The 63,632-nt window shown below is 35.1% G+C and overlaps 2 protein-coding genes and 1 long non-coding RNA gene across 9 annotated transcripts; 2 read left to right on the top strand and 1 right to left on the bottom strand.

Moving 5' to 3' along the window:
• Nucleotides 1-8,575: 8,575 nt before the first annotated feature.
• Nucleotides 8,576-41,944, bottom strand: crfb1 (cytokine receptor family member b1). Of its 5 annotated transcripts, none has more exons than XM_087266991.1 (10): nucleotides 41,786-41,913; nucleotides 41,534-41,605; nucleotides 35,510-35,606; nucleotides 35,263-35,380; nucleotides 32,434-32,600; nucleotides 32,160-32,317; nucleotides 27,722-27,890; nucleotides 14,725-14,849; nucleotides 12,556-12,717; nucleotides 8,576-10,381 (listed from the first exon to the last, which is right to left on the bottom strand). In XM_087266991.1, the coding sequence occupies exons 3-10, from the start codon at nucleotides 35,562-35,564 to the stop codon at nucleotides 9,698-9,700; spliced, it is 1,638 nt and encodes a 545-aa protein (XP_087123117.1). In that variant the 5' UTR covers nucleotides 35,565-35,606; nucleotides 41,534-41,605; nucleotides 41,786-41,913; the 3' UTR covers nucleotides 8,576-9,697.
• On the top strand, nucleotides 30,460-31,675 carry LOC147842321 (uncharacterized). The gene is made up of 2 exons (XR_015499328.1): nucleotides 30,460-30,961; nucleotides 31,134-31,675. It is a non-coding gene; the product is annotated as an uncharacterized LOC147842321 (long non-coding RNA).
• Nucleotides 41,945-44,339: 2,395 nt separating the features above from the next.
• crfb2 (cytokine receptor family member b2) lies at nucleotides 44,340-59,373 on the top strand. Of its 3 annotated transcripts, none has more exons than XM_087267091.1 (7): nucleotides 44,340-44,614; nucleotides 46,017-46,149; nucleotides 48,221-48,393; nucleotides 50,108-50,256; nucleotides 53,914-54,064; nucleotides 54,463-54,572; nucleotides 57,756-59,373. In XM_087267091.1, exons 1-7 carry the CDS (start codon nucleotides 44,545-44,547, stop codon nucleotides 58,392-58,394), a joined length of 1,425 nt encoding a protein of 474 aa, XP_087123217.1. In that variant the 5' UTR covers nucleotides 44,340-44,544; the 3' UTR covers nucleotides 58,395-59,373.
• Nucleotides 59,374-63,632: the final 4,259 nt, after the last annotated feature.

Here is a 63,632-nt window from a genome sequence, read left to right as displayed (position 1 = left end):
AATGATGAGACGGCCTATAGGGAGGAGATACAGCATCCGGCCACTTGGTGCACCGACAATAATTTAACCCCATCTTAATAACTTAACACCAACAAGACCAAGGAGCTCATTGTAGACTTCAGGAAAGGACGAACAGGCTCACATGATCCCATCCACATCAATGGGATGGACGTTAAGCCGGTCTCATCTTTCAAGTTCCTGGGGACCCATATATCAAAGGACCTTTCCTGGACCACCAACTGAACTTCTTTCCGCTGCACAATAGAAAGCATCCTGACCAACTGCGTCACAGTCTGGTATGGAAGCTGCTCTGTTGCTGAACGTAAAACTGCACAACGCATCACAGGGACCACACTGCCTACCACTCAGGACATCCAGAGGAAACACTGTCTGCGCCGAGCACACAGTATTCTTAAAGATTCTTCTCGCCCTGATCACAGACTGTTTTCACTTCTGCCTTCCGGCAGGCGCTTCAGGCTTCCCCGGACAAAAACCAGCAGACTGAGGAACAGCTTTTTCCCCAGAGCTGTCTTACTTTTGAACTCTATCCCTCACTGACTCTTTTGCTCCCCTAATACACCCCCCACTCTCCTTTAACTTATACTCCTCACAATCACTGCCCTGTTTAACATTTGCACATTTAAAATTTGCACAGATTTCTTACACTATATTGCACTGATTCATATATTTGAACTGTACATACCTACTGCACATGTACATTTGTAATTATGTACACACCCACTGTACATATACATCTGTAATTATGTTTATCTATCTGCACACTTCTGACTTTTAATAGCAATGTTCATAATACACCCATCTGTAAATATCACCATAGTTTTTCTATAACTGCACTTTATAACTTATACCTGTATCCTGCGCTTGCTGCTATTGCACTGCTGGTTAGACCTAAACTGCATTTCATTGCATTGTACTTGTACATGTGTAATGACAATAAAGTTGAATCTAATCTAATCTAATCTAACAGTAATTGAAAGGTGTTCCTCCTCCACCCAGAGTTAAGTACTCAGCTGATGGATGTGTAAGAGGCTTTTGAAAACCTTCTAGAGGTTAAAACTTGGTTTTGTTTTTAGTAGTGACTAAATTAACTCAGAGAGCGTTATCAGTTCCACCACTGCTATCTTCCTTCTTCATAGACAAGGGCATGCCGGCATTAAGAAAAGTGTAGATCAGTTTATTAAGGAAAGAAATAATTGACCAAAAATACAATTCTAATAGAGCTCCATTAGATGGGGCGGAGCAGTGGCGCAGTAGGTAGTGCTGTGCCTCACAGCAAGAAGGTCGCTGGTTCGAGCCTCAGCTCATTTGGCGTTTCTGTGTGGAGTTCGCATGTTCTCCTTGCATTCGAGTGGGTTTCCTCCGGGTGCTCCGGTTTCGCCCACAGTACAAAAACATGCAGTACAGGTGAATTGGGTAGGCTAAATTGTCCGTAGTGTATGAGTGTGTGTGTGTGTGAATGTGAATGTTTCACAAAGATGGGTTGCGGCTGGAAGGGCATCCGCTGCGTAAAAACTTGCTGGATAAGTTGGCGGTTCATTCCGCTGTGGCAACCCCAAATTAATAAAGGAACTAAACCGACAAGAAAATGACTGAATGAATGAGATCCATTAGATAGTACTGGTCAGATAAGATACCTAGACCTATCAGGGCGAAGTGGATTGATCAATGATGCACCAGGAGCAATCTCGAAAAAAATATGACCCTAACTGGATTGGACCGGTCAGGACAGTTTCCACATCTTGGGGATGATTTGCAGATTTATCAAGCAGAAGCCAAGCGCTGTTGGTAAGATTGTCCTCTCAATTTCTTGCTGATTTTTGTGTTAAACTCTGATATAAAATGACAGAGAAATACAGTAGCATGCTTGGTCTCGATAAGAATATTAAAATAGAAGAGAACAAAATGCAGTAAATCGCTTAGCTAAGCTTAACTGATTTTAAGAAAGATTATTCTTTCTTTGGCATTTGATTTTGATTGAAAAGCTAGAATCTAAATGTTGAATGTTTAGTAGCAAAAAAAAAAAAAAAAAACACACACACACATGCATGCACCCACACACAGCACAGTAACATTTTATGGGAATAAAGAATAGTTTATGTTTTCTCTTAGAAGATACAATTCTGTGTGACTGCACTGTTATCTTGGTTTGGCCCTCACAATGACTTAGAAAGAGACACGTCTGAATAAAAAATATGCCATATAAGCTTTATGGTTGGATTTACAGTGGGGATCGAAAGTTTGGGCACCCCAGGTAAAAATTTGTATTAAAGGGCACCTAGGTCACCCCTTTTTTCAGATTTAATATAAGTCTTTTGCGTCTCTAGAATGTGTATATAAAGTTTCAGATCAAAATACCTATCAGATTTTTCATTATACCTTTTACAAGATGCTGTTTTATACTGATTTCCAGCAGGGGGTGGTTTTGTCGTACTGCGCCTTTAAGACGATTCTTTCCCGCCCACTTTCTCGCCCACAACATGCCTCTTCCCTCAGCTGCGTCAGACAACAGACAGACTTAAAGGAAGAAGGTCTCAAGTAGCATTTGTGAGATACCACAGTAAGAACTAACCTTTACTAATCAGTATTGTGAAGTTGCATTGATGAGTCACACACAATATCGTTACAAAGGCACGCGCACACACACACACACACACAAAGGCAGGCAGACAGAGCGCGCTTAGCTTAGGCTTAGGCGCTAACCTCAGGCTAACCTCAAGTACTGTGTGGATATCTGTTATGCTAATGTACAAAATAAACCTGATTTAACTTCCACAAACCGGGATTGAAGCGTCTTCTTTTATAATTGTTCTGACACGCGGCTGTGCTGATGAAGTAAAGCTGAAGTAAAACGCTGTAATTAATTACACACATACTCTGTTTTAAAACACTTTAAACATGTGAAACTTACTCTTAATCACATTTGATGATGATTGCTGATCCTAGCGAACAGAACAGACCTTTTATTCCCGGTTGCTTTGCGTATGTCTGTCTGGTCTTGTTGACATATACACACGACTACCGGAACATGTTAATGCACGCAGCTGTTAATCAATTCGGTGGGCGGGGGGATCGCACATCTACGTAATGGTGCGAACGATTTGAAAACAGCTCCAGTTGGCCAATCCTTTTTTTTGTAGTTAAATTGAAAAAAAAAAGAACTGGGTGTGTTCATATCACCCCAGTATGACGGTCTATACACTATACCAACACACAGATCTGTCCAAACAGTTTGAAAAGTAGATTTTTTACCATAGGTGCTCTTTAATGTGCATAAAGAAGCCAAGGACAGATGGAAAAATCTCCAGAAGGCATCAAATTACAGATTAGACATTCTTTTAATATGTCAAAAAAGTTAGATTTTATTTCCATCATATACACTTTCAAAATAACAGAAAACAAAAAAATGGCGTCTGCAAAAGTTTGGGCACCCTGCAGAGTTAATATCTTGTACTGCCCCTTTTGGCAAGTATCACAGCTTGTAAACGCTTTTTGTAGCCAGCCAAGAGTCTTTCAATTCTTGTTTGAGGTATCTTTGCCCATTCTTCCTTACAAAAGTCTTCCAGTTCTTTGAGATTTCTGGGCTGTCTGTCACGCACTGCTCTTTTAAGGTCTATCCATAGATTTTCAATAATGTTGAGGTCAGGAGATTGTGAAGGCCATGGCAAAACCTTCAGTTTACACCTCTTGATGTAATCCATTGTGGATTTTGAGGTGTGTTTAGGATCATTATCCATTTGTAGGAGCCATCTTCTCTTTAACTTTAGCTTTTTCACAGATGGCATCAAGTTACCATCCAAAATTTGCTGAAATTTTATTGAATCCATTTTTCCTTCTACTCGTGAAATGTTCCCTGTGCCACTAGCTGCAATACAACCCCAAAGTATGACTGAACCACCTCCATGCTTAACAGTTGGACAGAGGTTTTTTCATTAAATTCTGTGCCCTTTCTTCTCCAAACGTACCTTTGCTCATTCCGGCCAAAAAGTTCTATTTTAACCTCATCGGTCCACAGAACTTGTTTCCAAAATGTATCAGGCTTGTTTATATGTTCATTTGCAAAGTTCAAACGCTGTTTTTTTGTGGTGATGATGTAGAAGAGGTTTTCTTTAGATGACTCTTCCATGAAGACTATATTTGTACAAGTATCTCTTTATAGTGGAATAGTGTACCACAGTTCCAGTGTCTGCTAGATCTTTCTGGAGGGATTGTGTAGTCAAACGTGGGTTTTGACTTGCTTTTCTCACAATCCTACGAGCTGTTCTGTCTGATATTTTTCTTGGTCTTCCAGATCTTGCTTTAACTTCAACTGTTCCTGATGACTGCCATTTCTTGATTACATTTGCTATCTTCTTATAGCCTTCTACTGCTTTGTGAGCATCAACTATTTTCAGTTTCAGTTTTCTAGACAACTGCTTAGAAGAACCCATGATGCTGATTTTTGGGGCAAGGTCAGATGAGTTTAATGAGTTTGGGCATTTAAAACCTTTGAGATTGACATCACCTGGTCTTTCCAGACAATGATTGAGAACAATCCATGACACTGTCAGGTCTCAGCTTTTCAAAGGGGGCATTGCATGCTATAAACTCTGCAGGGTGCCCAAACTTTTGCAGACACCATTTTTTGTTTGTTTTCTGTTATTTTGAAAGTGTAAATGATGGAAATAAAATCTAACTTTTTTGACATATTAAAAGAATTTCTAATCTGTAATTTGATGCCTTCTGGAGATTTTTTTTTATCTTTCCTTGGCTTCTTTATGCACATTAATACAAATTTTTACCTGGGGTGCCCAAACTTTCGATCCCCACTGTATATATTTTTAATAATAAAAAAGTAACATAAATGGGGGTTTCAAATATTAATTTAATGGATGCAGTTAACCCCTGAAAGATCTAAAAACTATTGTTGACTGTAAAAGCACTAACTTTGAAAATGTATGTGTATGTGCCATCAATCAGTCTCTTCTTGTCTTGTTTCTTTCTTTGAATAAGCGGGATTTGAACGCGAGTAAGATAAGACAGTCCAGTGATGTCATTTTCGAAAATGTTCAATAACAACTTAACTGAACTATACTACACGGTCAAAAAAACTGACTTGCTTCCATCTTCATGACACAACTTTTTCCTTCCTGGAAGTGACATCAGCATATACTCTATATTAAAAATAAATTACTATTTAGTACAATATTTTTTGTTTTTTTAATAAGTTTTGCTTTTCACATTGTTATTAATTTAACATTTAAAAAAACAACAACTGATGGCTCCTTTTGTATGTCAACTCTGTTTTATGTTTTAGGACGGGCTTGAGTAAAAAGATATTACAATGAAATTATGTTATTGAAGGTAATGTTGTTTTTAATGTATGTTTACAATTAGTAAACATGCATTTACAGTTCTGGATTGCTCAAAACACTCTCTCTCTCATTTGATGTCAGCTAAGAGCTGCTATCTGCCGGTTCCATAACAATCGATAAGTGTATTCAGTTGGAAATCACAAACACTGAGATGTAGAGTAAAAGAATTGCTAAAATGAATACAGAAATTCTACATTTTAATTTGTATGCACTAATAGAGGTATTAGTAATTAAACATTAAATTTAACAAATAAAGAGCTTGCAAAAAGCATTTTTAAAACACTAATATACCCCCTGAGCTATAGAGCTATATGGCTTTCATGGTTCTTGAATGCACTTTCCCAAGTTGCAGAAAATACCGGATCAAGAAGGAAGCCTGTACAGAAGTTTGCAGTGTGAGTGGCAGTTGACCAGTGGGCACGTCGTGATTTTGCCAAGTGCTAGTTGCCCTGAGACCCACATTTTTTATGATGACCCAGGGACAACAACTTCATTAGCCAATCAAATGACATGACGTCATCATTTTGTGCACCCTGCATAGCCCGCAAAAAAAAAAAAAAAAAAAAAAAACACACACACACCTGCATTTTTACCAGTGAACAAGACAAGTGAAAAAGGTAAGACTACAAGTTTTTTTCCCCTATTAATTTAAGTTACAGAATATTCACAAAATGAATGTTTGTTTATGGATTTGCTCTTTTTTTCTAGATTAGCAAACATTTAACTTTTGTTTCCTTCGACAAGTTAGCCTGATTAGCCTCCATACAAGTCTAATGTTAAATTAATGTGCTCTTATGTCCTTTCTGGCTCAAATTAAAACAAGATAACATATAGATTTTTTTAAAAGTAGGGAAGGGCGATACCACAATTTTTTTTTTATTTAATACGATACTAATACATTTTGTTAAAATTTTTACGATACCGATAACGATATCACTTACTATTTAAAATGTTAATGTACTTTTTCTAAATAATGCTAATTAAAAAAAAATATTACATATAAATATACATACACGCACACACGACTATATTGCACATGCACACTGCACAGATACATACACACTTATATTTATTCTTATTCACCTATTGATAATGAGAGAGAAAGAGAGCTTATTTATTATTTTAATTATTTATTTTTATTTGTATTTACTTATTATTATAATTATACTGTATATTATAATACTATCACATGCTGTTTACTAAGAGAGAAAGAGAGAGAGAGAGAAAGAGAGAGAGAGAGAGAGAGGTTTGCCTCCTTTAAAACTCTCCTATAATGTCTTTTGTCAGACAGAGGGAGACTGAGCAGAGGAACACTGGGCAGCTTGTTTTTGTTCCGCTTATAAGTTTTAGGGTGTGTTGTCTGTAAGTGTTTATAAATGCTGCTTGTATTGTTGCTGTGTATGACTTTCTTATCACAAATATTGCTCGTGCAACACTTTTTCCGCTAATGAGCATGACAACATGCTGTGTTATCTCTCAGCCATCGTGTCATTCCATAATGCAAAAGTGTGTGACTGGCGTGTGTGGAGTACGTAAGTACTGAAAGGCACATGATTGCTCACGTGACGTTCTTTGCAGATTGATTGGTGTAATGTCTTGTATAAAAAGCGTCACATTGCTTAAACATTTAGTTATGCAGAAATTATTCAAATATAGTTAAAATATCGATACTTAAAAAAAAAAAAACATCGAAACCAAATAAGAAGCTTCTGAGTATCAATATATCGATACTTGAGGTCAGGTCATCATCACTGATTTATTATCATCATTAATATGTTGACCTCAGGTCATCATCAGTGATTTATTAAAGCATTAATATGTTGACCTCAGGTCATCATCGCTGATTTATTAATATCATTATCATGTTGACCTCAGGTAATAATCGCTGAGTTATTAATATCATTATTAGGTTGACCTAAGATCATCATCGCTGATTTATTAATGCATAAATTTTGTTGACCTTCGGTCATCATTGCTGATTTATTAATATCATTAATATGTTGACCTCAGGTCATCATCGTTGATTTATTAATGCATGAATATGTTGACCTCAGGTCATCATTGCTGATTTATTAATATCATTATTATATTTACCTTTAGGTCATCATCGCTGATTTATTAGAGCATTATGTTGACATCAGGTCATCATCTTTGATTTATTAATATCATTACTATGTTGACCTCAGGTCATCATCGCTGATATATTAAAATTATTAATATGTTGACCTCATCATCATGGCTGATTTATTAACATCAAGTTGACCTCAGGTCATCATCGCTGTTTTATTATTATTAGTAATATGTTGACCTCAGGTCATCATCACTGATTTATTAATATTAATATTATGTTGACCTCAGGTCATCTTCGCTGATTTATTAATATTATTAATATGTTGTTATCATCGCTGATTCATTAATGCATTAATAAGGTTGTTTATTCAGGTAGCTTTTTCATTAACATCATTAATATGTTGACCTCAGGTCATTATCGCTAATTTATTAATACATGTTAATATGTTGAACTGATTTATTGTCATTACTGATTTGTTTCATTTATTATTTATTTTTTTGATTTTTATAAATGTATTTATTGATACATGTTATTATGTTGAACTGATATCACTGATTTGTTTCTTGATAATATGTTGACCTCAGGTCATCACTGATTTGACACTTTAATATGTTTACCTGAGGTCATCATATGAATGTTGGCAACATCCATATTACCATTTTTTAAAACAATTATATGTAAAAAAAAAAATAAAGTACAGTAACCATTACACTGATTTATTGATATTATTGTGGATTTTTATTTTACATTACCTATGTTTTTGTCCATTTGCATTAGCATTTTAGATTTAACATCCTACAGGTGGGCCATGAGAATTAACACACGTTTATACAGGACAATCTAGCGAGGCTCAATTCTGCTATAGAACGTAAAATAAACTTTCATATGAGCTTCAGTGGAGCTGTTCACTGTTCCTGTCAGCGATCTCACAATAATATCCAGCAGCAAACTCAACTGCCATCTGATTGATGTGTTTCAACAGATTTAGGGTGTTTTTTTTCTCTCTATTTTACATTTGTCTGTGTATAAAACAGAAACTCGTCTTTTGCAATCACCCTTCTGACCGGTGGTTCTCTTTGAATCTGTGTGCGTGTATATATTTATATTATTTGTTAATAAATAAAAGTTTAAATGAGCATTTCACACAAACATTTTATAGAAAATGGCAGACAGGTGGGCCTTCAAAAATTGGCTGGAGAAAAAGTGGACCTCGCAGTAAAAAAGGTTGAGAACCCCTGAGTTAAAGAACATTACAAAAAGAGTCACACAGCATCTTAATGTAAGTTAAGCAAAACAGGCCATTTGTTTGAATGACAAGTAAGATTAATCTTCGACAATCTTGTACAATATATTAGTATTTTCCCATTTGATGCTATGCTTAATTAAGCATTCTACTTACATGGCAGATATTCACTAATGGCAGCAGGTGCACTCACTGCTCTTTAAGCTGTTAAGCTGTCTCATAGACTGACTCATCCACCTGCTTCTCATCAAAGGTGGACAGTCTCTCCACGATTTAGCTTCTGAGTTCGCAGAAAACACAGTCCCCTAAATTCTTTGCAGTGCCAGTGTTACCAGTTTCAGCATCTCTCATCTTAAAATTCTAATTATTTTACACATTGGTCAACAAAAACCTACACTGAAAACCCCCAAAAATTAAGGTATCTCAAATCATTTGAGGAAACCGATTGCAACAAACAATTTAAGTTCAAAAACTAATCCTAATGAGTGCTGTGAACTTAATCCATGTGAGTAAACAAAGCAATTTGAGCACAGTAAAACCCGATAAATGAAGAGAACTCAAAATATTCGAGTTAAAAAACTAATTTTTACTGAAAACTTAATTCATTTGAGTTGAAGAAGTGAGGTATTTAACTCATTACTTTCAAAACTAAGTTCAAAACTTTTCAAATGAGTAGAATTAACTTTCAGTAAATTTTGAGTTAACGAAACTCAATTGATAAAGTTGACTGTTGGGTTTTACAGTGTACAATACATTTACTCTTAAAATGAAATTGTATGCTCTACCATTTTTTTTAGTATTTTAATGTGCTATTAGTGAGCAATGTCTTTGCCTCTTCATTTATTTTTGATCACTCGGTGATTGTGGCACTAAACAAACTTTATAACAATAATCAAAGTTATTACAAAAAAACAAAGTTCTTATGATCTTAATTATAACAAAGCCACTGGCAACTTCAAGTTTGCCTAAATTTTAAACTTGTTTCAAGTCTTTAAATAAATATTGTTGTATTTACCGTGTTATATAGCTTGTGTCGCAATTTGTCTCCTCTAATAAGTCCTTATTTTGATCATGCATTTTTCCTATATGGTTCATCATATATGCAGACATTGTTGTGTCAGGGTTGGTTTCTACGTTATGAGCCAAAGAGCAAACGTGAACAAGATCATTTTGGCTGTCCAAATGAATCAGATCATCTGTTTTCATGCCTGTCTCTGTGGGTATAGATATCTGTATCTTGTTAGATACAGGTAAGAGCTCTTCTGTCCATTTGTCTGTTTTTACAAACAATTTGGGTAGCAGAGGTTTATACACATCTTCCTTATCCAAGTCATCTTCTGGTCCAAAAGTCCTCACAGTGACTGAAAATAGGTTGATGTTCCCTGGGGTATTTGTTGAACCTTTCTCATTTCCCTCAGTTTTTAACTGAGTATTTGTCACTTCAAGATGTCCATGTCCCTCTTCGAAAAGCTCTGATAATAATTCCTTTTCACTCTTCAGATCATCATATTGGATCTTTTCCATGGCTGGTTCCTTTGTGTAGCAGACGATTGAACTTTTATTAAATGGCAAAGCTGAAACTATATCCTTCTTTGTACTATTATTTTGACAACTAATGTCGTCAATTTCACAACTCATGTAGACACATTTGACTTCGTCTTCATCATTACTGTCTTCCTCATCCTCAGTGTCTGACTGTGAGGAAAAAACAAAACAAAGCAAAAAACAATTATGTAAAAAAACAAGGATGGAATGGATCCAGTTTCAGTATTTGCAATTATTAAAAAGAGTGGTGGGGCAGCTAACTGTATACTTGGGGATTGCACTAGACAGAATATCAAATTTTGCATAGATGCAATAGGCAAACCGAGAGAAATACCAGATGAGATTATTGCAAGAGATAAACTAAAAGCAGGAGTAGAGTCTATGCTATTGCGGATAACTGCAAAAATGAAAAATGTTGAATGGATTAACAACATCTACATTCAATATGTACAATATATTGACAATATATGTACAATATGTTGATATGTACAGATGTTAACACTTCAATATGTTCCTACTGCCACCACGCATTTGAGGCAGTAAACGCGCTTGCAGCTTTTGACCGCTGGGAGGCGCTTTAAGCATAAACTTATATATAAATATAAACATGGAATAAAATATCAACACATAATTTTCAGCTTTGCCTTTTCACAATACTAGATAGGCCGGTACTGTATGTGTACCTTGTGCACAGGTACTATGTTTAACTGGGTTAAAATATATAATTTTGTTTGGTTTTGGTTTCCTTAGTACTCTGAAATTGTCCTTTGCTGTGGCCTGCTACTAGATTGAGTGTCACTGGCAGTCCTTTAGTTGACATTTTAGCAAGGGTGTAGGTTTGCACTTGACACTTTTGGGAACCAGTGAATCAAACAACCGTCATCCCCGAAGAATGAATATTGCATATACATGTATAAACATATATATTATTTATTGATTTAGTTATTATTTATTTATACATTAATTATGTAGCTGCTATTAACATATATTATTAATTAATCCTCTCTTCATACAATTTATTTAATTAAAACATAATTATACATATAATACATATAATATATATATATATATATATATATATATATATATATATATATATATATATATATATATATATATATATATATATGTGTGTGTAATAAAAAATGATAATTTTTTAATAAGTATTTTTCACATTTGTTTATTATAAATTTTCATTACGTTTATAAAACTGTAATATAAAACTTACAGTTTAAATGCACATTTGTAAATAAACACTTAAAATAGTAAAATAGTGTGATGTGCTATTTGACAAAATGGTTGGAAATATTTTTGGTACTTTAAAATGTGTTGTTATGATAACCGTTCGAAAATACAATCCAGTAAAAATTTGTTCTTAAAATATCACTAAAATGTTATATTTATACCTCATAATTAAATAAAAATCAGGTGAATAACTGGAAAAAGTTTAGTTTTTCAGAAAAAAAAAATAACAACCACCCCTTTCAATAAGCTGGCTACAGACTAACAATGTTAAAATAATTTTTATTAACAGATATAAAGAAAGACTTCGGTTTATTTTATTTTGGCCATAGTGCAAATGAAACATGTCTCATGTATCAGTATTAATAAAAGATGGAGCACAGGCAGTAGTTTTTCTGACAAACTGTTTCAACCGAAATTGCACATGCTACTCTGAGAGATCAGGAGAACTGGCAGGGATCATATTCTTTTGCATTTAGCCGTTTATTCTGCAGTTTGTTATCAGGGCATATTATTCAAACTATATCAGTGTGTTATAACAACTGTACGTTAAACTGTACGGGAAAAAACGCGAGCATTAATGCCATTGCCCTGTGGCTGCCGTCGCATCATTCAAGTGGATGCTGCACACTGGTGGTGGTGTGGAGAGACACCTCTCATGATTGTGAAGCGCTTTGGGTGTATGGCCATACACGATAAATGCTCTATATAAATACACATTACATTACATTACATAACATGTAGCATTCTGTAATTTTTCAGGCCGCCTTTTCAGTAAAACAATAAAAATAAATAAACTTTTTTTACTTTTGTGCTTCACGCAATATGCACTAGGTGGCACAAGGAACAACCACTTTTCCATTAATTAGAGTGGTTGCACCAGTGGAACTGTACTCACCATTTTTATAGGCATTTTGTTGACCTCTTTTTATACATATAAGAGTGATTGGTGATCTAAATGACTTCCTAATTTGTTGTTAACCACAAAACTGGTAAGGAACAACTGAAGAGAAATTCTGTTGTCATGTTGTATTGTTAACTATTATATAGATTTTATTTTTAAATACAGCCATTAAACAAACCTTGAGGACACTGCCTTCATATTCCCTTTTTTCAGGATTTTTCAGTTGACTGTTGTTTTCGGTAGTATCATAGGACAAATGAATTAACTGAACCTCAGTTAATGACAGACTCTCAGACAACGTCTGTTCAGGAATCAGATAGGTGGCTGGAACAATGTTACTCTAAATGATGAAGAAAAACAAGACAAAACAAAACAGAGGGTTAGACAAATATCATATGACAGGATGAGACAAACTAATGACTCTTGCTCCATCTCAGTTGTCAAACACTTAAGAGACACTTGAGTAGATCTGAGTTTATTTTCGTATATGTATACTTTAGCCACTGATAATATTAATAATTGAAAAGCACAAATACCAGGGCTTCCAAGACCCCAAAAACTGCTAAAGGTATTTTAACAGGGACTGCTTTTGTTCGCAGTGTCATTGTGACAGTTTACACATTTCCACTGTTGTGCCTACATAGAGTCGGTCAGTGCATGCCTGGTCTGGTCGAACTTCCACAGTAACTTCTTAGGGCGTACTCACACAATACAGTTGCCTTGAACCAGGCCAAAGCACGCTTGTCCCCCCTCCCGTCTCCCCCCCGACGGCCCACACTCACATTACATTCGGGCCTGGGCACGATAACGTCATCGATGATGCGCTGGTCAGAAGCACTCTTGCTCAGCACAGTGGAGATTTCTTTAGTTATGTCGTTTGACATGCTGTGACACGCAGTCAAATATTTCGCCGAAGAGATCAGATGCTTTTGATGCTCATAAACAATCATAAAGTCTTTGTGCTGCAGGAATTAGGAGGTTTGGGGAAGGTGCGCAGCTTTCGTGCCAAGAGATGGGTTTGCATCTTTAATAACCTACGACAGTTTGCGTTCACTAAACAGTAAGAATGATTAATAAATCCATATGAAACATTCCCTTTAAATTCATGTATCGCTTTCAGCTTCAGGTTTAGGCCCATTTTGCACTCACACACAAGCGTACCGTGCCAAAGCCCAAGTGAACCAGGCACACCTCTTTCAACCGAGCCAGAGCCGGCCAAGTGAACCGTGCCCGAGGCCGATTCAGCGTACTCGCACTCCTCAAACGATCCGGGAAACTGGCCTGGACACGGATCGGATAGCATAGTGTGAGTAGGCCCTTAGACCGCATTCAGTTGTTGTTAGTGTTTTTTTGCCATGCAATGTGGGCCAAATCAGGCTAGCTGGGGCTTTGGAGGGGGTGAAAGGCAAAGGCTGAGTTTGCCTGGATCAGGTAAAAAGAATCTGAGATGCCCATTTCACTAGTTTTGCAATCTCAGTGGAATGTAGAGTACACAAAAAAAAAAAAAAGAAAAACTGAAAGAGTGTTGTATAAAATAACCTATTAATTTTATTTAAGGGATTTTATAAGTGAAACACAATTGAGCATTTTAAATTTCCTTAAATGTTGCATTAAAACCCTTAATTTCCACAGTCACCAGCTGGAGTGCCCATAAGACATACTAGAGGGCACTCCACACATCACCTCTACCACTAGACTACAATTATCAACAACCTTTGCACCTCACACCTAATAAAACTTTCCTGGAATGATTAACTGATCATCACTGCATCTGTTCACAATCATCTGCTCTTTGGGGCTGTTTACATTTGAAACCACACACCAACTATAGGAGAAGGGGAGAGACAGTGATAGAGCCAATTCAGTGGATGGGGATGATTGGGAGGTCATGATTGCCGATTGAGGGACTATGGCCAGGACACCGGGGCTTGAACCAGCAACCTTTTTGCTGGAAGGCAACAGCACTACCTACTGCGCCACCACGTCACGGGCGCTATTATTTATTACTGCTATTATTATTATTACAACAGGAAGATATCCAAAACCCTAAACATGTCACATTTAACGGGACAGAATGAATACCTACTATTTGATTACATTAAAATACAATAAATACATTCTAACTCTGCTAAAACATAAAGGCAGCTAATCACTAATGAGATGAGTAAACCTTTCCTCTTCCAGAGCATGTTTGATGCTCATCAGTGTATAAACACCACTGAAAAGTTATATTGTTTTTTAAATCATTACGTTAAATGTTGTTTAATTGTATTAATTAATCATGAAAATTAAAATGTATGACAAAATTAAATATGTTTTCTGCAATTAAATGTAGACAGGGTCTTACCAGTGATTTGAGAGGAGGGTTCTTGGGCTTGCATAGAAATCCTGTGTAAACCAGAATCCATGCCAACATCATCACACATGAACCTGACAACGTCGCTCCTAGTAACCAGCTCATAAAATATAACACTGGAGAGAGAGAGAAATACACATAATAATCCTAAAAATTATACCTTACAATTAGACATTTTAACAGAAGTCTGCAATGAAAACAAATCATTATAATATCTTCAATATATGTCAATTTTCATGTGTTGCTAAACACCCTTAAGTACACTAACTCAGTGATAAGTTATCAAACAGGACAACGTGTGACGGAATATTTACGGTATAGAAGACGCAACTGGTGACTCTATAATATTAATTGTGTTTTTAATACTTCTCAACACTTTGCTGTGTTGTAGAGTAAATGGAAATCAGCATCATCAAATTAATAGACAATGTCCAGGCAGAAAGACACATTTCCATTTGTTTACAGGTATGTATTAAGTCCTTTGTGTGATCATTTTCAGATTTCCACTATTACAGCAAATAGCAAAAGCCATTTGAGAGGTAAATTAAACTTCCCCGTCAGATATAACATTTCCAATCCCATTAGACAACAGGGCCATAGTGTGGCTAGTTTGATGGAGATAAAGAATCAAAGGGGATATTTAGCAATTGTTTGCTAGACATAACAATTTATTGTGTCTGATCTGTATCCATTTGTTAAATCAAAAGTATCCACTGATCTGACAATTATATTTATTCTCATTTTATGCCACTTTTGTAAAAGTCTGTAAATTCTAAGATAACTTCTATCACCTACCTGGCCCAGATATTCTCAACTATTAAAGCCAACAGATGCCATTATTGTCTTAATTGAAGAACACACAGAGATCGGTTGAAATCTCAATTTTAGCCCAGGGTTTTATGACCCTTTAAGGTGGTATATTTGTGGAAATTTAGAACAAAATGTTAGTGTTGAAGTTACAATTGAGTTGATTATGTGCTAAGAAAGAGGAAAATGTTTTATTGTTAGTAAGTTAGAAAATAAAACTGTTGCAAGTAGTACAAGCATTTGGAAAACTTTAAAAACAACAGAATTTTCGAAGAGTTGCCACCAAGTAATAATACAAAAAAATGTAGGAAAGTTTAATCAGCTTGAAACTGTCTTTTAAAAAGTCTTTCTGAATTTGTGGATTTTTCTTCATTCATTCATTAATTTTCTTGTCGGCTTAGTCCCTTTATGCATCTGGGGTCGCCACAGCGGAATGAACCGCCAACTTATTCAGCAAGTTTTTACGCAGCGGATGCCCTTCCAGCCGCAACCCATCTCTGGGAAAGTGGATTTTTGTTGTTTCGTTAAAATAAATAAATAAATAAAAATGTAGCTAGAGACATGGCTTGAACAGTGAAACTGATATGCCTGGTTTTAGACCAAAATAATTCATTAGTATGGTGTAGGGCATCCTTTTGCAGCTAATACAGCATCAATTCATTATTCTTCTTGCAGAATAGTGGCCAAGTCACTATGTGATGCTAGTGGAGGAAAATGCTTTTGAAAACACCCCAAAGTGATTCAATAATATTTAGATCTGGGCCAGTAATCCAGTGGGGTTTTGGACCATGGATTGGATTGAATCTTGGAAATGGGTTTTCACAACAAAACAATATCAAAGCAGTATTGTATTAGGACAAACTAAAAAAATGTAAAACGTTTGTTGATATGCATATGCTCTGGCGCAGCCTTTGCGCGATCGCAGAGTAAGGTGAAGCTGCAGGCCCGCACGCACGCTCAGGCACGCACGCTCAGGCACGCACGCTCAGGCACACACGCACATACCTTCACTTCCACACCTATCGTTTTCTCAGACAGTGCCACCTGCTGTTGGGTTGGGTGAAGCGGCAGGTACGAAGACCCAACTGCACACTCAGACCAGCACTTTTTATCAAGTAGCAACATCAGACTTTCTATCAAGTAGCAACATCAAGTGATAACTGAAAATTACCAGGTTTTATGGCATAAATCAATGTGGCATAAAATATTACACTAACAAACAATTATTTCAGTGTTTGATTTGATCAAAATTAGTGCCAAAAGTTAGAATTATTGTATGTATTTATTTTATTTTATATAATATTTACAGCTTGCTCTTATTTTCAATGTTATTGTACCATTCTGGGACACTCTTCTAGCAATGTTTTCTGGCAAAATAAAAAACTTTAAAGTAAAAATGTTAAAATAAAATGTTTAATATATAACGGTTATTATTTGAAAGATATTTTAGTTCTATGTAGGTCTACAGTACGTATTACAGCAGTATCTATCTGAAAATGCTACCAAAGACAATAACAGTAACAAATGAACAGTTTATGAATTATTAATAAGATACTGCCTTCTATGCAGGTGCGAAATCTTGGTGTTCTCTTTGATGCTCAGCTTAGCCTCAAACCTCATTTTAAACAGTTAACAAAAACTGCATTTTATCACTTACGCAACATTGCCCGCATCCGTTGTCCATGCTTTTATTACGTCTCGTCTAGATTTTTGTAACTCTTTTTTAGGGGTCTGCCAGCCAATTCACTTAAGATCTTACAATATGTTTAAAACTCAGCCGCACGTGTGTTAACTCACACATCATCTCGCTCTCACATTACTCCTGTTCTTTAGCAGTTACACTAGTTGCTTGTAAAGTCACGCATCGATTTTAAAACCTTGATTTTAACTTACAAAGCTGTTCATGGTTCTGCACCTGATTATATATGTGACCTGATATCAACCGCATCATCCTCTCGCAATCTACGTTCTGCTTCGGGGCTCACCTTGTATCAGCCCCGTTGCAAACTTAGCAGCATGTATTCAATCATAGCGTAATATTTTATTTTAGAAAAATAGTTTAAGTTACAATTTAGAAGCAGCAGAATTTTTAAATTCATCTTTTAAGTTTAAACAGCAAATCTTTTAAACAGCAGGTGGCACTGTGAAGGCCTGGAAGAGCAGGTCTGATCCGTCTGAGTGAGCAGGTCTAAGCGTGCGGTTGGGTCTCCGGGCCTGTAGCTTTATAATGTTGTGGTCACATAACCCTTACCGTGGGTGACGCTGACGCACACCTTTCAAAAAATACAACTGTGCGTAGCGTAAGCACTGTTATTAGTCGGCTTGGTAGCTGTGACCAGTGTGGGCAGGAGCCTGATGGAGCGAGTGTTTGCAAGTGTTGAGTTCTGTAAAGGAGCTGCAGATGCAGATTTTTGTTTTGTGTTTACCTTATGATTAAAGTTGCTGTACATCCGCTGGTTCCAGTGTCTGAATGACCGAGTTTTAGCTACTGGTACATTAAGGTAGCGTTTAGAAAAAAGTAAAACACCAGCGAAGAAACTACCTCCGTGAAGTTGGCACCCCATAAAAACAAATAATCCCCAAAACTATGCCATTCGTTTGTGCTACGTTTGTGCTGATTTGTGCCGCAAAAACGAACGTTTGTGCTGGTTTGGGGTCTGAGATATTAAGCATTATTTTTTTAACCGTGTGACGTCACTCTCCACCCCATGTTGCGCAATTGACTTCAAAACAGCACAGGTCGTTTGTGCTCGGTTTGTGCTGGTTTGTGCCGTTAAAACGAACACGGTATCTGTTTTCCTCTTTTAGATATAAGCAAAATATTTCGGGAGCCGTGACGTCACTCTCCACCCCATTTCCTCCAAATCGCACAAGACTGGTATCATTCGTTTGTGCTGGGTTTGTGCTGGTTTGTGCCGTTAAAATAAACACTTTATCTATTTTCGTTGTTTAGATATAATCAAAATATTTCGGGAGCCGTGACGTCATTCTCCACCCCATGTTGTCTAAATCACACCAAACTGGTCTCATTCGTTTGTGCTCGGTTTGTGCTGGTTTGTGCCGTTAAAATAAACACTTTATCTATTTTTATTGTTTAGATATTGCCTTATCAAAACATTTCAGGAGCCGTGACGTCACTCTCCACCCCAGGTTGTCTAAATTGCACAAAGCAGGTGTCATATGTTAGTGCTGGATTTGTGCTGGTTTGTGCCGTTAAAATAAACGCTTTATCTATGTTTATTGATTAGATATTGCCTAATCAAAACATTTCGGGAGCCGCGACGTCACTCAGCGCCCCATTATTTCCTCTAAATTGCACAAAACAGGTGACATATGTTAGTGCTGGATTTGTGCTGGTTGGTGCCATAACAATTAACACTTTATCTATGTTTATTGATTAAATATTGCCTAATTAAAACATTTCGGGAGCCGCGACGTTACTCAGCGCCCCATTTCCTCTAAAATGCACAAAACAGGTGACATTCTTTAGTGCTGGATTTGTGCTGGTTTATGCCATTAAAATAAACACTTTATCTGTTTGTATTGTTTAGATATTGCCTAATTAAAACACTTTGGGAGCCGCGACGTAACTCTACCTGTATATTGCACAAAACAGGTGTCATTCAATTGTGCTGGTTTTGCCATTTATAAACACTTTATCTGTTTTCCTTGTTTGGATTTAACCAAAATATTTGGTTAGATTTGTGCTGGTTTGTGCCATGAAAATGAACAACAGATATTTATATTTGTGTACAAATATGTTACTTTCGTTTTTGCTCGTTTGTGCTGCAAAAATATTATTTGTAAAAAAATTATATCAGATCATTAAGAGGTCTCTCCACCCCAGTTGCTACATATTTACTAAAATAGTCTCATTTGTGTTATGATATATTAAAAAAATTGCCAATATATGACAGAAGATTGGGATATATGACAGAAGATTGTGATACAACATGAGGCATATTAAATTCATAGGCCTACTTTCCACTGACTGAAAATCATCCACCCGCACAGTTGGCCTCAAACTAAAATATAATTCGTATATTTTTCTTGGAAAAAAATATCTTTTTGAAACAACTTTCGTATATAGTTTGTCTCTTTAAAAGCCGCTTTTCCAATCGTTCGGACCCTTTTTTATGCTGAGCTGTTAGGCTCACATTCCGTGCCAAACCAGGTAAGACAGCAAATCAATTTTATTTGGAGGGAAAATTACCTAAATTTAACGTGATGAATGAAAATGATTGGAGGGGAAATAAATTTATCAAAAATGTCATACATTAAGGAAAAATAAACAATGATAATAAAACAATAATAGTGCATTTGTATTATAGTGGCAGAAATATATTTTTTGAGAGGCCTTGGGCAAAGTAAGCGTGCACTTTCACTAATAAAAAATATAGCACTTAAATTATTTCATTTTTAACAATCAATAAATTACACAGAGGTTTTATATCAAAAGTTGATAAAAATATAAAATATACATCTTGTTGGTAAAATAACCATTTAAACAATGGCTGTTATTTATTTTAGTGTTCAAACATTAAGTACCGATTTTTTCAAGTGAAATAAGAATGAAAATGAAACAACAGCATATCAGGATGTAAAGCATATTCATATTAAAGCAATTCCTGGTTGAGATTTTAGAAAATATAGCTACCCAGTATATATTAAAGATCACAGAGAAATTACATGTCCCCAAAAATGTCCAGCTTATATTTAACTGAATTGTATAAATATTGAAAATTGCTCATTTTATTTTTATTAAATTTTTGTTTAATATTTGTTATTTTTTATTAGCAAAAACAATATCAACATTTAAGAATCTATATTCATTCATTCATTCATTTATTCATTCATTCATTCATTCATTCATTCGACTTGTTTATTGGTGCATATATAGGCTATAATTTAAATTATACAACAGTACCTTGGACAGCTACAGTGCCACTAAAGCTTTCAAACAAAAGTCCAAAAAACTAAAGTTTTAAAGTTTAAATTAATTTTCTCCGGTGACGGCCATCACAACACGCCGTATAACCGTCCTTCAGGTGGTAGCCTATAGCCGGCATTAAATTACAAAACAAGCTGTCTGGGCCTTGAATTAAAAAAGTTTAGTTATTTCCTCATTGTTTAAAGAGTCTACAAGTTATTAAATATAAAATAAATATAATAATATTAATAATAATGACAATAATAAGAAGACTAAGGATAACTAAAATATAACAAAATATTACATGTTTATCTTTTATTAAACCAAATCAAAATGGTCAAAATAACATCCTACAGCCCGTGATAAAAACGCACAGTGTTTACCAATTAAGTGAATGTAAATAGTTTATATGATTGTTGTTATTGTTATTATTATTATTAATTGTAATTAATTAATCAATTATTTATTGTTATTTTATTGCCATTTGGACATTGTTCTTTTACTGTATGACAAACAACACAATCACGAAAACCAAAACTTATCTGTAGAAAACGCATAGCCTATGTGTTTGCGTGTGTTATAATCTATTTTTCCCCATAAAATAAATATTGAATAAATAAGTTAACTAAAGCTGCTTTACTTATAAGTGGTAGGCCTACCTACCACAACAGAAAAGTTTAGGCTGCTAGTTTAAATACGAAAGCAGCCTAATATGGACGACCAGATGATAAGAGTAAGAGAAAATCGCAGCATGGTTAAACAGGTTAACCATGTAATGTATATTAATACATATTTATAAAATTAATAAATAAAACTTATAAAAATTCTATATATATTTTTTTAAAAATTTTCCTCTATCGTTAAGCATGCTGGCTACTCATATGAGACTAAAACGAAGTAGATAAGTAAAGCAGGGTTGTAGCCAATTATCTTTATATTGGCCAAGCCCTTTTACTTGGGTTAAATCTGTCAAAATGATGTTCGCATCCTTCATGCTTTTTCTAATAATAAAAAGATCTCAGAATAACCTTGGCCTAGGCTATCTAAAAAAATAAAGCATCTTAAACAAAATTTCTTTCAGCCCAAACAAATTTAAATATTTTAAAATATGCGGGTAGCTGATATCATTATCTTTCATTCAATATTTTAATAAAAGAAGCAACACGAAACTTTCAGGTACAATCCAGCACAAATGAAACCCACATAACGAGACTATTTTAGTAAATATGTAGCAACTGGGGTGGAGAGACCTCTTAATGATCTGATTTTTTTTTTTTTACAAATAATATTTTTGCAGCACAAACGAGCACAATTTGTGAGCAAACGAAAGTAACATATTTGTGCACAAAATATAGAAATATCTGTTGTTCATTTTCATGGCACAAACCAGCACAAATCTAACCAAATATTTTGGTTAAATCCAAACAAGGAAAACAGATAAAGTGTTTATAAATGGCAAAACCAGCACAATTGGATGACACCTGTTTTGTGCAATATAGAGTTACGTCGCGGCTCCCAAAGTGTTTTGATTGGGCAATATCTAAACAATACAAACAGATAAAGTGTTTATTTTAATGGCATAAACCAGCACAAATCCAGCACTAAAGAATGTCACCTGTTTTGTGCATTTTAAAGGAAATGGGGCGCTGAGTAACGTCGCGGCTCCCGAAATGTTTTAATTAGGCAATATTTAATCAATAAACATAGATAAAGTGTTAATTGTTATGGCACAAACCAGCACAAATCCAGCACTAACATATGACACCTGCTTTGTGCATTTTAGAGGAAATAATGGGGCGCTGAGTGACGTCGCGGCTCCCGAAATGTTTTGATTAGGCAATATCTAATCAATAAACATAGATAAAGTGTTAATTGTTATGGCACAAACCAGCACAAATCCAGCACTAACATATGACACCTGCTTTGTGCAATTTAGACAACCTGGGGTGGAGAATGACGTCACGGCTCCCGAAATGTTTTGATAAGGCAATATCTAAACAATAAAAATAGATAAAGTGTTTATTTTAACGGCACAAACCAGCACAAACCGAGCACAAACGAATGAGACCAGTTTGGTGTGATTTAGACAACATGGGGTGGAGAATGACGTCACGGCTCCCGAAATATTTTGATTATATCTAAACAACGAAAATAGATAAAGTGTTTATTTTAACGGCACAAACCAGCACAAACCCAGCACAAACGAATGATACCAGTCTTGTGCGATTTGGAGGAAATGGGGTGGAGAGTGACGTCACGGCTCCCGAAATATTTTGCTTATATCTAAAAGAGGAAAACAGATACCGTGTTCGTTTTAACGGCACAAACCAGCACAAACCGAGCACAAACGACCTGTGCTGTTTTGAAGTCAATTGCGCAACATGGGGTGGAGAGTGACGTCACACGGTTAAAAAAATAATGCTTAATATCTCAGACCCCAAACCAGCACAAACGTTCGTTTTTGCGGCACAAATCAGCACAAACGTAGCACAAACGAATGGCATAGTTTTGGGGATTATTTGTTTTTATGGGGTGCCAACTTCACGGAGGTGAAGAAACTCGATATAGAGGAACATAACTTACTGCCAGCTAGCATTTCAGAAGTGTTATTCAGAGCTGATAGTGGAAAAAATTCCTGAGCCTGAACTTTTTTTCCTTGCCCCTGAGGTGAGTAGGGGTGGGGGTACTGTGTATGCAACGCACTTTTAACACATAACTTGTGGGCTCCTGGGCCCAAATATATTAACAGCCTATGTGTAACCCTAATCATCATTATTGTCAAGTGGCTCTTTTTAAACACATGCCAGTAATGTCAGTGACACATGCCAGTGTCAGTGATCTTGTGACATGTGCCAGTAGGTGTCAGTATAAGCACGTTATTAGCACATTAATCTTATAAGTCTCTTTGCTTTAATATTTAAAAATCATTAGGCAAATGACACCCGTTATCTTACATGCACATATGTTATGAGTTTTCAACATGCATTTTATTATAACTTTTTAAAGGATATTATTTAAAATACCTTAAAATGAAAATAAGTTAAATAATAAAATAAATGAATGAATTAAAAACATAGAGAAGTCCATATTGTAGGGGACAAAGGAACTGCCAGGATGCAATAATATACAGTACAACAGATAAGTGTAACCCCTCCCATACATAAGCATGCCACAATAAATTTGACTGACATGTACTGTCAAATGACTATATTACGTACGGAAGTATGACTACGAATACATAAAATAAATGCGTTTAAATTAAAACATCGTGGAGTAGCTCAGCAAATAAACTAACTTGCGACGCGATAAATTAGGTTAAAAGTCGCGTAATGATTAAATATGGTTTTGCTCGTGTTAATGTCATAAGCTTCGCCGGGTGTCGATGTCACTGCAGTGACATGCAGCGCGACACTCTGAGTGACACAGGTCACTACACATGCCACTAGCGAGTGACACATGACAGTGGAAAACCGGACGTGCCACCGGAAGTGTCACTACACTCAGTGGCATGTGCCAGTGTCATCTGTACGTCAGATGTCGTGTCGCTCCATGTTAAAACTGCTACTGTGAATCCGCGTTCAAGCGCACACAATAAGCTAAAACTCGCCCTAAGCACCGGCAAAAACAAATAACAATGAATGTGTCGAGGAAAGAGTAAGGACAAATCTTAATTATTTATTAATAAACTTATTCTGAGTCAGTGTTGCAAAGATCCTGACTGGCAATCTCCTCTTGGACTCGCCTTTAGAAATTCATCTTTACGGATTACATGAAGGAGTTTTTTTGTTTTCGATTTGTTTTATTTCGTTAAGTAATAATTTAAAGCTTTCTATAAATATATTTATTATGTCTGTGAGGCATATACATTTTGCTTCATTTTGTTAAGCGCTCCTGTTCAAAAACCAGACGAAAGAAAGCGCATAATTTTGTTTTTCTTTATTTTATAAAATTGCTGTAACGTTTTTTGATGTATTACTCGTACTTTGTGAGCAAAAATGACGGATAACTTTAAATTGCTCCCACTGAAAAAATGCAAGTGATTGCTCTGGCGCCTCGATGTCCTGCAAGCTTTTTATAAGCAAACTATGCACCTAATAGCACACATTCTTTAACGTTTAAGCTACCATTGTTTTATACTTGAACTGTTTTATATCTTTTATTTTAGGCAAGTCGTGATGATTTGAGAAGGCAAACTGATCAAACAGACAGTGATGGTCTTCCAATGGGCGCTGTTCGTTAAAAAAACAACTTATTTTTAACAAATAAAAAAAATGCTCCAAACGTTTTTCTAAATAAGCTCAATAAAAAACGAAACTAAATATAAACACTTTGCCATTAGGCTACATACAAAACTGAACTATTTCATAGCTGAAACACTAAGTTGTTTAAGGAGAAGGGGGAAATATATTTTTGTCTCGTCTATTGCTTCACCGTTATTTCGAGAATAAACTCAGCGTAAATATGCAGATGTCATTCCCAAAACATATCAGCGTATATGTGCCGAAAACGAAAGTTTCATACAAATTCTGAATGGATTATAGCCTGGAAAGTGCAAAGCACGCTCCTCTTATTATCACTAAAAAGCGTCGTTAATCTTAGTTCATAGAGATCTCACAAAGATCCGTTATAATTTATAAAGCTCTCTAAATTACACAATTAATCTTTTATTTACATGGCGTCTACACTCAAAAGATGATTCACGAGCACACAAAATGGCACTTAATAAAAATCAATCCGGCGCTTTCAGCAGTGAGTGAATTCTGTGAATCAAGAGAAATGACAGATCAATATCCGTGAACCTGATTTTTTTTTTCCCCCGCAGCCACAGTACGCCGGAAATCCGGCGTGGTGCCGGAATGCTATCACCCCTGGTTATTGCAGAGCAACACAAACAGCACACAAAAGTTTAAATATTGCGCTTGCTTGTGCCGTGAGTCACACCGATCACTCCACACAGAAATATTTAGCCACTGACTGAAGAAAGAATGCTGTTTTTGCCAGATCTTGGAGCTGCTTTTGACACAGTAGTTCATAGGATGTTGATTTCTCGCTTAAAGCATTGTGTTGGTATTAAGGCTCCTGCCCTCGAATGGTCTTCATTCGGGTTGGGTCGATAGACGATGCCATCATCCATCACAGATGATAGACATATCAATGCTGATTAGGCATCGCAATCCTCTGCCCCGCCCTTACCACAGCAGCAACCTACTTGCGAAAAATACACACGGCCCTATTTACACTAATACTTCTTAGTTTTAAAATGGCATTTTAGAACAAAAATGATCCACACTGGCATTCACCTAGCATTTCTAAAAAAGCCCTCCATTCACACTATACTGCTGAAAACGCACACACACACACACACACACACACACACACACACACACACACACACACACAAACACACACACACACACACACACACACACACACACACACACACACACACACACACACACACACACACACACACACACACACACACACACACACACACACACACACACACACACACACACAGTCATGTGCTGCAGTGTCTGAGATCCAGAAGTCAGTGGGTGCTTTTTAGCACAAAACCTCAGAGAGCAATGCACATCAGACAGTTTATCAAGGATGTACCGCTGGATCACGCCTCATTATAGTTGTTAAATGTGATATTTAATTCATCTTGTCTCTATCTAATGACTCTTCAGTCTTTTGTATCTATCATGTAACATGTCACAGCATCAGTACACTGCTTCAATCTTTCCCTTTCACGCTTGTACTTAATATTTTTAGCAAAAACCTCAAATACTGTTGGCTGGTTCCTGTTGGTTGTGCACCTTTTTTATCAACCAATTTTTATTTTTATTATTACTATTATGAACTTTCAAAATGTATTTTGTTATGGTGAATTAAAGACATAGAGAGTCGATTTGCATTTAGTGCCCATGACACGAGAGCACTAGTCCATGTCACAAGAGCATTTGGGTAGTTCGCAAATTAGATTAATTTTATTTTGTTATTTATTTCACTATTTGCAACTTAAACAGAAATTTCCAAAGATCTTACACTCAAAACTAATTATAGCCTACCTATACATGTATATAACATTCTGTTGCTAGTTTCTTCAGTGTTGGGCAGGAATTGCTATGATTCAAAGGCTTGTGTATATGCTTATTTATTACTATACGCATTTCATTTTCAGCAAATCAATTTAAGTAAAGGCTCACAATGTGACTATTATTTAAAAACCTGACAGATTATGAGTACAAATAGTATTACAACTCCAAATCAGAAAAAAAAAATTGGACAGTAAGGAAAATGCAAATAAAAAAAGAAAGTAGTTATTTGCAAATTTACTTTGACTTGTACTTCATTGCAGACAATATCAACACAAGATATTTCATATTTTCTCTGGTCAACTTCATTTCATTTGTAAATATACATCCTTTCCTGTCATTCAGACCAGAACACATTCCAAAAAAAGTTGCGATAGGAGCAATTTTGGGCTTGTAATCAGGTAAATTGGTTAAATAATGATGTGATTTGAAACAAGTGATGTCAACAGGTGATTGGGTGTTTACACAAAATTGTACCAAGTACACATACATCCCATGTGCATTTCACATGTGGTTTTGTGTTTCACATGTGTTTTATCAAATTTTCACATGTGATTTTTACATGAGAACTTTCAAATGTGCATTTCTGTATTTGCATGTGGTCATGTGTTCGCATATGAAACTTGTGTGGCTTTTCAGTAAGGGTTGTGATATCCCCATACTAATAGCTATTGATGTAATGCTAAATAAACCAAACTCAAAGGAAACAGTTTGGGTTACTCTCATGCTATATTTGGCAGTAAAATTCATTATTTTTTATAGAAAGGTATTTCTCCATAGCATTAACTACTTGGAAACAATAATTTACCATATAAGCCATTCAGTGCTCTTAATGCTGGGTCATGATCACCTTGTCTGAATTTGTTTGATAGACTAAATTGTGCTTATTTGTAAAAATGCTCTCTACAAATAACATATTATTGCTTTGTATATATATCCTGTTCATGGTTTATATATCCCCGAAAATGCAGTTTATTAAACAAAGCATGGGTCAGTGCTGGTTAAAGGAGTCACATTATTTAATATAAAAATTTAAAACACACAAAAGGTTGCAGTTTATACAAAAAAAAGTTAAATTTTTCAAATATTTGTGTAGCAATAGAATATTAACAAAGCATATTATGTTGTTATTTAAAAAGTATTTTCTTACCTCTTTGTGCCTCCTCTTTACTTGTGTATTCACATTGCCAAGAAGAAGGTTGAGTGTTCTGGTTGGAATTGATTTGTGGAAGTACTTTAACACAGTACTGAACACCAGGCTGAAGATTCTCCAGGACATACTGTTTACTTGGTTCTTGAGATCTTGAGATCTCTCTGACCTAAATTTTAAAAAGACAGCAATTAAACTTTACAAGTACAACTTGTAGAAACTTCAGAACTAACATGATTGAACTTTGCTAAATTATCAAACAAACCCTGGTTATTGCAATTCGCTTGCAATTTCTTATAATGTAACTACTTTAAGCAAGAGCCATTTTTAAGGGATTTCAACCAACTTAAAGCCACTCTAACAAAACCAGTAAAACAGTATACAGGGCTCGAAATTAACCCTTTTTGCTTGGTAGCACCGGTGCTCCTAACTTTAAAAATGTAGGCGCATCAGCCAAAATTTAGTCGCACCCACCAATTATAAGCACCATTACAACAAGTTTTATACAAACATACTTATTGCACTTGAAATCAACACTAATCAAACTAACAGGCAAATATATATATATATATATATATATATATATATATATATATATATACACACACACATATATATATATATATATATATATATATATATATATATATATATATATATATATATATATATGTATGTATATATATATATTAGGGATGCACCGATATGAATTTTTTGGCCGATACCGATAACGATAATTCTTTAGACTTGGAGGCCGATAACCGATATGTATAGGCCGATAATTATAAATATTTTAAATTGTTATATTTTTATACAGCAAACTTCATAAAAGATTGAAATGATCTTATGAACTGAATAGTCTATACTCAAAGCAAAAAAGCTATGATTTCGAAATTGCAAGGTGATTATAGACCTATATTCACCATTTCACATAAATCTGTATGCAAAAATTATTTCCTTTTCTTTATAGCAAATGAACATGCAAATTGATTGTTGCATAAAAATAATAGTTTAAATAACAAAATGATATTTAATTAACAAGCAAGTTAAATATATTTAAATAGGATAAAAATTAAAGAGCTAAGGACTGAAACCAGCTCAAATGGTCATGAATAAAACGTGTTACAGTGCTGTACACATGTACAAATATGTCATGTCCGAAAAAGTCTTTTTAGAGGTGTTTTGACAGTTTAGAGCCACTGTACAAGCAAATAGCTAAATACAGATAATACGTTTTAGTACGTTTAGAAAATGCAGCACAGATTTATCCTATTTGGCATTTTGACATTTCACATGTAGGTGCTGCTTGTCAATCAGACAGCGCTTCTGCGCTCGTTCTTGCCGTCAATCGCGGGAAAATTATCAATAAAAAGTTTATGATAAACCGCTGAGAGTTTTACTCAACTGTAGAGACAGAGTTGCCATCAGAGTCAGATTTTGATACAAAACGTGCATTGAGCTGACTGTATGACAAACACAGAGCAGAATATAAAGACAGAATGAGTGGCTAGTTAAGAGCCCCTTTGACTGGATTCACCTTTCCCCCGTGCTACAGTGTGTATGTGTGTGTGTGTGTATGTGTGTGTGTGTGTGTGTGTGCGGTGACAGCTCTCACGCAAGCTTGTTATAGTCAATATAAATATTCCGATCAAACTGAATACTATCTTACATCAACAACACATGACAAGCAACGCGTTTATAATAACAAATAATAAGATTACAAACAATCGTTATGTTTACACGTGTTATAAAATGTGCGGGTCCTTCAACGGGACAGGGGTTTGGGGTTTGGGGTGTGAGTTAAGTGGAGGGAGAGGGTGAGAGAAAAGAGGAGCGTTTTTTTTTTTTCGCAATGAGACCATTTTCTGTGATGTTCCCTCTTTGGTGACTTACTTGTTGTACCACACGGAAAGTAATAAATATTTTGGACCAAGTTACATGTGTCCTCTTTCATTCATCAGCTGCAACTAAAAGAGTTAACCCCGAAACTAACATTATTCAGCCCTGCAGTAATAAGTGAATCTCCCCTGCTATCTCTAACACAACAAAGAGACAGAGCAGGAAAGGTTTCCACATTTATTATTTTTCCTGAGGCGATTTAAAGCAAAATACACAATGATACTCAATCAAAAATAATATACAATGACAAGGAACAAGGTTACTTACTGAGTTATTAATGCACAGCAAGCCACGCGAAGAAAGGACAGACTTTGAGGGAATAATCAGTGTGAGGAGAAATCCATTATAGTGCACTGGACAAGTCTGATCAAGTTCCGCCCACGCGTGCGCGAGGCAGGCAGGCCTGTACAATTACGTAATTTTTTGGCTTAAATATATCAGCCTAATTATGATATTGGATCAATAACGATAATCATACAAATAGCATTTATCGGCCGATAACGATATGGGCGCCGATTTATCACGCATACCTAATATATATATATATATATATATATATATATATATATATATATATATATATATATATATATATATATATATATATATGCATGCGTGAGGAAAACAAGTCTCAATAAAATCCCGTTATCACAAGAAAATACATTTTCATAACATAACTGAGTGACTAAAGGATACACGCAGACAAAAAAAAAAACCTTTAAAACTGTTTCAGAATGTTAACAATGGATGAAGTTCAGTCAGAAGCCGTTCACATAATAAACGAAGTATGCAAAGTGGAAGATAAAACCTCAATTAAAAGCCCTTCACAAAGCTCTAATAAACAAAATAATTATAAGGGCAGCAAAAAATAAGGGTTTTGAGTCACAAACTGAGAATTTAAAATTCAAAATTAAGATTGAACTGGGAGTTTAAAAATATATATAAATACAAAAGTCTAACGCCCACACCTTGAATGTGTCTTGCTTTTGAGTTTTAATGAGGGTTTCAAAGCTTGCTACTTTTAAATAAATAAATACATTCAGTTCAGAGAAGTGCTCATCAAATTCTGTTTTAAATTTTGTATTCTATCATAGGTATATTTGCATTTTTCAAAGAAAAAACATTTTTAATTACTTTAATATTCGTTGTTACCATGGCAACTCTCTCCTACTTCCGGTCTCAATCGCCATATTGCACAATAGTTCTATCCCACTGCAATGAATGAATGAATTTCTTACAGTGAAGATGCTTAAAGCGCAGTTTGTTTAATATTTTTATTCTATTGTATTTATGTCCCTTTTCTTATTTACAGGGAGGAAAATAACTAAATATACAGTTGAAGTCAGAATTATAAGCCCTCCTGAATTATTTTTGACCCTTTTCGTCCAATTTCAAAGATTTTTTTTCAACCCATTTCTAAACATAATTGATTTAATAACTCATTTCTAATAACTGGTTTATTTTATTTTTTCTATGATGACAGCACATAATATTTTACTAGATATTTTTCTAGATACTAGCATTCAGCTTAAAGTGCAATTCAAAGGCTTAATAAAGGTAATTAGGCAAGTCATTGTACAACAATAGTTTCTTCTGCAGACAATAAAAATATATATTGCTTAAGGGGGCTAATAATATTGATCCTAAAATAGGTTTTAAAATATTTAAAACTTCTTTTATTCTAGCCAAAATAAAAAAAATATATATATTTTCTCCAGCAGAAAAAATATTATAGGAAATACTGCGAAAAATTCCTTGCTCTGTTAAACATCATTTGGGAAATTACCAAAAGGGCGAATAATTTTGACTTCAACTGATTATCATTTTGAATGATTGTGATTACAATTATGACCAAAATAATCGTGATTATGATTTTTCCCATAATCTTACAGCCCTAGTTTGCAGTTGCCACAGTTATCAATATACAAACATTTGTATAATGAACTGTTCACTCAAAAATGAAAATTTAATCATCATTTATCACCTTTAACTTGTTCCAAAAACTGAATTTATATAGGCACAAAAAGGAGCTATTTTGATGACTGTTTGGTAAAATTTTTTTTAACGTTCTTCAAAGTATCTTATTTTGTGTTACACAGACAAAATAATAAAAAAATAAAACAATTTTGGAACGGTGAGAAAATCTTTTTTGCAAACTTTTTTATTTTTGGGTTAACTATTTCTTCAAGAACAGTGTTGTTTATTACTTTACTAGTAAGAAATTAAGCTTTTAAGTTTTGAAATGCTAATGACTAAGTCCTGCAACTGTACATTAGTATGGGATAGTACTTTTCATTCATTTTGTATAAAAAAATATATATAGAAAAACATGTTTTTACTTTTGTACAAAATACTGTTTTCCTTTTTCTTTTGTTTTTTTTGGTTCTTTTTCTGTTCTAGGTTGAAATACTATAAGGTAATATAAGGCACATAATAATCATAAATTGCATTTCACAGACAAGAGAAGGTTTTATTAAAAGAGGTAAAGAGTTTTCAATTAAATCATAGGTAAAGTATGAACTTTCTACAGGATCCTTACCTCATTGTTTCCATGTTTCTTCCAACTTATACTGTAGGACACAGAATTATAAAACCGACGCAGTTTATCGTCTTTCCTTGATTCATTGGGTAGAGAGATGCTGATATTCAAACAGTCTCCACAGCCAGACAAAAATATAACTGGTGGACCTATGATTGCTAAACAAAGCATCATCAAATACATTTTTTAAATACTTACAAACTCTAAATCAAGAGACCCACTAACATACAAAATGCATGAACACACAAACTGTACTTTATCTCCAAATACTTACTGTCTTCATACGGTATGAATCTTTTTTCAATTACTGATGAATTCATATTGTCAAGCGATGCCCAAATAAGGAAAGTGCAGGGTATGTAGATGTCTTCACATGCTTCAGAGACATCCATAGTTGTATTTCTGATGTTCAAATGCTCTGTTTGCTTTCCCTTTTCAAATCTATGAAAGAACATGTTGGATTCTTTAAGAAAAATGGCAAAGTAGGAAAAGTTTAAGATCTTATATGTTTGACATTTTGTAAAATCCAAATTAAAAAAAGATCCAAACAGGCCACAGACACAGGGGAATATTAATAAGCATTGCCCAGGATGCAATATATTCATTAATTATACGTGTTTTGTGTGTGTAAAAGCAAACAAAAGGTCCAGAGTTCATTTCAAGTGTGCTATTTGCATTTGGAATGTGTTGCTGTCAACTCTCAAGATGAGATCCGAAGAGCTGTCACATATAGTCAAGCAAGCCATCATTAGTCTGAAAAAACAAAACAAAACAAACCCACCAGAGAGATGGCAAAACCATTAGGTGTGGCCAAAACAACTGTTTGGAACATTCTTCAAAAGAAAGAGCACACCAGTGAGCTCAGAAACACCAGAAGACCACGGAAAACAACTGTGGTGGATAACCAATAATGTTTGATGATGAAAACACCCTTCACAACAGTTGAAGGACAGATCAAGAAAACTCTTCTGGAGGTAGGTGTATGTGTGTCAGAGTCAACAATCAAGAGAATACTACACCACAGTCAATACAGAGGGTTCACATTAAGATGTTAACCATTGGTGAGCCTCAAAAACAGGAAGGCAAGATTAGAGTTGATAAGATCAACTTGTACAAGACTGATCAGAAGAAAAGGAACTGCTCATGATCCTAAGCAGTGAAGCATGGTGGTAGTAGTGACATGGCGTGAGCATGTACAGTATGGTCTTGGTTCTCTTGTATTTTTTGATGGTGCTGACAAAAGCAGCAGGATCAATTCTGAAGTGTTTCAATGTTTTTAGCTCATATTCAGCCAAATGCTTCAGATCTTATTGGACCATGTTTCACAGAGCAGATGAATACAGAGAATGACCCAAAGCATACTGCAAAAGCAACTAAAGAGTTTTTGAAGGGAAAGAAGAGGAATGTTACGCAACGGCCAAGTCAATTACCTGACCTGAATCTGATTAAGCATGTATTTTACTTGCTAGAAACAAAACTTGAGGGAAAATGCCCCAAGAACAAGCAGGAACTGAAGACAGTTGCTGTAGAAGTCTGGCAGAGCACCACCGAGGATAAAACCCAGCATCTGGTGATGTCTATGCGTTCCAGGCTTAGGCTGTAATTGACTGCAAAGGATTTTCAACCAAGTTTTAAAAAAAATAAAAGTTTGATTTATTATTATTATTCTGCACTTTTGAACCCTTAAAAAGTGGAAGGCACATATGCAAACGGTTGTAATTCCAACAGCGTTCACCTGATTTGGATGTAAATACCCTCAAATTAAAGCTGATAGCCTGCAGTTAAAGCACATTTTGTTTCTTTCATTTCAAATCGATTGCGCTGGTGTATAAGATTTTTGAATTGCGTCGATGTGCAAATATTTATACATCTGTATATATATATCAGGGGTGCAAAAATACAAACTTCTCACACTTTCAGGTTCAATTCAATGTTTAAATAACAAATAACAGCTGATTAATTTAATTTAAAACCTGTCAGGCTTCTGAATAATTTTGCTGTCGGTGTTTAGTTAAAATCAACAAAATATACACTAGATTTCGCATACGGACCCTGAGCATGCATCAACATTTGTACTGTGCTTCCAGGATAGATGTCATTCAAGCGCACAAGTCAAGACTAAAGCCAATGTGAAGATGCTGGACTTTTAGCAACGTGTACAGGTGTAGTAACGAGCAAACAAAGACAACAAAGCATGAAGGCAGAGCATTTAATAGGTAAGATTTCGCTTTTTACGTTTTTATATGTTACCAACTTTTTATGCTCAACAAGTAATAAAGTCACTTACTGCACTGAACATAAGGCAAAGTCACATCAACCTGCACTAAATACCAGGCTTATGCTAGTTTGGTTAAATAAAATAAGCAAACAATGTAAATTAAATATGATAACAAGATGCTACAGTACCAGAAACTTGTGTTATTGTCGGCTGAGTGAATGAGTTGTTCATTACAGGGATTTATTCACAAACGTGAATGAAAACAGAAGAGGGGGTGTGTTTCAGGACATGGATTAGATCAAATTTACAGGGAGGGATATTTTTATGCACACAAATACATGCTCTTTGTCAGCAAGGGCTGTGCGGTCACTGATCCATCGATTTGGAAAAGTGATGTAAAAATATAATTTTCGTAATAAAAAAAAACATTTGCATAGTCACCAGTGGAAAAACTCCCGATCACAGATATACAGTTGAAGTCAGAATTATTAGCCACCCTGAATTATTAGCCCCCCCCCCCTGTTTATTTTTTTGCCCAATTTCTGTTTAATGGAGAGAAGATTTTTTTCAACACATTTCTGAAGATAATAGTTTTAATAACTCATTTCTAATAACTGATTTATTTTATCTTTGCCATGATGACAGTAAACAATATTTTACTAAATGTTAAGACACTTCTATACAGCTTTAAATGACATTTAAATGCTTAACTAGGTTAATTAGGTTAACTAGGCAGGTAAGGGTAATTAGACAAATATTATTATTAGATATTTGGACTAGTCAGAAGACAAAAAAAATCTAAGTAAGGAATACACTTTTTTTTTTTTTGCAGTGTGCACACTGTTGGTATTTGAGGAAACATAAAAAACTGCTTTAGAATCATACCTTTGTAAATTGAAAACGCTCTGTGGAGGAGAATTTACCCCATAATTCCAGTGTAAAATGTGTCTGAAGTTGTGAGACCATATTGTAAAGTTGACAGGAGCAGGGATTGCATAGATCACTAGGAGAAAATCATAAACACAAGTGTTACTTAAACATATTACATACTTGTTATGTTTCTTTTAAGTTTTAATATATTATTTAATTTTGGTTGCACACCCCAAATCCACCTAACCCGCCAAGATCATACCTGTAAAGTAAAGATGAATGAGAAAAAGACGGCCAGTGTATGATGATGTCTTCATTTTGATAACCAATCATATTTCACAAACAAAAGCAGAGTCACACTAAAATAAAAATACAAAACAAAGCAGATAATTAGGATCACTATTTGAAGACAACTGTCACGAGGACAGGAAGTCAGTGTCATAGAAAAGAAGAGATAAATAAATGTATCAATACGTGTTAATCAGCTACATGTATATTTGATCTCATTCCAGTCAAATTATTAAAAAATGTGTTAGGAGTATCTAACACCATCACCAAAAAAGCTCGCCTTTACTAAGTTTAAACTGATGCGGCTTATAACAAAGAACAGTATTGCGCCAGTGGTCATCGGGAGAATCCCGCTCTGCCCCCCCTCATATATTGGGTCGGCTGACTCACCTGCTTTTTTCCCACAAACACAGAGAGATGAAAGTCAGCGCATAATGAGACGTAGCATTTAAAATGACACAAACAGAAATCAAAACTTTTAAAAGTGAGACTTTTCTTCCTTTCCAATCTTTCTTGAGATGTATATTATTTTTCTGCTTTATCACTGATGCCTGCTTTGCAGCTTTCAGCCTTAAATTGAATGGTTTATTATAATCTTTTGTTTGTTTTTGTATTTATTACATTGACATGCATACAAAAATAATAGAACAACATAAATATTTCTTACTGCAATGCTTCATTTGTGTTTGATGCAAACAATAAATTTATTTCATAAAGTAACAGCAGGACTTCGGATATCAGATAACTCACACTCAAACACATTCAGGGCAGCATGATCATGAGAAATGTAATTCATTGTTAGTATTATTGGCATCATCGTCAGCATCAATATTTTATAATTATAGGATATTCATTTTGGAATTATTGCACAAATATTAAGTCATCACAGCATTAGTTAGATAGTTGTTTCTGGTTTATGTTAGTCCTAATTGATGTTGTTTTCAAATACAATAAACCCCTTAATATACAGTTTGCAGTGGTGCTCATTTATTTTTGGTGAGTGCTCCTAAATTTTTTCTGGTGCTCCAAATTTTTTTTGGATGCTCCTAAATATTTAAAGTTGAGAGCACCGGTGCTACCAAGTAAAAAAGTTAATTTCGAGCCCCGCCTGAAACTATACATTTTTTTATAAAAAGTAACTTTGGTCCCACTTTATATTAAGTGGCCTTAACTAATATGTACTTTCACAGAAATTAATAGTTTGTTACAATGTACTTATTGTGTAAATACATGCGTTTACTGTGTACTTATGCTTGATTAAATACATGTATGTAATTACATCTGTAAATAACTTTTGTAATTACATTTGTAAATACACTGTTGACCATCCCTTACACTTTAACCCACCCTTAAACCTACCCATGCCACCAAACATGTCCATAACCCAACCTCTATCCCAACTCAAAAGCCCACCACAAGTGTTCTCAAATACATTATAAACACAGTAAGTACATTGTATTTATTTTTGATGTAAGTACATAGTACTTAAGGACACAATATAAAGTGGGACCCATGAAGAATAATAAAAAAACATGAATCACAAAATACAAAAAAAAAAAAAAAACAGATATTACAAATATTTTTTTACAGTGTAGTTTCTTGAAATGCAAAAAGGAAAAATATGCAATATGCATGAAATTAAACAATTTATTAATTGCAATACCGGATATTCTATTTAAACTTCAGTGTATGAATTAAAAAAGGATTAAACATCACTAAAGTTACAACCAGTGTTAAGAGTACAAGTAACGCAAGTTGCAGATGTCACCATTTCAAAATGTTCCCTCTGCCGACATTGTTAACGCCGCCGCAGAGGTACCTATGTGCGCAAGCAGCTTTTGGCCAACAAAAAAAGAAAACTATAGTTATGAAACAATAACTTGCTTTATCAATAAAAATTATTATTATATGCTAGGTTACAAATATTTGACCAAATACCACTACATGCAAAACACTCTCATGCACTAAAAATAGGTTCTCTTTTGCATAGCTATTAGTGGCAGTTATGAATTAAATAAATGGGCTTATCCGCAAGCAAGGTGAGCTGGATATTATTTATTGTCTGTTCACTTTTTATTTTTTTACATAATCAAAACTATTTGTTAATGAACGCTACATCATACTGCATAACAGACGGCAACTGGCAAGTGCAGTACAGATAAGCCACATTCTACTAGCCTCAGAGTATTCGCCTACCATGTAGAAATCACCGCTTGAAACAAGTGGGTTTAGGCTGGTTGAAATACATAGTCAAAAATAATCCTCTAGTAAATACTGAAATAAATACTGCAGTAAACATTTAAATAAATACTGTAGTATAACTTTTTACCACAGTAAACTGTAACATACCTTATATGTAAAAAGAAAAACAACAGTAATTGAGTAATGTGTTAATATTATTGTTGTATTAATACAGGATTGCACTCGTCGGTTGTAAAACAGCATATCCCACACTTTAACAAGGTCCTCATCGAGCTCCGATTTGGAAAGCTTTGAGTAATTAACCTTTTTTTCCCAATACAATTGGGTTAAAAGCTTCATTGGTTTAGAAATCTTCATTTTACTATTTTTATTATAAAGGGAAAACTGTAAGATTTAAGATACCACAGAAACAGATGACTGTATATGAACTAGGCATGGGACGATAACCAGTTTTAAGGTATACGGTGGTTTTGAAAAGTCAAGGTTTTAAAACCATTGAAATTTTCTGGTATACCATTCCTAAGGTATTTGTAAGTTGTTTTTTTTTTGTTACCTGTTTTTTTATGACTATGTTATTGAGGCGAGTATTGAACAGTGCTGTGGCTTGCTTTATTTCCGAAGAAAAAAAAAAATATCCAAAGGTGCCATTTCAAGTTAAAAAAGAAATTGTTGAAACTAATGAAGACAGCAGAAGTCATTCAATGTTTGCTGACATTTAATGTTTCAAAATTAGTTTTTTTTTTTACCCAGACTTTTAAAAAGAAGATATTTTAGAGCAGTAATTACAATATCGTGATATTGTAAAACTGTGATATTTTTACCCAAGGTTACCATACCATCAGAATCTTGTACCAGCCCATGCCCAATATGGACAATACAAACAGGCAGTATAAAGACAGACAATTTCCTCCACACCCACACACTAAAAGTGCAAGAAAATTTGTTTCTCTCCTTTCCATCATTTACATTTGATCCTCCTCCCACACATCTTTCCCTTCAACCACTTTGCTCTGCACTCGGTTCAAACAGAAAGATCATTTCAAATTATTAATGTTCATTATCAATGCAAGTGACTTTATCTATAATGTTTGATATAATTTGAAATGCTTCAGTGTTACTGATCCAATGGTCATAACCAAAATAACAGATTTCTAACTTCAGATCTCTTGTGTCACACAAATGTGCTTCAATCTGGGGGGCTTGTAAGCAAAGTACCTTTTGTTTCCTATCCATGAAAACCAAAAATGTCCCTTCCGTTATACTCGCATTATTTTCGTGTCCAATATGGTCACAATCACAGGATTGTGAGAGTAAATGAAATTGATGTTTTGCCAAAGAATAAAAAAATACTGGTCATGAACTTTATGACAATAGCTCAAACGGTGTTTTGTTCCTTCAAATCTTCTACGTGTCTGTCTCAACTACTTTTTCTGTACATTTATTCACAGCTTTACTACTGTTTGCCATTGATGCAGTCATTAGGACATTTAGGCCCGGTTTCACAGACAGGCCTTAAACTAGCCAGGATTAGACCATAGTTCAATTAGGACTTTTAAGTAATTTTTATAAATATGCTTAGAAAAAACATTCCTTTTAAGCATGTTGAGACAAAACAAAGCTACTGATATATTTAAAAATCAATCAGTGCAATTTTATTTCGGTTGAAACAGCTTAGACTTACATTTTAGTCTTGGGCTAGTCTTAAGCCTTGTCTGTGAAAACAGGGGGATAGTCTATTACTGGTGATCAGAAAACCCCAAAACACAGTATTTAAAGAAAAGACACTCTGGTGAACTCCTGAACCATAAATCAAGTAAAAACCTCAAAACTGGTTAAATATACCTTATTCAAAATCTACTTCAAACAGCAGCAAAGCTTTAACTGCATTTAGACTGAAGCCTATCACTCTTTTACATCGGGATGTGTTAATCATTTAAAACGTATGTGTGTGTGTGTGTGTGTTTGTGTATATATACAGTTAAAGTCAGAATTATTAGCCCTCCTGAATTATTAGTGCCACTGTTTATTTTTTTCCCCCAATTTCTGTTTAATGGAGGGAAGATTGTTTCAGCACATTTCTAAACATAACAGTTTTAATAACTCAATTTTAATAACTGATTTATTTTGTCTTTGCCTTGATGACAGTAAATAATATTTTACTCCATATTTTTCAAGACACTTCTACACAGCTTAAAGTGACATTTAAAGGCTTAACTAGGTTAATTAGGTTAACTAGGCAGGTTAGGATAATTAGGCAAGTAATTCTATAACAATGGTTTGTTCTGTAGATTATCGAAAGAAAAAAAAATTGCTTAAAGTGGATAATAATTTTGTCCCAAAAATGATTAAAAAAAAAAACTGCTTTTATTCTAGCTGAAATAAAACAAATAAGACTATCTCCAGAAGAAAAAAATATTATCAGACATACTGTGAAAATTTCCTTGCTCTGTTAAAAATCATTTAGAAAAAAAAAATCAAAGGGGGCTTAATAATTCTGACTTTAACTGTATATATAGATATATACAGGGGTTAGACAATGAAACCGAAACATTAGCCAATTTACTGTTGGAGGTTTCATGGCTAAATTTGACCAGCCTGGTGGCCAATACTAATGGAACAGTAAAACAGCAAATCAGAATTAAATGATTTCTGAAGGATTATGAGACTCAGTCACAGTGCTGCCCAAACTCCATCCTGGAGGGCTTCCTCCAACTTGCTTCAATTCACACCTTTCAGGAGAATAGTATGACTAGTAAAAGTATGATTAATTGGGGTCGGAGCTACTATACCAGCCATGATGGACCAAGTTTGGGTACACCTGCTCAAAACACTGGAATAATGATGGTGAAAATTCAGCTTTGTGTCACAGGAATTAAACTATTTCAAACATTAAAATAAAATTAATTCATTCATTTTCTTTTCGGCTTAGTCTCTGTATTAATCCAGTGTCGACACAGCAGAATGAACCGCCAACTTTTTCAGCATATGTTTTAACGCAGTGGATGCCCTTCCAGCTGAAACGCATTACTAGTAAACATCCATGCACACTTATTCACACATATACACTACAAACAATTTAGCCTTCCAAATTCACCTATAGCACATGTCTTTGGACTGTGGGGAAAACCGGAGCACACGGAGGAAACCCACGCAAATACGAGGAGTACATGCAAACTCCACACAGAAACGCCAACTAACCCAGTCGAGGCAATTGTGCTACCCACTGTGCCACCCTGAATAAAACTCATAGTCATTTTAAATAGCAATATTACGGTATTTTTTTACTTACTGTAGGACAAAATAAACGCAACCTTGGTGAGCAGGCTAAACTTGTTTTAAAAGCTAAAATTGTATCGATCACCAAATTTTGTAAATACAAACATTATTAATATTAATTTTATTGTTAAAATAACTATAAAAATATATTTTAAAACTTCTCCTCCAGGTTGAATAGCCCATATAAAATGCTAATTTACTAAAGTGAAAATATATCATCACTTTTAACTAAAATATAATACCCAAATCATTTGTAATAAATACCTCTGTTTATTTATCATTTAATCATATCAGTGTTCTGACTATAATATTCCTGAGCTCAACAGAAAAGTAGCCTATTGATGGAATTTTTTTGCAAAATTACTTAACATTAAATGAAGGGCATTAACATATGAGTAAAACATTTAAAATATTTCATAATTAATAATGGTCAAAAAATACCACATGCCTTTCTATAATTTGGCACACACCTGTATATGAATTTGTCTTCATTTCAATGATAACGTTAGACATAAACTACCTTTAGCAATGATGAAGTCGTGGTGATTTCACAGCATGTCCAGGTCAATACACCACCAGTGATTGTCCAGATCTGATAAATGGCAAATTGATAAACAGTGTTAAGCAGCTTATAACACTAAATCCATCTGTATCTTCATTAAACAACGGATAACCGTGAGGAACAATGTTAACAACAAATCTTAAACTAATATGTATCAAGGTCTAGTTGTTTACACTTCTTTAAACGCGTTAAATGCTTTTAAAAAAATACCTGTAAATTCAGTTATTTTCAATCCCTTTATTTTATCGACGATAAAGTATTTACAAGTCATGCCTAATAGTCTACGTAAACAGAAATATCTAATCGAGCATTCAGCCGTGAGCGGACTTCCCGACTCTGCTTTCTCAACGTCACTACACCCGGTTCACTGATAGGCAGAGCATGTCACGTGATTTTATCTTAAACGCAACAAATTAACGAGAAGGGAGACCGAAAGTGCCCATAGATATATACACTAGATATCGCATAGGGACCCTGAGCATGCGTCAATAATGCCGCCATATTTGTACAGTGATCCCAGGACAAGTGTCATTCAACTGCACTAGTAAAGACGGTGTTATTACGTAAAGATGCTGGACTTTAGCGCTGTCTAAGGGTGAGGTAACGAGCAAACAATGAAAACAAAGCACAAAGCTAGAACATTTCATAGATAATGTTTAGTTTTTTACGTTTTTGTATGTTATGAACTTTTGTGCTAAACGGGTAACGTTATTAAGTCACTTTACTGCATTTAGCGTACCATAAGGCAAAGCAGCAGCAACTCGCAATAAACACTCGGTAGGCTATAGTATTGTTGAATAAAGTCAGCAAACCATGCATAAGAAATATGACAATGAGATGCTTCGGTGCCAGAAACATAGTCCCTCCAGCTTGTCCTGGGTCTTCCCCAAGACCTCCTCCTGGTGGCACATGCCTGGAACACCTCTCTAGGTAGGCGTCCAGGAGCCATCCGAAACAGATGCACGAGCCACCTCAGCTGATTTCTCTCGATGTGGAGGAGCAACAGCTCCTCCCGCGTGTCAGAGCTCCTCACCCTATCCATAAGAGTGCGCCCTGCCACCCTTCGAAGAAAACTCATTTCGGCCACTTGTTAAGATGTTGTCCTTTTGGTCATGACCCACAGCTCATGACCTAGGTAAAGAGTAGGAACGAAAATGCCTTTCGGCTCAGCTCCTTCTTTTCCACAACGGACAAGTATATCAACTGTAATACTGCTGCCGCTGCACCGATCTGCCTGTCAATCTCATGTTCCATCCTTCCCTCACTTGTGAACAAAATCCTGAGATACTTAAACTCCTCCACCTGGGGTAAGGACTTTTTTCCAACCTGAAGATGGCAAACCACCTTTCTCCGGTGGAGTACCATGGGCTCGGACTTGGAGATGCTGATTCTCATCCCAGCCACATCACACTCAGCAGCAAACCGCCCCAGTGCATGCTGAATGTCAATGTTCGATGAAGCCAACAGAATGACATTGTCTGCAAATAACAGAGATGAAATCCTGTGTTCCCCAAACTGGCCCCCTCCAGATCAAAGCTGTCCCTTGATATTCTGTCCATAAAAATGATAAACAGGAATAGTGACAAAGGGCAGCCCTGCCGGAGTCCAACGTGCACTGGAAACAAGTCTGACTTATTGCTGCCAATGCGAACCAAACTCCTACTCTGTTCATACAGGGACAGGACAGCCCTTAACAGAGCGTCTCTGACCCCATTCTCCCCGAGCACCCCTTAAGTATATCAAGTCATTCTGTAGCAGGCCCATAGCCAGGAGGGTCACTGACCATGTCCAAAGTTTGGCCGCTATTTAAACTCATTTGTCTCTTTTTTGACAGTATGCCATCATAAATTGTGAAAATTCTTAGAAGAAGGCTTTAAATGTTTAATTATTTAAACTTACAAATTCTGAATGAGGAAATGAGCCAGCCAGTGTGTTTTTCTTTTAACTGCAGGCTACAATTTTTAATGTTTTTTGATGTTTTAACAGATTCCTATTTTTTAAAATGATATATGACAATAAATTCGGATTTTAAAAATATGTATTTTTTCATACTTTTTAATAATTTTTTGTGGTAAATTTTAATCTCAAAACATTATTTATAAAATTGTAATAACCTACAGTATAAATGCACATTTCTAAATACCACTAAATCTAAATAACACTTTGTGGTAAAATAGTTTGATAAACACTTTGACAAAATTTTAAGAAATATTTTTGTTTCTATTTTGTTTCTTCAAGTTAACGCAGCAAAGATTAGTTCTTAAAATGTTACTTAAATTAGTATTTGAACCCCATAAATGAATAGAATTTGAGGAGAATAACTGCAAAACTCCACTTTTTGAGAAAAAAAGAACCACCCCTTTCAATTGGCCTGCATCAGGTCTGTCCTTGAACCTTTAAAAGATGAAATAATTTCAAGTGGTGCTCGCTGCAGAGCCATTTGAGGAGAGGTGAGCTCCAGAGAGGGGGAGCTTAAGCTTCAGCTCCACCTTTTTTGCACTTCTTCTACGAGTGATGTCACTGGGGGTAGGGTTAGGGGTGGGGTTGGTGTACGCATTAAAACAGCTTACAGGAGGAGGAGCGACAGCTCATGCTCCCCCTCTCTGGAGCTCACCTCTCCTCAAATGGCTCTGCAGCGAGCACCCTCTCAATAATTTAGGCACAGCGCCGACCAAGTCTATTCCACACTCCGAAGCAGAAGGTGGCGATGGTAAACACGCTGAACGCCAACCGCAACAAAACCTGGAAAAGAACACAGTCATGTGACGTCTGATCATAAACTCCAAATGAAACCGAAAGCCGTTGAAGTGTTTTACGTTGGCAAGCGTGTTTATATACATAATTTCAACGGAAAGTATGGACTGATATTTATAAAGAACTAGGCTATATGGAAAAGTGGAACCTATGGAAAATAAATCACTGGATGTCTCTATGAGGGCAGATAAAACACGACTTCTGGAGTCACCTAAATGCGATTCCGACATTGCACAATGTCTGTGATTACAAGAATACTTGCATTCACTGTTCTGTTTACCCTAGGTGAGGATTCATAGTATAGCTTTTGTATTTTATGCTCTTTTTAAAACGATGTGACTGTTAAGTATGAAACGTTCATTGATTTGTAAATAAGTTATAGCTTACTGACTGACTGTGACAGACGTATACAAATGTAACGTTAGTCATATATATATATATATATATATATATATATATATATATATATATATATATATATATATATATATATGAAATTTCATGCAAATGTCAACCTTGCCATGAAATAAATAAATTAAATAACAATATAATTACGTTTTCACCAAAATACGGTTTGGTGTAAGCAAGTATTTTACAGTAATTTTGAAATACTCAAAAAATATCTCAGTCAATGTTTTCAAACTATTATATTTGGTTTACCAAAGTCACACAAGTGGCAATTTCACATCGGTCACATTCATAACAGAGAGATGCCACATCCATAACGACACATTTTCCTCATAAATGCAAAAATATTTAATAAAATAAAATCAATTATAGTTGTTCTATAGAGAGCTGATTCTTATCCTTTTGATTAACATTATTTCTTTTGGATTGTGCAGTTTAATTCACAGAATTTTAACAAAGCATGTTGTATACTGCAAATTTGCATACTTTTTTGTCACATCCATAACGCATGTTTATTTCCTTTATTTAAAATACAAAACATGCTTACAAATTTATATTTTTCTGATTCCTTTAACTCTGGGGTCAGTTGTTCTGGAAAATATAATCAGATGTTTCAATATAATGTTTATATGATATATAATATATATATATATATAATGTGTCAACATAACGTTTCATGGTAATAATTTAAAGAATTATTTGTTTTGCAACAAGCCTGTATAATCAATCAAGACCCATCATCATTTTTTCAAATTTTTGGGAAGATGGAAGTCGTGAGACTCGTCACCAGTCATTTTTAGAGTAGTTTTTATTTTCCTTGTAATTAGAAATATGTACAGTAATTTATTCCTGTTCTAAATGTTTTGAAGAATAGATATTATACAGAAAGATGATCATTCTTTTTTATTTACTTATGTTTTAATCAGGTTTGTTGACAGCACTGCTTCATTTGAATTTTAACTAGTTTAATTAGTTCAGAGATTCCTGTAAAAAAAAAAAAAAAAACTGTTTATTGGTCATGTAAATGACTGGTCCAAAAAAATTCACTCTAGCTTGGTGTTGTCTTTTCTTTTCCAAAATTTTACTTATTATTAAAACTGTGTCCTAAACTTGGACATGAAATAACGTTAACTTGCGCTGAAATAGTTTATTAAGTTTTTAGAATCATCTTAATCAAATTTTATTTTTAGTTAATATATACAAGTTACTGGAAAAATAATATTAACTCGTATTGAGTTATTTTATTTGCATATATAATTGTTTCTTTTTATCTCTTAAGTGCTATGCATGCAAATACCTGCCCCGGAACATCTAAACCTGTCGTCCCAATATTTTGTCCACTTGTTGTCTTGGAAAATGGGGCCAGGCTCTCCTGATGGTGTCCACTACTCAGTCAAAATAAAAACAAAAAGGTATGTATAGAATTTTATGCATGGGAAATTAAAACATAAAAACTAGTACTATGCGAAACCAATTTTAATTAGATACTGTTATGAATTTTGGTACATTTATTAAGTATTTCTAAATTACAGCGTTATATGGCAAATATCTGCGATGAAACTTGCACGCAGACTGATTCGTCTTATCAAGTATACTTCCAAGCACATTATTTACTGGGTCACACAGATGATTGGTTTTTTAGCACATCAGAAATCAGTGAACTTCTGGGCGTGGGTTTTTGTCGGGGTGCTTGCGGCGGCGCTTCAAGACGGCGGCTGGGCACCGCGGACAGCTGCCGACTTGGGATGCTGTTGTGTGTACCCTGATGGAAACCTGTGTTTAGAGTTCTAAAATGCGTGGCGCGAATATTCGGGACACTTCATGTTTCTGCCGCGCCACAGAGAGTGACTGGTGTGCCGTGTCGCAGCTTCGAGCGACACGGCACACTGTTAATTCAGTGTGCGTGGTTATTAGTCTCAGTGTACAAGCTCGGCACTTGAAACTAGCACACAGTTGGCTGTAAAACTATACAAAGACACAAATGATTTTGTACTCTCTGCTTGGTCTGTGTCCGAGTCGTACATGTACAGCTGAATGCTGATCTTACTCCTGCTCCTTCTCTCAGTCTGCCTGTCTGTTGCAAACACAGAGCGGGTGAGCTCTTGGCTCCGCCTACTTGTAACGTTGGGCAGGAAGTCGAAACTAATTTTCATGTGAAGCAACACAACCCTAAAACAGCAAGTTGTGTACACACCCCCAACATGACACTTTTTAACACCTTATAATAAAAAAATCTGAACTGTGTTTTAACTGAACCTAAACTGGCACACTCAGAAGTACTTTAATACTAATATTAAATCATAAAAGAGGGGTAAACTATGTGCCTTGTAACAGGTATGAACAGCACGCACATGCTTTCTCTTTCTGCCTGTCTACATGTCACTGCTGATTCAATGGAAGGACTAGAAAATCTAACCTATCAAAACTGAGGAAAATTCAGACAAATATTGTGCTGCAAATAGCAAAACTAGTTTAAACTTTGGTCTACCTTGGCAAATGACCATGGAATAAGTGGGATAATTATAAGCTTGCCATGCTTTAAAGGATTTTAGTCCGTTGTGGTCCACAATGTTGATTATTCCTTACAAATATATTGTACATGTAAAAGGTAAGTAAATAATGAAAGAATTAAACATTTTTGGCTGAACTGTGTATCCTTCTAAGTTTGTCGGTTTTGCGAATATAAATATTATTTGGATAATTAATTAATTAACTAATTGCCTAATTAAAGTAAAAGTATTGACCTTATTCTAAAATGAGGAAGTGCGCCTGTTTTTGCGATTGCTTTAGAAGTTCCGAATCAGTTGTCTATGGGAGAAATGACCAGGAATAATAAACGGCAGAAAACAGTTAAACTACTTGCTCTACAAACAAGTGTTTGCATGACTATACAGAAAAAAATAGAATAATATAATAAGAAAATATCAGTTTGCAACATTAAGCAGCAGAACAAGCTATTTTTTAACATTTAAAAATGAATGGAAGTAAATGAGACTGGAAGTCTCGAGCCAAAAAAAATTCAAATGGCTGTGCCCACCCACACGCAAAGAATAAGGTGAATACTTTTGCTCAATATGGGTGTTATAATGTGTATGAGGTAAGCTAACTTTGGCATGAATATTTATTATTTTCTAAGCACCCCAACATATTTGGGACTATTCATGCTTTGTAAATCTTGCAAATTTTCTGTCTTTAGTAAATCTGGCCTTTACTGTTTACCTGAATAACTGTGATCCTAACATACTGCTAAACACAAAAGAATAAATGTGTAATATAACGGAAAGATTCATTGTAATCACTGACTGTTAGTACAAGAATAAAAACAAAAGTTTTAAGTTTTTTTTCTTCAGTAGGAAACTCATACAGATTTGGTACAAATTTAGGGTGACAAAATAACACTTTTTTCTTTTTTTTTTTTAACTATTCATAAAAAATTTGTCAGACACTGATGTATGTTTATTCAAATATTTTCTTTTTTGACAGTGGGAGTATGGTGGTGGTGGAGGCCTGTGAAAATGTGACATCCCCTCTACTGTGTAATCTCACAGAAGCCTTTTCTGATGTGGAGGAAATCTATTACATTAATGTTTCTGCCGCTCTAGGCAGCCATATGTCACCGAATGCGTCCTATGCCCCATTCAAACCCATTGATAACAGTAAGACACTCTACTGTGATTTTGTTAATAGGTCTTCATGAACAAAAAAAAAAACATGCTCCATGTTAATTAGGGGTGCCAAATTAATAATTCATATGATGATTAGAAATACAGATGAGGGGGATTTGGTATCTGTTTATTTGATACATAATATATTTGACTAGAAGGGCAAAAACAAAAACCCTCCTGACCAGCAGGCTCAAGCTGATGAGCTTAAAGTTTATAAACTGCAGCAGAGCGTAAAGCCATCTTCTAAAAAAAATAATTTGAGTGTGCTTTCACACTTTTGCCCCGTTACCATCTGGTATTTTTTCGATGTTTTATTTGACAGTATTTTGTATTAGACCTATTGTTTTGTTAATTTCTTCACTGACACCTTAAACAAAAGATAAAAAATCATCTGCTTCATGATCAATAATATAAAGCCTAAAATGCATAATTCTAGCTGTTTTAGGCTCATTATATAATGAAAAAGTTATTAAATGTCTTATTCTTATTTTAATATAGCTAATTAAATGTTACAAAAATGATGGGCAACAGATTGACAGATTAATAGATAGAAATTTATAACCCTTGACAACTGAAATGAGACTATGAGAGTTAGATTTATGTTTGGTGGCCATGTCTGTTAGTGTCACGTTTTAAAATTAAAGCGCACCTTTTTGCTTATCATGTCTTATTATTGCTCTGTGTCAAAAATTAATGATTGAGGATAGTTTTCTCGCACATGACTTGTTAGAACTACTGTGGTCCATTTAGAAACTTTACAATGTGAAAATTAACCACACCAAGAATAAAAAACAAGATTGTAACAATTTTAATCCTCATTTCGGAACAAATAAATCCATCTACACCTTGAGAAAGTTGCAAATTAAATTTCAATTTGTCATACACATTACAGTATGCAGTGAAATGCTTAAACAACCACCCATGAACTTAAAAATAAACTAAAGTATAATCAATACCAATCTAAATTATGGAATGTTATAACTAAAAACAGTTAATCCCTTATCCGAAATCCTAGTAGATTACCCTAGAAAAACTGGGCCCAGGTATATCAACAGCTGGTCAAATATATTTGGTGACATACTTTATTTTTTTTAAACTATTATTATGCTTTTACACTTTTTGTATCCGCGTGAGATACTGTAACCTCCCGATTAACCATTGGAAAATTTAAACTGCCATAACAACTCACCAGTGGCAGAAAAGTATTGTCTCTCAATTCACAAGATATCTCGTTATTCATTCATTCATTCATTCATTCATTCATTCATTCATTCATTCATTCATTCATTTTCTTTTTTGCTTAGTCCCTTTAGATATCTCATTATTAAAGGAAAAATATGTCATTGAGGTGGTGAGCAGATGACACAATGTGTAATATTTAATTTTTTAATATTTAATATTTTAACAAGTGGCACAATCCTTCATATAGCAATATTCCAATATAATAATGATAATAATAATAATAATAATAATAATCCTTATTATTAGTGTTATTATTAATAATATAATATAATATTATTAATATAAAATAATATAATATAATAAAATATTAATTAGTAATATTAAAATAGTCTAGCTCCGACTGAACAGCAATAGTCTTATTTTAATAGCTCAAACTTCTGTTGTTAGCTCTTAAATTACATTTTGGAATTAGGTATCTTTGTAGAATGTTCCTTACAACTTGTCTTTTTTCCCGCCCCTAAAGCTATTTTAGAGCCACCGCTGGTGACAATCACAGTCTGTAATCAATCACTGTGTGTAAGTCTCAGAGCACCTGCTGAGAAGCTCTCTGAAATTTACAAGTCATTCAAGTTGAAGTATAGACTGAGGGTCAGCAGTGAAGATAAAACAGAGGTGAGAAAACAAACTTTTCCCTTTTCTATATTAGGCACAAATTCTTTTCTCCAGTGTGACTAAATGGAAAGAATATTACTTATTAGGTAGTCTTACACATAATGTTACATGATTACTACTCACAGTTTATAGTAATTCCTAGAACATGAAAGCCAACTTCAAAGTCATGACATTAGGTACTGTAGGACTTTCCAGAATGTGTCACTATTGTTTGCATATGTATATTATTAAAGATAGGTGGTGTTATGTTTCAGAGTATTTGAAGGAAATATATAAGTATGTATATTTACCATGATAGTTTAAATGCAGGCACATTTATGTTGTATTTCACATGATAGTTCTGATAGATTTTGGACATGTGTATTACAGTTTTAGCCGATAGGTTGTGTCTGTGTATAAATCAAGAAGCAAGAGTCATTTATTTATTTTCTCTCAGTTAGTTATTGTTTGAGGCTGGTACGCTTATCGGTTTATAACCTAGAGTAGTCTCCAGAGATCTCTTAGAAATGTGAAACTGACTGCCAACTGAGTGTAGACAACCATGTTTTTCAAATATGCGGTAGTTTTTAGCAAAAACTAAATTGATAATTAAAAACAAGTTAATTATATACATTTTAATAGAGCTCTTATTATGCTCTTGTTTATTTAATGCTGCCATCCTAATTATTTGATATATGCTAATTCTTGAGAAGTGGGACAATTGGTGCAATTTTTTAATTTTTTTTTTTACTGGGATAAATTAAACTACATTTTTGTATCTTGCCTGTACAATGCTATTGAGTTACTGTGTGCTTTGGTACAACATCCAAAAAACATGCCATGACATTTACTGTTTAAAACATTATACTTAATAACAGTTATAGTTATTATAGTTTCTTAAATACTTGAAATAACTACTTTCACAGCAGGATTCCCCATATCAGTAAATGAGGACTAAAAACTAATAAATACATCTTATTGTCGTTTAGCATTGTCAGGAAAATCATTTTTAATGAAGCATTAAAATTTTTAATGATGTGTTTGAATAAGTAATATAAGATAAGTCAGACAATGGAGCATTTTATAATAAATTAATTTGCACATGATGCACATGATCACCTAAAAGGGAAACAAGTTCGAATTACAGATGATGGCAAAGCATAAGGATGGTAAGTTTATGTTATATTACCATGTAGCGATTATGACATGTGCCAGGTCATGATTATAAAGGTTGTCTTATGAACAACCCTTTCAAGTTGTTGTCATTTATATATTTCGAATTTGGAATAACCCTTGGCTCCTGCAGCTCTTTAAATGTTATGGCAGATGTTGAAAAACCTGAAATTCTTTTAAGTATTAAGGATGATTTATACTTCTGCGTCAAACCCACGCGTATACTACGGCACGGCCTAGGCATTGACGCATAGCCCTCGCCATCGGCTACACTGACGCGCACCTTTTAAAAAATATAATTACAAGTTGCAACGATGCGTAGCACAAGCTCTGTGATTGGTCGGCTTGATAGCGCTGACGAGTGTGGGCGGGACAGAGAGCAGAGCAACTGTTTACAAGTGAGTCCCGTGAAGGAGCTCCAGATGGAAAGTTTTGTTTTGTGTTTACCTCATGGTTAAAGTTGTTGCGCGTCCGCCGGTTCCTGCCTCAAAATGAGCGAGTTTGAGCCACTTGTACATTAAGGAAGCGTTCAGAAAAAACAAAACACTAGCAAAGAAAGTCAACACAGAGGAACAGTAACACCTCACTGCCAACTAGCGTTTCGGAAGTGTTATTGCAGAACAACAGAAACATCGCGCAGAAGTATAAATGCACAGCTACGTGTGTTGCATGTGCCGTGGGTCACGATGATCACTTGACGCAGAAGTATAAACCAGGCTTTGTTTTACTTATTACAATAATAATGATGGTTGCGGTGGGAAAGCCCTCCACACGGAAGTAAGTGGTCAGCCGGCAGGTGCAAAAGGGAACAGCGTCACACCGCCCCGTAGCGTTCGCCTAAAAAATTAAATGCTGCCATACATACCTCCGGCTACATAAGTCAGAGGTATGTATAACACCACACACACTCACCTCTTTTTCTCAGCTCTCTGAGTCTGAGGTGTCCAAACTCGTGCTATCTAGCCATGCAACCACCTGTCCACTCGATCCCATTCCCTCTCATCTCTTGCAAGCCATCTCTCCTGCAGTCATACCAACACTGACTCACTTAATTAACACATCTCTTGACTCTGGTTTATTCCCCACTTCATTTAAGCAGGCTAGGGTAACCCCACTGCTAAAGAAACCCAACCTGGACCATACACTACTTGAAAACTACAGACCAGTATCAAAGATCATCATCTTCAGCTTAACCTCGCAAAAACGGAAATGCTTGAAGTTTCTGCCAACCGACTCTACACCATAACTTTTCAATCCAGATGGATGGGGCAACCATTACTGCATCCAAAATGGTGAAAAGCCTTGGAGTAACCAACTAAACTTCTCCGACCACATTTCTAGAACTGCTCGATCGTGCAGATTCGCACTCTATAACATCAGAAAGATCCGACCCTTCCTATCTGAACATGCAGCTCAACTCCTTGTTCAAGCTCTTGTTCTCTTCAACCTGGATTACTGCAACTCTCTACTAGCTGGGCTTCCAGCTAGCTCTATCAAGCCTCTTCAGCTGCTCCAGAACACAGCAGCACGAGTGGTCTTCAATGAACCAAAACGAGCACATGTCACTCCACTGCTAGTCCGTTTGCACTGGCTGCCAGTTGCTTCTCGCATCAAATTCAAAGCTCTAATGTTTGCCTACAAAGTGACTTCTGGCCTTGCTCCTTCTTATCTGCTCTCACTTCTGCAGATCTATGTGCCCTCCAGAAACTTGCGTTCTGTGAATGAACGTCGCCTCGTGGTTCCATCCCAAAGAGGGAAGAAATCACTTTCGCGAACGCTCACGCTCAATCTGCCCAGTTGGTGGAATGAACTCCCTAACTGCATCAGAACAGCAGAGTCACTCGCTATTTTCAAGAAACAACTAAAAACTTAACTATTTAGGCTCCATTTCACTTCCTAATTTTAGTGAGATTTCGTGCTTTCTATTCCTTGTGTCATTAGTTTTTTCCAAGTAATTAGAAAGCAAGCTCAAATAATAAGGCCCTGTGCCCCTTTTGGCTTGGGCCCTAATAAACTGTGCAGTTCTAGGGTCCTTACTTCACCATTGCTCATGACCCAATAATAATAATAATAATAATAATAATAATAATAATAATAATAATAATAATAATAATAATAATAATAATAGTAGTAGTAATAATAATAATAATAATAAATGGAGCAATTTCAAGATGGTCCTTGCACCACTCTGCTCAGGGCATACTAAAGTAATTGCAATACAGTAATTGCAAAAGGAATTTAATATGATTATAATAATAATAATTCTGAGAAAACAATAGGACCCTGCAGCTTTTGGACTTGGGCAGTAATACTTCTCATAGAGCCCTTTTCTCCAATAGGCTTGGCCCCTAATAATCAATATATAAAAGTATAAAAATCTATATAATTATTAAAGGGCCCTAGGAATGATAAATTGTAGTGAAACAGTAGAGCCCCCATCCCCTGTAATAATGTGTTAAATGTGTATTTTTATATAAATATGTTTTTGTTGTTACTCACTTATAGTTTACTGTGGATAAGGAAGGGTTGGGGAATGAACCCCTTAGCAACCTGGCCCCTGGCCAAAGGTACTGTGTGACTGTCAGTATCATTGATCGAAGCCCACCCAACAGACCACCAGTATGTGCCTCAACCCCTAAAACAGCAAATGTTTCAGGTATTGTTTTTTTTCTCTCTCTTTCAATAATGTAACAGCTTTGAACAGCAATATATAATGCTAAAGATGCAATATATTTTAAAGTTAAAGTATTAATGATAATAAATACATAATCAACTAATACTGTTCTTGACAAATTGAAAAATGGTTTGTTAATATATTGCAAGAGATTGGTAATCAGACCAGGGTACACATCAAGATTTGTAAAACTATTGGCACAACTAATTTGAATAAGTCCCTTGTGAACTGAAATAAAGGCAGATTGATTAAACTACACAGTTTATCCTTAGTGCCTTGTAAAAATAAATAATGTGTTTTTGATTAATGATTAATGACATAAACGTTTTAGTAAATTTACAGAAAATATGCTAACATCCATTGTTGTTTATCTGTTTTAGATGCAGTTATCTCTGTCATTCTTTGTCTCCTGATGGTGATATTCCTGATGTGCACTCCGAGACTTGTTGTTCACTTCTTTTGTCTAAAAGCAGATCTTCCAGCAGTTCTGGTAAGAGTAACATTTTGCTTAAACCTTCAAACTCAAAACAAAACTGATGAAAGTAATTTTTATTTGTTGAAATGATACAAATATTTGACATAATGATATGAAAGAGTTGAATGAGGGTACATAAAGGATATCAATTTTGCTAGAGATAAGTAAGGTTTAGCTACATAATTTGTGGTAAAACTGTTGGCCAAAAACATGCTTGTAAATTGATTCAAAGTCCCATACAGTGCATCCAGAAAGTATTCTTAGCACCTTACTTTTTCCACATTTTTTATGTTACAGCCTTATTCCAAAATGGATTAAATTCATTAATTTTCTCAAAATTCGACACACAATCCCCCATAATGACAATGTAGATTTTTTATAAAATTGTTGCAAAAAATAAATAAATAAATAAAAAGTCACATGTGCATAAGTATCCATAGCCTTTGCTCAATACTTTGTTAATGCACACAAAAAAAATTACATCCTCAAGTCTTTTTGAATATGATACCACAAGCTCGGCCCACCTGTCTTTGGGATTTTTTGCCAATTCCTCTTTGCAGTACCTCTCAAGCTCTATCAGGTTGGATGGGAAGCAATGGTGTACAGCCATTTTAAGATCTCTCTAGAGATGTTCAATAGGATTTAGGTCTGGGCTCTGGCTGGGCCACTCAAGAACATTCTTTGAGTTGTTGTGAAGCCACTCCATTGATATTTTGGCGATATGCTTTAGGTCATTGTCTTGCTGGAAGATGAACCATCGACCCAATCTGAGGTCAAGAGCACTCTGAAGCAGGTTTTCATTCAGGATGTCTCTGTACATTGCCACAGTCACAGGTCTTCCAGTTCCTGTTGCTGAAAAACATCCCCACAGCATGATGCTGCCACCACCATGCTTCACTGTAGGGATGGTATTAGCCTTGTGATGAGCGGTGCCAGGATTTCTCCAAATGTAACGCCTGGCATTTACTCCAAAGAGTTAAAAAAAAATTTGTCTCATCAGACCAGCAAAATTAGTTTCTTATGGTCTGAGGCCCCGTTTACACTTGTGCGTTTTAGTTTTAAAATGGCGTTTTAGAATGAAAACGATCCACACTTGCGTTTTACCCAGCGTTTCTGAACAGCTCTCCATCCACACCAAAACGCTGAAAACGCACATCACGTGACCACACACACACTCTCAGGCAAGCGCTGCAGCCCATCTACCCAGATGAGAGCTCTGTGAGTCGGACTGCTCATCAAGCATCTCCCACTGGATCTAATCTCACTATATTTATTTAACGGGATATTTCATTCATCATTCATCTTGTTGTCTTTATCTAACGACATATTCCCTGACTTTGGTCATTGGAATCTATTACTTGTTTGCAGGTAACGTTTTGGCTGAGCGCAAAGATAAGTTAATGATTAATGTATTCACGTAGCCTACATTCTGCATATTGACTGATCGCTTGCCTTTATTTCCTATAATGTATAAACTTATTGTATGTTATACTTTATAATGGCCATTATCAATTATTAAAACTGATATTCAGCAAAAGAGAGGGTATGTTTCATATTTTCACTGAAATTGAAAGGAGGCTGTTGTTATAGGCTCCGTTTTGTTATAAATATCCACAGAGTGAAGATGACGCTCATATATACAGCACAACGCCTCAACATTTCTGCTGTCTGTTAAGTTGCTAATATTAAAATGAAAATAGGCAGTTCCTTAAATCATGTTTACATTTTATTGTTGAGAAAGTGAAACAACGTAGCCAGGGTGATGTGAATGAAGTTATAAAGTACACTGTTCCCTTTAAAGATTTACCCGTGTCCTCGGTATAGTCTGTTTTTCATTTCAAACTGAGAAGAAGAGACTGCAGCCTTGATCAAACTTGTGAAGTCTGAATTTACAAGGAGAGGATGCAGGACTGAACTGTGTTTGTTAGGCTACTTAATATTGAGGAAAAGCCCTAATCAGAGAGGCGAATGTCTGCAGCCCCGCCTCCGTTTTCAGATGTCTCAGTTTTTGCTCATCCACACTGAGATGGAGCAGCAGCGTTTCAGAATGAAAACGGCCTCTCTAGCATTTTCAAAACGCTCCGTTTTTGTCGCTCGAGAACTCCAGCGTAGTGTGGACGGTTGGCGCAACCGTAGTAAAACTTATGCGTTTTCAAACTAAAACGCATTAGTGTAAACGGGGCCTGAGAGTCCTTCAGATGCCTTTTGGCAAATTCCAGGCGAGGAGTGGCTTCCGTCTGGCCACTCTGCTATACAGGCCTGATTGGTGGATTGCTGCACAGATGGTTGTCCTTCTGTAAGGTTCTCCTCTCTCTACAGAAGAATGCTTGAGGTCAGACAGAGTGACCATCGGGTTGTTGATCACTTGCCTGACTAAGGCCCTTCTCCCCCGATCACTCAGCTTAGATGGCCGGCCAGCTCTAGGAAGAGTCCTGGTGGTTCCAAACATCTTCCACTTACGGATGATGGAGGCCACTGTGCTCATTAGAACTTTCAGAGCAGCAGACATTTTTCTGTATCCTTCCACAGCCTTGTGCCTCGAGACAATCCTGTCTCGGAGGTCTACAGACAATTTCTATTGTCTTCATGCTTGGTTTGTACTTTGACATGCACTGCCAACCCTGGGACCTTATATAGACAGGTTTATGCATTTTCAAATAATTTTCAATCAACTGAATTTACCACAGTTAAACTCCAATTAAGCTGCTGAAACTTCTCAAGAATGATCAGTGGAAACAGAATTACCTGAGCTCAATTTAGAGCTTTACGGCAAAGGCTGTGAATACTGATGTACATGTGATTTTTCAGGTTTTTTATTCATAATAAATTTGCAACAATTTCAAAAAATCTTTTTTCACATTGTCATTATAGGGTATAATCCATTTTGGAATAAGGCTGTAACATTAAAAAAATGTGGAAAAAGTGAAGGACTATGAATACTTGCCAGATGCACTGTATATTACTGTACATTGCATTCATGCTTTTAAACAAATAAATAACTTGCTGATGGATTACATGATTGCACAATATTGCAAAAACGTAACCTCAGAAGTTTATTATTTCAAGTTTTCTTTCTTTCGTGCGCTGTAAAAAAACAACTTGCATCCACATCCTCTGCTCTGCTGTTGTTTCTTAGGACTAAAATTATGTAAATTGCCACAGTTATGATTTAACAAACTTTCCTAATTTTTGTTTCAGGGCTCGTATAAGGGTATAAACAATGTTATTTTTATCCCTACTGGTGAACCCATCAGTGCCCTCTATGAGGAGAAAGGCAGACTGGAAAAAGAGATTGAGGGAGAGGCAGAGGAGGATCTGAAATATGAAAAACTTGTGGACCTGTATCAGGATTTTCATGGTTCCTCTCTCACTATTTTTCCAGTGTCATCTAGTTCTTGTTTGCTTATGAATCAAAGTCCAGATAAACAGCTGTGCCCCACCTCTTCCATGAATGCTCAGAATAATGGTTTGATTATGTACGAAGGCAGTCATGTCCATACTGAGCCAGCTGAACCAACAGCCTCTCCTAGGTGTGAACACCTTGCTCAAGGAACAACTCAACTTCCGAACTCATGTTCTGTTGTCCCCCTTGCTTTGGAAAAGCAGGACAGTGAAAACAGTACAGATGTAAACCTGTTTTCTGTGAGGCTAGGAGGATTTTTAGCAGAGAAACACAAAGTTGATTCTGATAAAACCTGCAGGACTAAAGATGAGCTGGGATCATATCCTAAGAGCCCAGTAGAGACTGCTGTAATGGGACCTACCTGGATTTCTGATGTACAGTCCCAAAACTCTGAAGATGAGGATGAATATTCAGATTATTTAAGTCAAAATTAATTTGTTGGAGGAAATATATATTTTACTAATGTTACTTGGTCACATGAGAATAGAAAAGCAGCTTTATATGCATTTTTATACTGTATTTGACTTTTTTTATATGCATTAAATTCTAATGGTGGTCTAACATAATTATTCATAATAACTGTATTGCTCATATTTGTCTGAACAAGGATGAGATAGTGTTCCAAGTATCACTAGCAAGTCAGAACAAGAGTATTTTAAAAATGGCTGCTTACATTCATTTCATTTTTTATTAACATTTTCTGTATATGCTTAAATGGTTTATTCTTTTTGTTCCTTACAAGGAAAATGTATGTGTTGGCTAGACATTTAAACCTTTTATCTTGAAATGTGTCTGTGCAACAAACAATCTTTTGTTACTGAAGATATACAGTTGAAGTCAGAATTATTTGCACCCTTTGATTTGATTTTTTTTCTTTTTCAAATATTTCCCAAATGATGTTTAACAGAGCAAGGAAATTTTACAGTATGTCTGACAATATTTTTTCTTCTGGAGAAAGTCTTATTTAGTTTATTTTTGCATGAATAAAAGCAGTTTTTAACTTTTTAAAAATAATTTTAAGGTCAAAATTATTAGCCCCTTTAAGCTATTTTTTTGATAGTCTAGAAAACAAACCATTGCTATACAATAACTCGCCTAATTACCCTGACCTGCTTAGTTAACCTAATTAACCTAGTTAAGCCTTTAAATGTCACTTTAAGCTGTATGGAAGTGTCTTGAAAAATATCTAGTAAAATATTATTTACTGTCATCATGGCAAAGATAAAATAAATCAGTTATTAGAAATACATTATTAAAACTATTATGATTAGAAATGTGTTAAAAAATACTCTCTGTTAAACGGAAATTGGGGAAAAATAAACAGGGTGCTAATAATTCAGGGGGGCTAATAATTCTGACTTCAACTGTATAACAAATTCCCCATTTAATCAGAATAAATGTATACTTTTTGAATATTGTTGTGTTCAGTACAAATAATAAAAACATGTGATATTTGTTATTTTCATGTTGCATGTTTTGGTTAAATTTTTTCTCTGTCCTTTTTCCTATTTTCTCAATGAGGAGTTTTGGAATTGGATCTTTAACACTTTGATGCACTACATGGGTCTAAAGCAGGGGTCACCAGTCTCGGTACTAAAGGGCCGGGGTCCCTGCAGGGTTTAGCTCCTACTTGCCTTAACAAACCTGCCTGGATATTTCAAGTATACCTAGTAAGACCTTGATTAGCTTGTTTAGGTGTGTTTGATAAGGGTTGGAGCTAAAATCTGCAGGACAATGGACCTCCAGGAACAAGTTTGGTGACCCCTGGTCTAAAGTGACCCGTCAAAGTTTATTTTTTCTATATCTATTTTACAGTTTGTGCACAAGGGTTAAGGGCAGATGTTCCACAAGGGGGAGCTGTTGTGTTGCCAACTTAGCAATTTTGTTGCTAGATTTAGCAACTTTTCAAACTATCCTAGCAACTTTTTTTTTTTTTTTCAAAAAGCACCAAGCAACAAATTTAGCAATTTTTAACATTCATTTGGCTACTTTTAGCAAATTTTAAAAAGTGACTTAAAAGAGCAGTGGCTGCAGGCTACAGTCAGTATAGTAAATTGCTAGCTCAGATTGCTTTTCATACCTGTTACAGTTTTTCTCAGTCGCTTTGGGGCATTTTTCACAACGCTATTTACATTTGCACAACAGTAATGCATTTCTCAAAAAAACAGTAATGCATTTCACATTTGTGCACATCATAGTAGCAGTTTCTCATTCCTTCCTACAAATTGCAAATGCTTTTGGACATGCATCAATTGCTTTCGTACAACTCTCTGCAGTTTTAAAACATTATCATTTGCTTATGTCATGTCTGTAAAAATTAAAACTAAACCTGTGAATGCTATATAGTCATTTCATATAAAACTAATAGTCCTCATTTCATTACTGGAGTCATTACATACAAAAATGTTGAACTAATTGTCAAAATTTGTCAAGCACATTTTATAAAAAACAAATTAAATCTTTTTTTTTTTTCCCCTAAAAATGTCTTCTAAATTGAACAATTTCTTTAATGATTTACAGACTTGTGTATGTTGTAGATTCAATTCTAATATGTACTCCAATGCTGTTTACAGTTGTGCACAGTTCTACCCAAAGAAAGTTTATGTTTGTTGTAGATACGAATGTATTTAGTATTTTGCACAATTCTGTGAATAAATTAGAATTGTAAAGTGCAAATGCAGTAAACATGTGAAACATATATATTCAGTGTCTTGTACTCAGATACCTCACTAAATGCAGTGATGTCTAACTATTGTATTTTTTAAAATGGCTGTGCAAATAGTGAATAGTGGTGTCTTGAGCATTTTCGGGGGGTGTCCCCAAAATCTGACTTTTTTACATTGGAAAAAATGTACAGAATAAACTCATAATAAAAACGTGACAAAGACATTTGACTATCTTGTTCATAAACAATGGGGTCAGGACTCTTCATCTTGAAAACACTGACACTTTCATTAACATGAACACTTGCTTTTGAGGAATGAGCTCTCCATTTTGACACACTTTAGCAGGTTATCAACTAGGTTTTGCAGTCTATACTAATTGTTTAGAGAAATGCATTAAATGTTGTGCAAATGTAAATAGTGTTGTGAGAAATGCATCAAAGCCACTGAAAAAACTGTAGCTTACTGATATTTGTTAACTTGTGTAATTGTTGGTAATTTAGGAAGAAATACATTCCAATAGGGCTATACTTGTTGTCACTTTCACTAATGTGTTATTTTCACAAGTTTAAAAAAGTAAGTACACAAGCTGTGATTGTTTAAAAGAATGTAACAGTTCATTATCAGTCTTAAGTGTTTGTATTACTTTTACAAATAGCCAAGTATATTTTTCATACAAATCTAAATGGACATATTTCAGATAATGTTTTTGCTTAGATGGCCAGTCAATTTGAGAAAACATTCATTATTTTGTATACTAGCTAAAGATAGTTTTGAGTTGAGATTAAGCAATGATGTCATCACACAAAGTAATATGTTAATAAGAACCTATTTATTGTGCATCTGGATGTAATGTTTTAACTATATAATACACAACGCCTCGGAGAGTAGAGACTAGATGGGCTTTTTTTATAATTTTTTTTTATTATTGCATAACCGTGAGGAACAAAAATACAACACAACACAAAATATAAAACACAAACACACACACACACACACACAAAAAAAACAAAAAAAAAAAACTAATACAACAATGGTAATAAGCAACAAAAATAAAAGTAAATAAAACAAATTAGAGTTAAACGAAGGATAGTGTACAGCGTTTCTACAACCAATGATTTTAAGAATTGACTGGTGAATCAAAAAAAGTGTCATAATAATTGATGCATATCTCAGATTTTTTGCTTCTCAACAATTTTACAGTAGAAATAAAAAAGTCAAACTCGATATAAAAATCTGTTAATGTGGGAGATGATTTAGCAAATTTCTGTTTGTGTATGTAAAACTTTGCCAATAATAATAACTCTATATTATAGATTATATTAATTGGAAAAGAGCCTGGTTAACTCCCTTCGAATACACTATTAATAATAAAATTAAGGAATCCATTTTAAAATATTACATACAATTTACCCAGTAAAATCGTTTTTATCAAAGACATGATGGGCTTTTTTATTTTTTATTTATTAACTTCAAGAAACTTTATAATACAGTTTAGAATACAGTAAAAGATAACAGTTCTTTCATACAATAATCACATTAGATACACAAGAAAAAGCAAAACCAAAATACAATGCATAAAAAAAAAAATTTAAATTTAAAATATAAAAGAAATAATGCAGTAAAAAAGATAAATAATCAAGCAGCATGAAAGATCTCATCATATTTGCTCAAGAAAGAAGCACATTTCTTATTTTCTGGCAACATTTAGCTACTTTTCAGGCCGGGTTTAGCTACGTTTCATTGGAAGTAGTTGGCAACACTGGTTAGGACTAAGAAAGCTGTGTGTGTGCATTTTCTGATTCATGCTGAGGATTTAACAAAAACAACCAGCATTGACAAAATGTCTGTTAAATTGCTGCACCATTTTAGAAGGTGTTTTGGCGAACTATCTCAGCTAAATCTGTACTAAAACAATGGGCTAAGACGATTCCTTACTCATTTTTTTTTAAGAGGGGCATGTTGGTTTTGAACAGTTCTAAACAGAGGCGTAAAATATGAACAAGCAATGTAGGATAATTAATCTAAATTTGCATAATGTAAAGTAAACATAAAAGAAACTTATTTTTGCAGCTTGGTCAAACTACTTATTTAAAATGAGCTAAAACAACAAGTCTTGAGATTTTGGGGGAAACATTGAATTGTTTTATATCCATTCCAGTTAAATGCTAATAGTTAATCAGTTTGTGTTGGGACAACATGATTGACCCTTCGCTAAGCTAGACCAGAAAACCGCCACACACTAATCGTAGCTTAGCAACCGTGGCTACGCGCAGAAGGTCTTTTAAGCTTTCAAGCAAGAGAAACGAGCCAAAGTGTTGTGCATATGTGCAACTCTGATACACTGTATCCTAAATGTTTGGACAGGGTGGTGGATTTTTTTTTTTCCTTTCCAAAACCTAAAGCTCAAGTGGAGAAACACCAGCGTGGACCAAGCTGTGTGAGGAGCGCTAAAAGAGCGGTGTTTAGTTGGTTTTGTTTTCGATATTCCTGACACATTAAGTGATAAACGGCAATAACTCACACCTCCTACCGTAAAAAGATCTAAACTGTGTTCCCTACAAAAATACAAAGCAGGTTATGTTTCACCGCTGTCTTATTCTTTTTTTTTTTTTTTTTTTGCTCGATATTATGAGCACTGCTCCATTTAAGTCCTCGCAATAGCTGTAAGAGCGAGCACAATCCAGTCATTTTTCCATCTGTTTCAAGCTTCGAATATTTGAAATTACATATTAACAGAACAAAACCGAGATGTAATCACAACCTGAGTAATTGCGATCACCCGCAGCTGTTTTTCAGTAATTTATAACCCTCATGTCCTTGTCAGAGCTACAATTCACTGATGTTTTTGTCCGTGTTGTAGAGATTTAGGATTTAGTCATTGGTGACAACAAAATACCGGGTTAGTGTCTGGTTTTATATTTGGTGTCAGATTAATATTTGCTGGAAGGGAAAATCTATTTGTTCACTTCTATTTATACTGACTTGTATCTCAATTGATTTATTCTT

This window comes from Danio rerio, chromosome 9 (genome assembly GCF_052040795.2).
Source record: "Danio rerio strain M-AB ecotype USA chromosome 9, GRCz13ab, whole genome shotgun sequence".
In the NCBI taxonomy this organism is placed as follows: domain Eukaryota; kingdom Metazoa; phylum Chordata; class Actinopteri; order Cypriniformes; family Danionidae; genus Danio; species Danio rerio.
Note: the sequence above shows the minus strand (reverse complement) of the source record. Positions and strands in the feature narration are given on the sequence as shown.

Excerpts from the sequence above, each read along its gene's own strand:
- crfb2 (XM_087267091.1), top strand. The coding sequence starts at position 44,545 with ATGCGATTCCGACATTGCACAATGTCTGTGATTACAAGAATACTTGCA. Across the intron at positions 48,394-50,107 it reads ATTCAAACCCATTGATAACA|CTATTTTAGAGCCACCGCTG; the intron begins GTAAGACACTCT and ends CCGCCCCTAAAG. Across the intron at positions 50,257-53,913 it reads GCAGTGAAGATAAAACAGAG|TTTACTGTGGATAAGGAAGG; the intron begins GTGAGAAAACAA and ends ACTCACTTATAG.
- crfb1 (XM_087266991.1), bottom strand. The coding sequence starts at position 35,564 with ATGAAGACATCATCATACACTGGCCGTCTTTTTCTCATTCATCTTTAC. Across the intron at positions 32,601-35,262 it reads AGCGTTTTCAATTTACAAAG|ATTTGAAAAGGGAAAGCAAA; the intron begins GTATGATTCTAA and ends GTTCTTTCATAG. Across the intron at positions 12,718-14,724 it reads ACCCTCCTCTCAAATCACTG|AGTAACATTGTTCCAGCCAC; the intron begins GTAAGACCCTGT and ends TTCATCATTTAG.